General features: G+C 40.2%; 1 protein-coding gene across 1 annotated transcript; it reads left to right on the top strand.

The window, feature by feature from the left end:
* The first annotated feature begins 3,054 nt into the window (after positions 1-3,054).
* LOC122540706 (uncharacterized) lies at positions 3,055-52,473 on the top strand. The gene is made up of 5 exons (XM_043676825.2): positions 3,055-3,211; positions 41,066-41,171; positions 44,352-44,809; positions 47,442-47,652; positions 49,447-52,473. Exons 1-5 carry the CDS (start codon positions 3,149-3,151, stop codon positions 49,614-49,616), a joined length of 1,008 nt encoding a protein of 335 aa, XP_043532760.2. The 5' UTR covers positions 3,055-3,148; the 3' UTR covers positions 49,617-52,473.
* Positions 52,474-60,948: the final 8,475 nt, after the last annotated feature.

The following is a 60,948-nucleotide window of genomic DNA, read 5'->3' as shown; positions in this document are numbered from 1 at the left end:
GAATCCTTCTTCAGCCATGTATTCATCTGCTGTATCCTCCTCTTCCTACCCTCACTAGCTCGTAGCACAAGAAGTAATACAGATATTACTACTTTCAAGGTCTCCTTTTAAATTCCTGCCTAACTACCTTTATTCCCCTTTCAGCATGTCAACCTTTTCCCCTCCTATGTTGTTGGTTCCAATGTAGACAATAGCCTCTTGCTGGCTCCTCTCCCCCTCGAGAACATTCTGCACCCTCTCTGAGACATCCTTGGTCCTGACACCAGGAAAGCAACACACCATTCTGATTTTTCACTGCTGGCCACAGAAATATCTGTCTGTGCCCCTGACTAGTGAGTTCCCTAACACAATTGATTTCTCGGAACCCGACGAATCCCTCATTGCATTGAAGCCAATCTCGATACCAGAAACTTGGCTGTTTATGCAACATTCCCCCATGAATCCATCACTTCCTACATTTTCCAAAACAGCATACTTGTTTGAAATGTCGGTAGCCACAGAAGACCCCTGCACTATGTGCCCACCTTTCTTACCTTTCTTGGAGTTAACCCATCTATGTGACTGTATCTGTGACTTTTCTCCCTTCCTATAACTGCCATCCATCACACACTCTTGTTCTTTTATATTCCTCATAGCCTCTGTTACTGCAACTGATCCATTTGATCTGACTGGATTCGCAACTGATGACATTTATTGCAGATATAATCCTCAGCAACACGTAAACTCTCCCTAAACTCTGACTAGAAGAGCATATCACTCTACTAAGAGACATTTTTGCTTCTTCCAGTCTGCAGACTCAGAAAATAGCACCACCTTATTCTTCTACAAAACACTGCTCCAGATTAACTTAATACTCGATGCTTATATGTTTACGTTTAATTAAGAGACATATCTCAATAAAGCATACAATCAAGAAAGAACCCAATCTACTCACGACTGCAGACTTTCAGCACAGTCACACTTAAAACTATTCACTTATCTGTTTCTGTGCTGTGACCTCTCCTAAAAATGTTCCACCAAGATCACTTCTGAATTTCACTGTTTGTTAATTAACAACAAACTTGAGGTTATATTTTATATATAGCCTCAGCAGTATTGTTGTGTTGATGTGTTTCATTCATGGTCAATAATTTCTTCTCAAGCAATCTTTTTCTATTTTTTCAATACAAATTAAATCTACTTAGGTTTCATTGGCTCTTGTTTAAAATTTAAGCATAAACATTTAAACATATTTTCCCCTTTGGCATCAAATAAATTTTTCTTTGCGTGCTTGAGCTGGAGGCAGTCACGGAGGGAACGGTCTTTGTGGAAGGCAGAAAGGGGTGAGGAGGGAAATATATCCCTGGTGGCCTCACCACCAGACGTCTGGAGAAAGAACGCCTCATCTTCCGCCTCGGAACACTTCAATCCCAAGGCATCAATGTGGACTTCAACAGTTTCCTCATTTCCCCTTCCCCCACCTCACCCCAGTTCCAAACTTCCAGCTCAGCACTGTCCCCATGACTTGTCATACCTGCCTATCTTCTTTTCCACCTATCCACTCCACCCTCCTCTCTGACCTATCACCTTCATCCCCTCCCCCACTCACCTATTGTACTCTATGCTACTTTCTCCCCACCCCCATCCTCCTCTCACTTACCTCTCCACCCTTCAGGCTCTCTGCATGTATTCCTGATGAAGGGCTTTTGCCCAAAACGTCGATTTTACTGCACCTCAGATGCTGCCTGAACTGCTGTGCTCTTCCAGCACCACTGATCCAGAATCTGGTTTCCAGCATCTGCAGTCATTGTTTTTACCTAGTTGATTTAAATCTAGATTGCTGTTATGTCTTTGATCACTTAAAATGGGTTGCAAGTTTCGATTGATTAATATGTAAATCCCAGAATTTCTTTCATCATAGTTCCAAGAAAACTTAAGGGTTTATATAAAAAAGATGACATCTCAGCTCAGACAATGCATTAAAGGTGTGAGGTTAGAGTCTGTCTGTATCCAACCTTGAGTCAGACTGGTTCTATTTCCAAAGTATAAATTTATAACATGTTATATTGACTGACTGCCTACAGATTGTGTGCTTTTTGAACAAAATAGAATGTATTTGCAAATACAAATGTAAATTTACCCCATAGACTTAACTGTGTGTGTGAGGAAGAGGGAAAGCGTATATGTGTGAGTCTGTGTGTCAGGGAGGGAGAGTGTGTGTGTGTGTGTGTGTATGAGAGGGTCTGTGTGAGTGTGACCATGGGCATGTCTGAGAGAGTGTATACTATAGTGGGGATACCTGTAGCGTGACATGAACCCAAGGTCCCGGTTGAGGCCATCCTCATGGGTACCTTGGCTTTCAGCCTCTGCTTGGCCACTCTGCGTTGTTATGTATCCCGAAGTCTGCCTTGGTGGATGGTCACCTGAAGATCCAAGGCTGAATTTCCTTGTCCGCTGAAGTGTTCCCCCACTTTATGAGGAGAGTAGGTTGGGCTTAATGTGTAGAAGAATGAGAGGCGATTTTATAGGAACATACAAGGTTCCTAGAGTGATACAGTGTAGATATTTGAGAGAGTCTATAACCAGTGATAATACCACTAGGCCATTGCTTCTCTTTTATTCCGTGATATGATTTCTGAGTCTACAGCTAAATATAGCAATAAAAAAGGCACCACACTGCTTATCTCTGATCAACAATCAAATGTTGTCTTTGAACTTCATTTCCACAAAGTTACCGTGGCTTTACCAGAGTTAACTGCATAACTTTTCTGAAAGATACAACCAAAATTAAGGCGCTCCTAATAAAACAAAATTCAAATCAAAAAGCTAAAGCAGATTTGAATGATAACACTAGCAGTATACATGCAAAAGATGACTTTGTTATTTGTTTAAAGCAATGCAAATTGCTAGGTAGAATTTAACACAAAAGGAATGAACAATTTTAACTTCCTCGTCCAGGTGACTAATACACTCTGCCAGGTTTGCTGGAGGCTAGAGCAGTACAGAACTTGTCTCCTGTGTGGTGTGGGCGGTAAAGTGTTGGCTCGGCAGTGACGCTAGAAGCTGGGAACTACATTAGTCGGGAGTTCTGTGAGATTCACTCAGTTAGAGGCGGCTTCACAAATTGTCAAAGAGGCTTTCATTTGCGGGGAGTAAAAGATAAGGCAAAATGAAGACGCCAAGTTTCAGTCTGATGTTTCTTTTGGCGATGGGATTGCCTTTTGCCCTCTTGGTAAGTGAAATTCTGTATTCAGGCACTTGTAGAAAAAATGTCATTAAAATCGAAAGTGATTACACTCGCATAGGATAGAAACATAGAGTACATACTTGAATACTTTTCCCTCTAGATCGATTGTAAAAATGGTGGATGATAGTATTTAACTCGCCAAAAGGAATGTTTATTTGAGTAGGCTTTCACGAGATAAAAGAGGATTAGGTTCCGTGCTCAGTTCACTTCGAGTCTGTAAAGCATTGTGCCTGAGCCTGTTCTCTCAGCTCTGTCTGTGGATCGCGGAGCTGCAGTTGGCTATAGTTACCTGGATATCACAGTATGGTTCGAAAGAGTGCGCTCGACAGCTTATTTTATACAACAACAGAAACATACAGTCAGCCAGAGCAGACCCCCAAACAGAGGCACACAGCCCAAGGAATACTGTGCATAGAACGCAACTCGAAACAACCACCACCTACAACCGCAGACACACGCGGTAAAGACAGACTTGTGAATTCAGTGAGGCAGGAGTTGATTTGGTGTTAAAGATGGAAAGAACATGCTCAATTATCAGAATGATAAATCCCAGATTCCATCTCATAAGTGATTCCATTTTAATTGGGTTTCCTGCTGCCATATCAATATTCACTTGTTGAGCTACACTGATCTACATCACTTTGGGCAACTCTAAACTCCACATTCGGTGAAAGCATACGCCTTATAGTCTATGTGAGACATGAGTGGAGATTTTACCTGGGATATGACTCAAATCTTAATCTGAGTGGGACTCTGCTGAGGTGTCAGTTAGACAATTGACATTGAAAGCTGTGCTGTCTAAATAGGAACAAATAAAAGAATTTCAACTTGTTTCTATTTGCTAACAGTTTAAGAATTCACAATGTTACTGTAGTGTCAGACAGTTCTGTCAGAAATGCGGGAATGTGATTACAAGAATATAAATGATATTAAAGTGTTTAACTATGTACTTTATTAAAGTGTTTAACTATATACTGTACTCTGACGAGATCACCATTTTCAAAGGCGAATTCAACAAGACATCTCATCAATAAGCTTCAAGAGTTAAGTTGAAGGAAATTAGCACTATCTGCATTCTTTCAAAAGACCTCTGAATCCAAGCAGCATTTATTGAAGTGTTTTCTGATTTCAAAATGCTAACAATGTATTATCCCTTTTCAGCTGCTCTAAGTTGCCAGATCAATGTGGGTGTGGAGTGTGCAGGTATCAATTAGCCACCCACTATACATTCTAGTTTACTCCACCAATGTGAACGCCACTGTACATATATGTTCATATATACCACTGTACATATAGGGGCTATACATGGGCTAGGGTTGCATATAGAAAGCAGAATTTAGTTTGCCAGACTGAGCAGAGAAAGTGTGAGGAGGAGGAGGAGGAGGAGCGATCAGCCATAAGTTTTAGCCACTTGGTGGGAAGGAGAAAGAGCTGGGAAATAGGAAATGCTGGAATACCTGGTCTGAAGGCTGCACCTGGAGGGGGCCAGAGAAGCAAGAGATTCTAATGGTTAAAACAGAGCTGAATCCTGCAATGCCACATTGACTGGCTTGAGAATGTGGTGCTGGTGGTGTGCACAGAGGCAGAGTGTTTGGTTTTGAATGTCATTGACCTCTCAGGCTCTGACACTTTGTACAGCTATGTTTGGGTAGCACACACTGCCCAGCCCTGCCTGCACATGCAGGAGCATTGCAAGTTCTGGAAAAAGCCAGAGTATTATTTTATGAGATCATATACCTGTAATGAGAGTATACGTGTCCTAACCTTTCAAAGTATAGAACGTTCAGACGTGTCTTACTGTACAGAATGTTTTAATTTGTTTTGAGGACCTGCCAAATATTTTATCCTCAGATTACTGTTTCTAAGTATTATATTAAATTAGCTAAACCATCCAAATTGATATTATTGGATATGATATGGGAGGTTACTAAAATATGTACTTATGTTATAGGATTGGGTTCTGTAGTTTGAAACATTTCTCGCTATCTCGGACTATTCATTAATATCCCTTGTTTTCGTATTTTATGTTCTGTGCAAGGACTATCATTGAAAATGAACAACCTAAATTCAGTTAATTGGCTTAATTATTAACTTGAGCTGGCCATAGATTATAGTGGATCAATACCGAGTGGATATATTTCAGAAATCCCGAAGGAAAAGCATGAGGGAAAGGACGTGAAATGCTGTTCAATGTCAAAGGTGGCTGATAGAATGGTTAGGTGGTGTTTTCTCCTTTGTCACACTGTGGAGTATTCTTAAACCAAATAATCGGTTATGGACTGTCCAGAATTTAATGCTCCTGTTTGTGTGGTATCTTGGTGTCCTTCCTTTTTGAATGTTGAGTGTTTAAATGAATCTGCATGAGAGTTTGTTGGACAGTACCTGTTGTGGCAACAATGTTTTAACCTTGAAATCTGGAAATGGAAGGAAGTAAAACTACCTGTTCTGAAGGATTGAAGTTGTCCCCAGTCAGTTCCACAGGGAACATACTAAAGTACTGACATGAATAAGACATTACAAGTCATCTGCCTAGTTCCAAATATAGTGTTGAGCTATTGAAAATACATTAAAATGACTTTTTGTAGATAAAGTTTTCATTTTTCCAATTAAAATGTGCGATATCATTTAGTTTATAAAATATATCAAGCATGTTCCACATTTTTATAGCAACAACTTTGAAGTAAAATGATTCTGAATACACTTGGAGCTATCACAGCAATGTGAAACAAATTACCACTAATTTTACAGTGTGAATTCCATCTAAGACTGCACTCAGCTCCCTAAATTGTGCTGCACCAGCTATAGATCTGTAGTATAATCACACACTTGGCATCTGGTGCTTACTAAACTTGGGAATATGAACTAGAAAGTTGTCATTGAGTCATAGAGCTGCATAGCATGGAAACAGATCATTCGGTCCACTAAATTAATTATGGAGCATTTCTGTCTTTCTTATAAAAGTCTAAATACTGTAACAAACTCCGAGCCTAACAACAGTTCACTTCAGTTGATAGGTCTCTGCTTACTTTATTTTTCAGATTATCACTCTTGTAATATTTTGCTGCAGTGGTGTTATATTTACATGCTAATGTTATTGACCAATTTGCAATTGTTATTTTCAAACACATCATTTAATCCAATTCTAAAAAGTTTAAGGTTGCTGACTTGGGGGGAAGAAATTGAAACATATAGGTGGTTTGAATCAATTTTACATTATGCATGTTTAAAGAGAGGAGAAGCAATAATCTCATTGGAGTCACTTATGTGATTCTGAGTCTGAGTATCTGTGGGAAAATAACAAATGCTTTTGTAAATCTACCACTAGGTGGCAAGCCTTGTGATAATGATCAACATGTTGTCATAATTTTGAAGCCAGGTGTGGGTGGGTGGTTGGGTGTCTGTATGTTTTTTGATGGGAAAGAAACATATTTTTTCAATTACTTTGAACCCCAGTACTTCCTGGTGCTAATTATTTTCAGTGAGATTTGGCATCTATTTCATCAGAAAACTAAGCTAATTCCAAATTGCTCCTAATGCTCTTTCATCTGCTAATGTAGATTATTGTAGGCTGAGAGTATTAATCGGCTTTTCTAGTAAATCTTTCTCACAAGTGAAAAACAAATTCATGCACATTCAACTCGGTCTTGAACAGTTGAATCTGCTCATTTATTCAGCAGCATTGATAAGTGAAGCAATTTAGGTGAATGCTGATCTTTCAAACTGTTTCTTGTTAGTGATGGCTGACAGCAACTTTTATTCTTTCATACGTCAATCTTTTTTAAGGGTGTGGTGCTTAATCCACATAAAAACTATTCTCCAATCAAGAAAGTATTTGGTTTATTGCTATAAGCAAAATGAAAATCCTGATTGGTTGACTTAAGAATGGTGAAAAGAAAAAGTAAATTTGATTAAAAGAAAACCAAATTAGATTAATCTAAACTTGTCTCAGAATCACTAATCTTCACTGGCATACTCTATTTGAATATGTCAATAATATGTGGCCATTTATGCTTTGTATACCCCGTTGACAGTTTAAATACAAGTTTTAGGGAAGGGACATATTAGCCATGATCTGGAAGGACATTTTACTATGGTTCTGAATTATTTTCTTTTCTCTTGGCTTTCATATAAAAGTTCCATGTTTTATCAAACTTTCTATTAAAGCTGGCAAAATGTATTTAAGGGGATGAAGTGTCCTCAGAATGGGGTTTTCCAAACTTACAGGCCTTGCAGAGCACCTTGCTTGAAAGGAGATCAAATCAAACGACTTAGATTAACAACCAGTTCAACTTAATTTCAGACTCTGGGCTTTTAACAATATTAACAGTACTATGAGTTGTTTGCTACTTGTTGTTAAGGTCACAAATAGGGGAGGTGATGGCCTAGTGGTGTTGTTGTTGGACATTAGGCCAGAGCTTCAGGTAATCTTCTGTGAACCCAGGATTGAATCCTGCCGCAGCAGATGGTGGCATTTGAATTCAATAAAAATCTGGAATTAAGAGTCTAATGATGCGGGAAAAACCCATCTGGTTCATTTATGCCCTTAAGGGAAGGAAACTGCCATCATGTGACTCCAGACCCACAGCAATATGATTCAATGCCCTTGGGAAATTAAGAATGGGCAATACCTGAATGCTGACCTAGCCAGTAATGTCCTCATTCTGTGAATGAATAGAGGGGGAAAAAAAACAATTTAATAACTCAAGTTTTAGTGTCAAACAGCACATAAACAGACATTGGTCCGACTTCAAGCCAGCTAAGTTTCCCAAACTAAACCTGGCCCAATTCCCTCTAAATCTTTCCTGTTCATGTACTGTCTAAATACCTTTTACATGTTGTAATGGTACCTGTATCTACCACTTTTCCTGGCAGCTCATTCCATATATGAACTACTCTCCTTTGTGAATAAGTGGCCCCTCAGGTCCTTTTTAAATCTTTCTCCTCTCACTTAAAAATGTGCCCCTTAGTTTTAAACTCACCAACTGTATCCACCTCTATGCCCCTCATGATTTTATAAACCTCTATAAAGTCATCTCAACCTCCTACATTCCAGTGAAAAACGTTCCAGCCTATTCAATCTATTTTTATAATTCCAACCCTCCATTCTCAAAAACATCGAGGTAAGCCTTTTATGAACCTTCTCCAGTTTAATAATATCCTTCCTATAACAGAGCATTCAGAACTGCACACAAACCTCCATAAGAGGCCTCACCAACATCCTGTACAACTTCAACATGACATCCCAACTCCTATACTCAATGGTGTGAGCAATGAAGGCAAGCGTGCTCAATACCTTCTTAAGCACCCTGTCTACCTCTGATGGAACTTTCAAAGAATTATGAATCTGAACTCCTAGGTCTCTCTGTTCAACAACATTACCCAGAGTCCTACCATTAACTGTAAAAGTCCTGCCCTTACTTTCTTTTACCAAAATGCAATATCTCATGTGTATCCAACTTAAACTCCACCTGCCACTCCTCAGCCTATTGACCCAATTAATCAAGATGACCAACGAGGTTTTTGGCACAAGCCATTCTTTAAGGGCCTCCAAGTCAAGTTGCCGAGAAATTTACACAAGACGTTTTCTGTTTGGCCTAACATTGAGTATTTAGCCATTCCCAAATTACTTAAAGTCCATAACTTCAAAAGCTAAGGGTTGGGGCCACACAATAATGAGTGAGAGTAAAGTTAGAATTCACCCAGTTAAAAAAAACTTACAAATTATTCATTACTGAACTATTCATTACTGAATTCATTGCCATTACTTGTTCAGAACTAGTTCACTCATTGTGATATCGAATTGTAAAAGCTATCCAATGCTCTGTGATTAGCTCTGAGCTGTGTTGACCAGGTCATTCCAAGTATTATCAATGAACAGGTTAGCTGGTCAACAATCCAATGTCTGAAGTTCCTTAGACTTGGTTGTGTCAGGCAATGGCACACTGAATGGACCACACAGGATTCATTTCAACTTAATTTTCCATTGAGAATTTTATCATACTTGAGTCAACTCAACACTCTCAAGAACCTTACTTTTCTATTGTTACTCATATCTGCAAGTTTGCCTTTGCATGCAGAATTCCATACAACAGATGGATGTTCTTCGTATGAGAAAACCTGAGAGTGTTAATCAATATAATTCCAGATAGAACAATTTAAACATTTTAGTATTTTCTTCAGCAGCTTGCATTAAGCCTTCTACATTTGAGCAGCTGTGTTATCAATCACACTCATATTAAAGAATGAAACTGTAGAAATATTTACGTAATCTTGTTGTTTGCTCAACCTGGGTAGAATTCATATTTTCATGGAGTCCATCCAATTTATTTCAAGAGAGCGAATAATTGTAGGTGAAACCATTTCCTTTCCATACCCCATTTCTAAAAATACTCAGCCAAGCAAAATCTCAGCATATTATTGATGTGAAATCCAAATCTTCAGTACAGTCTTCAAAATTGATCAGAAAAGATTCCCGATTGACTGAGAACCACTAATTACCACAGACTGTGTAGCATCTTTAAACGTAACGATCGAGTTGGATCATTGTCACTTTAATTTGAAAGGGCTGTTTATGTTTAAAAGCTGCAGAGCAGCATCTAAAATTTGGGCAGGATTCAGTGTAACTTTAACTGACTGTTAAATTGTTTATTCATATTTTCTAGGAACTGAGCACATTTTGAGCAATTAGTTTTGGGCTAACGTGTGCAAACAGCTGCTGATCCAAAAAACAATCTTAAAATGCTGTTTTTTATCTGTAGCAATATATATTAGTGTCTTAAGTGTGTACATAATTGAACCAGAACATTGTGAACTGTCAAATGTTTTCAGCAACAGAAGAATATTATCCCTAAGTGCTGACAGTAGGCCCTGCAGCTCAGATTTTGCAAGTTTACCACTTTAACAAAATACGTTAGTTCCTATCTATTCCTTCTTTCTGCTTGCTGTATTGGACTATGTTTGTTCTATGCAGTGTTTGCAAGGAAATTTCCCAGTATTAATGAACTCTCATGATTTTCTGTTATATTCCCTCACAGGTACTTCTTATATCTTGAAGTTATGATAGTTTGTATTTTTTTGTCTGCTGTGATTTTATTTTAGAAATGTCATGCAGTCACCAAGTCATGCAGCATGGAAAGTAGACCTTCGGTACAACTTGTCCATGCCAACCAGTTATCTCAATCTGACCTAGTTCCAGTTGACAGCATTTGGCCCATATCCCTCTAAATCCTTCATATACCCATCTAGATGCCTTGTAAATATTGTAAATGTAGCCACCTCCACCACTTCCTCTGGAAGCTTATTCCATACAAGCACCGCCCTCTACGTGAAAATGTTATTTCTTAGGTCCTTTTTAAGTCTTTCCCCCTCTCACCTCTTGTTTTGGACTCCCCTCACTATGGGAAAAAGACATTGGCTAATCACCCAATCCCTGCCCCTCGTGATTTTATACCAGCCTCTGACTCTCCAGAGAAAGAAGTCCCAGCCTATTCAGTCTCTCCTTGTAGCACAAACCCTCCAGTCCCAGCAACATCCTTGTAAATCTTTTCTGCACCCTTTCAATTTTCACAACATTCTTCCTGTGGTAGGGATACTAGAATTGTATGCAGTATTGTAAAAGTGGCTTCACCAATGTCCTCTATAGCTGCAACATAACATGGGTGGCACGGTGGCACAGTGGTTAGCACTGCTGCATCACAGCACCAGAGACCCGGGTTCCCGCCTCAGGCAACTGTCTGCGTGGAGTTTGCACATTCTCCCCGTGTCTGCGTGGGTTTTCTCCGGGTGCTCAGGTTTCCTCCCACAGTCCAAAAATGTGCAGTTTAGGTGAATTGGCCATGCTACATTGCCCATAGTGTTAGGTGAAGGGGTAAATGTAGGGGAATGGGTCTGGGTGGGTTGCTCTTTGGAGGGTCAGTATGGACTTGTTGGGCCGAAGGGACTGTTTCCACATTGTAAGTAATCTAATCCCAACTCCTATGCTCAATGTCTTCGATATGTAATGACTTTAGTTCTTTATGAATAGTGATTATTAAAAGCAACCAAACTAAAATTAGTATCATCTCACTTGTGTCTGTGAGATTATTTTCATTGGTCATTGTTATAAATCAGGAGTAATATAGTGACACTGTAATCCAGTTAGAAGCAAAGATGGTGGTAGTGTTCCAAACTCTAATCCGGGAGGCCAGGGTTCAAGGCCCACCTGTTTCAGAAGTGTGTCATAACATCTATGAACTGGTTGATTAGAAATGCCTATTAATTCAGTTGCCTGTGTGAGGTGGCCAGAAAAAAAATCATTGATGCCAGCTTGGAAAGGAATGATGATGGAATTTTATCAAAGTGGAATAGGAGGAAAGAAAAATAGTGATATTTTTCACTGTAAAATAGTGATATTTAAACAGTGTCCTGATTGCTTTAGATATAAAATATAAGGGTTTTAGCACCTAGCAACTTTGAATTAGAGCAAGGGATGGGTTTTCTTAACCAACATTGAGAATGTGTGATTTAGATTGATTTATTAGTTGTGAACCATCAATATCTCCTTGTTCAAGGGTAAATGTTAACTTCATGTATATAATGGCATGGAAATTGCAGTGGTAATGATGGCAAACCTGTCAATGTTAGCTGGTATGTTGACTGAAACTGAACATGTGTGAAATATAATGTAGAACTCCAGAAGCTGCTGTTAGTGATTCTACACTTCTCCAGAGAATATTTTATTGAAACACCCCAAGGCTGAAAAAAATTGGAAAATCTTATGATCTGACAAGAACTTTCATTTTTACACTAATAATCTCACTGCAAAAAAAAACCCTTGAAAAGATTACATCTTGTTGATTGAAATGTGACTGAGCTCTTAAAAGCATATTAAGTTAATAATTACTGCTAACAACTCTCACTGATCACGAGAAGCTAATTATTTATTTGTGGAATGTCAGGTTCAGTGTTGTGCTGGTGGAAATGATAAATGAGGAGAAAGTGAGGTCTGCAGATGCTGGAGATCAGAGCTGAAAAAGTGTTGCTGGAAAAGCGCAGCAGGTCAGGCAGCATCCAGGAAACAGGAGAATCGACGTTTCGGGCATAAGCCCTTCTTCAGGAATCCTGAAGAAGGGCTTATGCCCGAAACGTCGATTCTCCTGTTCCCTGGATGCTGCCTGACCTGCTGCGCTTTTCCAGCAACACATTTTCAGCTCGGAAATGATAAATGGGCAGGGGAAGCTGATTGAATACTCAATGTGATTCAATCTTTGCCAGTTTTTTTCTGCTATCACAGTTGCTGCTTATCAGAAATATTGCCGTTAGTGACTGCAAGTTTAAACTGACATCAGAGAAAGGGAAAACCATGCTGCAATGGGCAGTTCTCCTCCAGGTCTGCAGAGATGCACTTAGAGTCATAGAGATGTACAACATGGAAACAGACCCTGTGGGCCTATACTGATTACGTTTGTTTTATTTTATGCTAATGATTTGAAATAAAAACCAAAAGTGTTGTGGAAACTCAACAGGACTGGCAGCATCTATGGAGAGAGAAACAGTGTAAAAGAGAGTTAATGAGCCTAACAAAACTTCTTTGGAACCAGGTCAATGTTAACTCTGTTATGTTTTCCACAGATGCTGCCACATCTGTTGATTTTATCCAACACTTTCTGTTTTAAGTCTTTCTCAACTTACTTGTCTGACTTTGAGGAAATTTTTAGATCAATCTATATTGCCAGCATTTAGAAATGATCTTCTTGCACTGAATACAGTTTTTCAGTTTTGTTTTGTCCCCTTTTACTTTTTCAACATTTAGTTCTACCAACATCGCTCCCTAGAACTCATTTCTCATGTCTAAACCTTGGTAAGAGTTTGTAAGCAATTCAGTTATGGTAAGAATCACAACTCAGATGTTCCCTACAAATGGGGGCATTCACTTTCACTTTTCAGGTAGCCCCGGCTTTGTTATGATTAGATGGCAAGCCCTGGCTCTTTTCTTTGTTCTTCAGGTCCATGATACTCGAGGTCAATCATATCCCAAAAGATGGTGCTGACTCAAAATCAATGAACTGTGTGCAAACCTTCAGTATCATGAATTATATTCTTTCATAGTAGAGTATTTAGTATTGTAAAAGCGAGGCATATTGTACTACATTGCCTAAGTTAATTTTTAAAAATGCTTTTAAGACTTCTTCTTTATATCAAGTTAAAAATCACACAACGCCAGGTTATAATCAACAGGTTTATTTGGAAGCATTAGCTTTCAGAGCGCTGCTCCTTCATCAGGTAGTTGTGGAGTATGAGATTGTATGACACAGAATTTGTCTCCTGTTCTAAAGTGGCTGCATCAACCCTGAGTCAGTTTGCTTCTTGCATACATTGGCTACTGTAGAGGCAAGATCATTTTGACAGCAATCATTTCGCAGGTTGTTTTTTTGCAGTTCTTTTTCTTGACCTTATCTTTATCCTCATTTTTGAAGATAAGAGCATTGGACCGAGGTGAAGGAACAGGTCATTCTGCTCTTTGAGCCTGCAAAACATTCAATGAGATCTTGATTTATCTGGCTGGGTCTCAATTCCACTTTTTTGTTAACCATCCTTCAGTACTGATGTCCTTATAGAAGATGTTGGGATTTCCTTTTATTTAACAAGACTGGACCAAGCAAGAGCAAGAGCTGAAAATGTGTTGCTGGAAAAGCGCAGCAGGTCAGGCAGCATCCAGCTTATGCCCGAAATGTCGATTCTCCTGTTCCTTGGATGCTGCCTGACCTGCTGCGCTTTTCCAGCAACACATTTTCAGCTCTGATCTCCAGCATCTGCAGTCCTCACTTTCTCCTCCAAGCAAGAGCAAGCAGACCAAGCAGATTTGGAGGTGCTGGTGTTGCACTGGGGTGTACAAAGTTAAAAATCATGCAACACCAGGCTATAGTCCAACAGGTTTATTTGGAAGCACTAGCTTTCGGAGCGCTGCTCCGCAACCATCTGATAGAGTGGCGCTTCGAAAGCTAGTGTTTCCAATTAAACCTGTTGGACTATAACCTGATGTTGTGTGATTTTTAACTTTGTACTCAGACCAGCAGTTTCTAAATTAAACTCCACCTGACTGTAAAACAAGTGCAACTTTAACAATTAGAAATGATTGAATTAAAATTAAGCTTTATAGTGGGCGGTTTCAAAAAAATACAGTTGTGAACTCTAGGCGATGAAGTGATTTTTGAGGAGGAATAAAATGCAAGAAACCTCATCACTGTAGAAATGTGGTGAATAATTGCTTATTAATTAATTGCTCTCTTGAGCCAACTTCCCTTCTCTACTTTGAGGTGTTTGTGTATGTGGACAGGAGAAGGAGGAAGTGATGTGTGAAGGTTGCTGGATAGATGGGTGAAGAAGGAATAGTTCCAGGAGTTTTGATACACACTGCTTAATTACATTATTCGCCAATAATACATATCGAATTGTTACTGGGATCACAATACATTCAGCAGGTTGGTATCCATGGAACATGCAGAGATGAAGATGAAGTTGGGTGAATGCCTGGAGGAACAAGATGAGCTGCTGCCAATTAATTGCACTAACTATCATGATGGGAAAGGTTCCACCTAGTTTCTTGGGAAAGAACTGGAGAATTAGAAGTGAGATATGGAAGTTATGAGTTGGGCTAATGATGGAAAGCAATGCATTAAAGTACACTAATAATGGGATTCTGAAGTCACTGTGTAAAACTCAAAACAAAAAAATTGGAAAACAGTTTCTCGGCATTGAGAATTCAATGTTTTCATTCTGTCATATTTTGCCAACTGTCTCGCTGCTGCCCCACTGATCAAGAACAGAAAATTCCACCCAATACTTTTCACTTCTATAAGGAAGCCACCTGTGATTTGAAACAAAATGTTTGATCTTACGTGATTTAAGCATGTCAGTCTAATGGAATCAGTTCAACTTAAATGAGCTGAAAGATTATATGTATGAATAAAGGCAGATACTCAAACTTAAAACCTAAAATCAGTCCCAGTAAGTGAAACACAATTATCCTTTGTTCACATTTTATTATGAACAGTTGAAGAGCACTTAATTAAATGCTTTTTGTATTCAGAGGTGATTGAAGGGTAACATAGAATCATAGAATCCCTACAGTGTGTAAACGGGCCATTCAATCCATCAAGTCCACATCAACCCTCCAAAGAGCATCTCACCCAGTCCCACACCCCTACCCTATCCCTGTAACCCTGCACTTCCCATGGATAACCCACCTAGCCTGCACATCCTTGGACACTACAGGAGATTTACCCTGGCCAATCCACCTAACCTGCACATCCCTGGACACTACATGTGATTTACCATGACCAATCCACCTAATATCTTTATACTGCAGATTCACAGAACAGCTGTGTTGCCTCAATTTTTTTATTTAACTTATTTTTCTAATTAACCTGTTCAGCGATATTATTCGACACCTCTGGAGTAGAAGGGACTTAAATCTGGGTCTCTCAATCTTGGGGAGGGACACTACTACTGCAGCACAAGAGGGGCCCTACATGTTGCCTCAAAGGCTCCTAATACAGATAATTTGAACTGTTGAATAATACAATTTATATTAAAATGCGACATCAATAATTCAACAGTGCTGAAGTGAAACCCTGATGTTGTGATTCCCTTCCTAGAAGGAAATGTGCACATTTTTGTAATTTTGCAATTACCAATCTCTGGCTCGAGCACAAACTCTTAACAGCTAACGGATTGCTAAGCTTTTTCCCTTTATCTCAACGAAAGACTATAATAAAGTATTTAAGATGTACAATGTTCAGATTTATTAAAAGCATGTGCTTATATATGCACTTTTGACTTGTGAACCTTGGTCATAATTTTTGGACTTTTAGAAAATCAAGAATTTTGGCTATGGGAAAGCAATAGCAAATACATAATTAATACATTTTGCACTATTCCAATAGATGAAGGCAATCATTTATGAGACATAAGCTGACAATACAGTTTTAATTTTATAGTTATAAAGTTCAAATCTGTTTGCAACACAGAGGAAGCCTTTGGTAATTGTATCTATCCTGGATTTATTAAAGAATAGTTCAGCTTGTCTTTCTCTCCCTGCCAAACCTTTTCCCTGTAGCCTAGTAAATCTCTCCTCCTCGGGTAATTATCTAATTCCCTTTTGAAAATCACAGTTGAATTTGTTTTCACCACATTGTCGGTGGGAACAGCTTATCCCTGTCTACTCTGACTGGAATACTTCTGATTTTGGATAACTTTATCAAATCTCCTCTTTTCTAAGGTAAACAGCTCCAGTTTATTCACATAACTGAAGTTCTCACCCTAGAACCGTAAATCTTTTCTGCACCCTCTCACTAATTTTAGTTTTGTACTCCTTGACTCTATTTATGAAGCTTAGGAATCTGTATGTCTTAGTAGCTGCTTTCTCAACCTGTCCAACCACCTTCAATGATATTTCCACGAATCCATCTGTTCGTGAACTCCCTTCAGAATCGTAATCTTAATTTTATATTCCCTTCTTTGTAATTTCTACCAAAACGTACCACTTCGTACTTTCCTGCATGAAGTTTCATGGTTGCATATATTCCATCGGCCTATCTATATACTCATGAAGTTAATCACGACCCTTGTTACAATTCATAATCTTTCCAAGTTTTGTGTCACCTCCAATTTTTGTAATTCTGTCTGTCATGCCTAATTCTAAGTTCTTAATTATATATCAAGAAATGCAGGTGTCCTAATAATGAGCCCCAGTGTATCCCTTCCCACAATCTGAAAAACAATGCAACCAGTCCCTGCTTCCTGTTATTTAGGCAACTTCCTATCTGTGCTGCTTTTCTTCACTTTATTCCGTGGAGCTGAACTTTTCTGAAAGATCTGTTAGATTGCTTTGTCTCAAATGTCTATTGGAAGTCCATGTCCACCACATCACCCCCACTATCATCTGTTATCTCATCAAAAACAATCAAGTTAGTCAAACATGATTTGCTGTTAACGTACCTATGCTGTTTTTCCTTAATTCATTTATATTTATACAGTGACTGTTAATTTTGTCCCAGTTTATTGCTATCGAAGCTTTCCCAACACTAAGATTGTATTTGTTGGACCTATTCTTAAAACGTTTTTCGAACACATATGGAACATTGATAATACCTCAAGATTCTGACTCCACAACAGTTTCTGAGGAATAGTTTAAGATCACAATCTGGGCTTCTGCAGTTTTCACCCTTAATTTCCTCAATATCCCTGAATGCATCTCATCAACTTTATATGCAACTCGCCTATCTGGCACTATTTAGCCCATCCTGTGTCACATATGTATCAGAGTAAAATCCTAAGTCTATCAATATATTTGATTGTATTATTGCATTCATAACTACTATTGTGATTTTTGAAAGTAAAAAATGTGATCTTGATTGGATCAGTTTTCTCAAGTGTAAAAGCAGAAAAGGCTGGTATTTTGTTGGGCAGGTTTAATGATGTGTGGCCATTTTAGTTTTCTTTCATTCACTTGGAGTTGAAAATTAATCACTTTTATTTAGGTGGCAGATCCTTAGATATCAGTTTTGTTGTCTGGGTTCAGCAAATGTGATTATTCTAGGAGACACATTCTAAATTTTTTTTGGAATTAGCAGGAATTGCATTTAGTCCATTTAATTCCCTTGCAGGGTGGATGGTCACAGTGTACTCCCATATCATGTAACTTTGTGCTGTTCACCTGCCTGCATGGGGGTTCAAATGTAAACTTCTCAGTTGAGCAAGCGATAAGCGATTATCTTTAAGGGCAATCATTTGGCATCTGCTATGTTTACATGGTTCCAAGATAACCCACATGATAGAGGAAGCTAGGAACCATTTCAAGCAAATTTGAAGTATTCCTGAACAATGATAAATATTGAGCCTCCAGTCAAGCAGAACCTAGAGAGTGAAGGCTGACACTGGGATTGAAACATAGAAACATAGTAGTTGGGAGCAGGAATAGGCAATTTGGTCTCTCGAGTCTGCTCTGTCATTCAATATGATTTTGGATGATCATTAAGCTTAATGCCCTAATCCCACCCTCCCCTCATATCCCTAGATTCCTTTAGCCATAAGGGCTATATCTACCTCCTTCTTGAAAACACAGAATATTTTGGCCTCGACTACTTTCTGTGGTAGTGAATTCCACAGGCTCACCTCACCTTCCTAACCTGCAATCTTCTTCCCGACCTCTCCGCCCCCACCCCAGTCTGACCTATCACCCTCACCTTGACCTCTTTCCACCTATCACATTTCCGACGCCCCTCCCCCAAGTCCCTCCTCCCTACCTTGTATCTTAGCCTGCTGGACAAACTTTCCTCATTCCTGAAGAAGGGCTTATGCCCGAAACGTCGATTCTCCTGTTCCCTGGATGCTGCCTGACTTGCTGCGCTTTTCCAGTAACACATTTCCAGCTCTGATCTCCAGCATCTGCAGACCTCACTTTCTCCTCTAGCTGGCTCTCATCCAGCATAAGTTCATAAGGTATATGAGCAGCATTAGGCCATTCAGCCCATCAAGTCTGCTCCGCCATTCCATCATGGCTGATATGTGCCCCCATTGTCCTGCCTTCTCTCCATATCCCTTCAACCCATTACCAATTAAAAATCTGTCTAATTCCACCTTAAATTTACTGTCTGTCCCAGCATCCACCACACATTGGGGTAGCAAATTCCACTGATGAAAGGATATTTGTATCTCCTCTATTAACCAGGACTTCAGTTTGGCTTGAAGACATTAGATTCTGTCAGTGAAGAGGCAAACCTCATCCATCCAAAGGAAAGACCTCATCCATCCAACCTTTGGCTTAAAGCTATTGAGCCCAAAGAAACTCTGCAACAACAGATGATATTAGACCTAAATTCTGTGAAAAGTTTGGGAAAATTCAGGTGAACATCACTTAGGCATGTTCTTACACCATGCCTAGATTTACCTGATCATTATGCTTAATTCTGTGGACTCAGAATTTCCAGTGAAGTCATCTGCCACTTAGCAAATTTAGGCAAGCTGACCTTCAATCCACATTGCATCTTCCAAAACATTCCTGAATTTGTGCCAGGTTTGAATGGGTTAAAGGAATCAAATTCATATTTCTGGTCTGTGGTGCCCATATTCAGAAACTTAAATATATTTCCTATAGGTTTGTATCATGACAATGTCAGTGACTTGCATGCAAGATGAAAAAAAGCATTACATTTTCTGTAACAAAAACAGAAATTGCTGGAAAAACTCTACAGGTCAGGCATCATCTGTGCAGAGAAAGCAGAGTTAACATTTTGGATCCAGTGACTATTCTTTAGAACTGATAGTAGCTCGGGGAAGGTCGTACTTATGCAGAAGATAGGGTGGAGAGGAGGTGAGAGAAGACACAACTGGTGGAGATAGAGCCCAAAGAGAGAGATAAACAGTTGGGCAGCCTGGGAGAATGAATAGCTGCTAATGGGGACCATTAGTGGCTGACCATGAGTTAATTCCTAGGATGATGATGTCTGCTTGTACAAAGGGGCATAACTGCAAATTGAGGGGTGATAGATTTAAGACAGATGTCAGAGGCAGGTTCTTCACTCAGAGAGTGGTAAAGGCGTGGAATGTCCTGCCTGCCAACGTAGTTAACTCAGCCACATTGGGGGCATTTAAAGAGGCCTTGGATTAGCATATGGATGACTATGGGATAGTGTAGGGGGATGGGCTTAGATTAGTTCACAGATCGGCACAACATTGAGGGCCGAAGGGCCTGTTCTGCGCTCTATTGTTCTATATTCTATGCTGTGGTAGCAGCCCATATGATGACAAGACCTGGTGTGTGGAGCTTGAGGTAAAAGAACTGGGTGGGGTTGGTGGGGTCGGGGTGGGGGGGGGGGGCGGGGGGGGGCAATGTTAAAGCTCTAAAATTGTTGAACTTACATTGAAAGTTGCAAACATTTCTGGACCTGTTGTATAATTGATAATTTGATTGATTTTGACTTCAGTTTTCATGCATAATGTGGGGCATGATGAAGGAAAATGACATAGATTTGGCACTTTCTTTGGACATCATATATTCACAATGATTTCCACTTGATTTGTGCCAGGATTTTTTTTCATGTACTATCATGTACCCAGGTGGTTTTCATGACATTTTGACTTGCAGACACAAGCGGCTTGCTGAGTTAGGTATTATCACAAAATATGGGGCTGCAGTGTAGATTTCCAACAGTTTGAATTGGTTGTTCTGTTTAAACATGCTTTGAGTTATGTTTCCATGTAAGGCAGCTGACCAAAGAGAAATGTGAACAGTGCAAGAAAGTGTTTCTTTGTCAAACAATCATTAAAGGTTACATTCTGAGTCATACCTTAAATCATCTTGTCTCTCTCATAATTTTAGGATTATTTCAACTGCACCCAGCAGTGAATTCCCATTCTAAAAATATCTTAGTTAAGGCAACCTTTATTAAAACCAAAACACATTGTTTAGTTACTGAATAGATTTTACATTTTGTAATTTGATATTGGATTGTAAAGCATGCAAGTGCCATCACAAGGAATTAATGTTCATCCAAAGCTATTGACCTTTTGAAATGGCAGCACCTGAAGCAGTTGTGTTGGCAAAACATCACTTTAATGTATCATTTTAGTTGCATGTTGCAATGGAAAAAGTCATTTTAATCCATTTGTGAAAAGCTGATGAACTGAAAGGAACCATTTAACTCAACAAACATTTAAGCGGTTACTTGCTGCATTTGGGCTACCTAATCTAATGCTGCGTGCAAATGATTCGCCTTTTCAAACAACTATCCTTTCCTTTCTTTAAAAAAAACCTTGGTTCTGCTTTGACGTTATTTTTATTCTTTCATTGGACATGGGTGCCACTGGAAGGTCTGTAGACCATCCCCAACTGCCCTTGAACTGAGGGGATTGCTGGGGCATTTCAGAGGGCAGTTGAAAGTCAACCCCTTCACTGTGGGTCTGGAGTCACGTGTGGGACAGAGCAGGTATGTAGGGCAGATTATATTAAAGTAAAAAACTGCAGGTGCTGGAAGTCTGAAACAAAAACAAAATTTGCTAGAGGACCTCAACAGGTCTGACAGCATCTGCAGGAAGAAAGCAGAATTAAAGTTTTAGATCCAGTTAACCCTTGGTCAGAATTGATAGTAGCCAGGATAAGGTGCCATGTAAGCTGAATACAGGGGTTGGGGAGGGGCAGTGGGTGAAAAGGTAAGCAGATAGGTGGAGATTGAGTCCAGAGAGAGAGGGAATGATGGTTAGGCAGTCAAAAGAAAGGATGATTGTCAGCCTGTGGGAAAGAAAAGCTGATAACGGGGACCGTGAGTGGGTGAAAATGGGTTGGTTGTGCTGAAAGGATCTGGAGTGTGGAGGTGAGTAAAAGACATGGAAGAAAGTGTTCAGGCTCTCAAATTATTGAACTGGGCTGGCACAGTGGCTCAATGGTTAGAACTGCTGCTTTGCAACACCAGGGACCTGGGTTTGATTCCAGCCTCGGCGACCGTATGGAGTTTGTACGTTCTCCCTGTGTCTGTGTGGGTTTCCTCCCACTGTCCAAAGATGTACAGGGTGTGGGGTCACAGGGATAGGGTAAGGGAGTATGTCTGGGTAGGATGCTCTTTGGAGGAGTGGTATGGGCTAATGGCCTGCTTCCACTCTGTAGCGATTTTATGATTATACTGAGGGCTGCAGGGTCCCGAATGGAAAATAGGATATTCTAGAGACACATTTCCATCTCTGTAGGGCACTAGAAATGTACAGTATTTTTCCATAAGCTACTGTACCCAGCCTTTTTTGTGATGATTAACTTGAATCCCTGTTTTCCTTTGAATAGTAATTCAGAAAAAATGCAGTGTTTAGGTCTTATAAATGTTAAGCTTTCATAGAGTTAAGAACCCTGGTCTCAATGACAGATGTACGGACAGGAAGTGATTCAAGTATATTCAAGCTTTAGCGAGTCAAAACATGGGTTTTTGAACCATTGGGTGGTGGCAGCTGGAGTGTTATTGTGAAACAGAAATGGATCATTGCAGGTTATTAAGTACTGTAACAACAATCCTTAGTTGTTTGACGATCAAAATGTTAGTCAGCAGTGAGATTTACATATTACTAATGTTGCTAGGCATCCTGAACAACAGAAGATATTGCGACAGGCCCTGGCTTGTGAATGTAGGTGTAGTTTTGTACTAAGGGCAGGTGCATTTAGGGTACAAATGCAATGCATTTACAGGAGGATCAGGTAACTGTTTGTAGAGCCTTATACACTTGTAGCTGCATGCCCTGAATTTCTGTGGTAATCATGTATACATGCAGCATAATTCTTTCTTGAATCTTTGCAATGGAAAACGTAACTAGGGTTATATCCTGCAATGATATGGCTGAATGAAATCTTCAGATGACCACTGCTGTCACCATCATATGGTGCTGTGGTCATTGGTCAGAACTATTTGGGATGCCTTTGATTGATTTACCAGTCCTTCTGGGTTTAGTCTGAGCTACCAAAACCAAATGAGAAAGAATGAGCTCACAAGGTCTTCAGCAGAAGATAGACTCAGGAGAAAGTGAGTACGGCAGATGCTGGAGATCAGAGTCGAGAGTGTGATGCTGGAAAAGCACAGCAGGCCAGGCAGCATCCAAGGAGCAGGATAATCGACACTTCTGGTGTAAGCCCTTCATCTGCCCAACAAACAATCTCTTGATTCCTGATGAAGGGCTTATACCCGAAACGTCGATTCTCCTGCTCCTCGGCTGCTGCCTGACCTGCTATGCTTTTCCAGTGCCACACTCTCAACAGAAGATAGACTCAGTCTTGATGAACAGAATTATTTTATTACATGCTAATTAATAGCTAGTTGCATTACACCTGAGGTGGTCTCACAAGACATCAGGCTCAATTTAAGAGTAAGTACACAGTACTGCTATGGAACATTAAAACTTGGAGACATCTGAACAGCAACAGTTCTGGTTAGCTATGCACATGGACAGTCCTTTATATCTGATAGGTTAAATATAAAGTCACCATAATCCTACTGGACCATTAAAGAGAGATGCCTGATGGTCACCACATTTCTCTGTCAAGTAGAGTGTTTGAGCAGCAGAGTTCTTCATATTATCCTCAGGCAAAGTGAGAATTGAACCCACACTGTTGGCCTTATTTTACATTGCAAACCAGACACTTAAGCTAACAGACCAATTCAGCTCACAATATCTGTTAACTCTTTTGGGTACTAACTGACTTACACAACAATATGACCATGAAGCTACTGGACTTGACAATTTCAAAAATCATCCTAAAACACTTTGGAGAGCACATGGTCCCCAATTATTTTAGCAAATAGTCATCAGTGAAGTTCTGGGTCATCTCTCTTACAAATGTACAGCTGTCATTGCAATGGGCTTCCCTATATAAGCGTAATTTAGTTCATGATAACTTCTAATTACAACCCCACCTCATCAACTCAAAATGTAAGGCAACAAAAGCAGAGAACTATATTCGATTGAAAAGGATCAACTATGGCAATAAGTTTATCTGAGTTTAGGAACAATGCATTCTATAGACAATGGAGGGAGTGAACATTAAACGTGCCAATCAAGCCGACCATTTTATTCTGGATAATTTAGAGCTTCTTGATCATTGTTAGAGTAGCACTCTGTCATAGACGAGCAGAGTATTCTGTCACACCCCTGACTTGTAGAAGGTGGAGAAACTTTGAGGAATCAGGAGATTGGTTGCTTGCTGTAGAAATCCAGCCTTGGACCTTTCTTTTATTTCAAAATTAAAGGCAAGCAATAGATAAACATATGAGAGAGAATAGAATAGAATAAAATAATATGTTAATATTGTGAGGTGAACTAAAATGCTAGGAGGAGTCTTGTGTTGGACATAAACACTGTGACAGACCTGTTACAATAGACAAACTATTTCTGTGCTGTAAATTCTACATAATTTAAAATGCTCTTTAATTTGAGAATGGCAGAGTAATGTTTTAATTAGAGTGTAACATTCAACAACAACAACCTGTAATTATGTGGTGCCTTTTACATAGTGAAATATCCCAGGTTATTGCACCATGAACAAAAGATGGATATTCAGCCGTGGGAAAATAAGGAGAAATAAATTAAAGTGGTGAGTTTTAAAAGGGTGGAAAAATTAGGGAAGGGAATTCCAGAATCAAGAGCCCAATGGCTGAAGGCAATGGTAAGATGGCAAACCAGAGAACCTGAGAGTTTGAGGGACCTGGATGATAAAAAATTAGAGTGGGCAAGGCCAGGAACGTAAGGGGTTTGGTATTAAATGTAGTAAATCTCCATGAAATTCCTTGATTATGTTCTGTTGCTCAGGTGTCTAAATTAAATAATTTGTAAACTACTGGTTAACTTAAGCAGTAAATTCACTTTTTGAAAGTACATGTTATACTTGGATAACCATGACACTGGCTGACAATTTTGCATTTTCCTCCTGAATTCTTCTAAGTTTATTTTGGTAGTTTTCAAGCAGACATCTGCTCAGTAAGAAGAAAGCTAACATGGCTGGTCTCACAGAATCTTTTTAACATTGATCCTCCCCTGACAAAAAGAACTTACCACTGAGTGGCACTGGTTTAATGAGAGGACTGTGAAGTTGCATGATTAACTTGAAAGAAAAGGAAGTATAATGTGAATGGGAGGGTACATTTGAAACTTTTTGATAAGTGGAGACGATGGTCTAGTGTTGTTATTGCTAGGCTCTTTATCTAGAGACCCAGGTAATGTTCATGGCTGATGGTGGAATTTGAATTGCAGAAAAATATGGAAATACAAGTCCACTGATGAACATGAAACCATTGTTCATTGTCAGAAAATCCGTTGGGTTTACTATTGTCCTTTAAGGATGTAAACATTAATCCATACCTGGTCTGGCCTACACATGACTCCAGATCGACAGAAATGTGGTTGATTCTTATCTGCCCTCTGGGTAATTAAGGATAGCGATAAATGCTGGTCTTGCTAACAATGTCCATTTGCCGAAACAATTTTTAAAAACAACTCACATGGTTGGTTTGTATCACATGGATCTGTAATTTGCCTGCTTAGAGCAGTGTTTTTCAAACAGAGGGATGAATAAAGTTCCTACAATGTGGAAGCAAGCCGTTTGACCCATTGTGATCACACCTACCTTCCAAAGAGCATCCCACTCAGACCCTACATTTCCCATGACTAATCCACCTAACATGCACATCTTTGGACTGTGGGAGGAAACCAGAGGACCCGGTGGAAGCTCATGCAACTCAGGGAGAATGTGCAAACTTCACACAGACAGTCACTCAAGACTGGAATCAAACCCAGGTCCCTGGTGCTGTGAGGCAGCAGTGCTAACCACTGAACCACAATGTCGCCCTGTGCGGGTTATAAAGGTCATCACCCAGGTGGGACCCCAAGAATTGACGTGCTTGCCTAAGAACTGCAAGCACAGGCTTCTCACTAATAACTGAATCTTTTCTTTATATTTTACACTAAAACTTATTTGTAGAAAGATAATTATAATTTTTAAGACTCTTAAAACTTCCCATTAATCATTAATACAATGCTAAAATGAATGTAAATGTAAAATAAATTCCTTGGTAAAAGTGGAGTTATATTTTAATCAGAGTGGGACCAGGGCTTTTCAACAAAACCATCAGTGGCATGTAAGATGTGAAAGGTTGAGAGCTGCTGATGTAGAGTATTGAAGAACCAGATGTTGAACTAACGCAGTTTCTGCTACAGAATTATATTGTTTCAAAGTCTGAGTTCGTGCTTCAAAGCTTTTTTTGGATACAAGTTTGAGAATCTAGAGCAAGCTGACGCTTTCAAAGGAGTGCTAAATGCGACAAGCCTAGACTTATTTAGTGTGTTCTAACTATGCCCCATCATCAGTGACATAAATTTCCTTGCTGAGATTTCTTCCTTGCCTTCCATATTAGATTGGCACTCTGTCCTGGATTAATTCCAAGGAAGCTTTATAATATGCACTGGAACAGGGTGAGGAGGGATGGAATGAAAGAAACTGATATCCAATCATAATGCATATAACCATGTTAACAGCTGGGTCATTTTTGGAACAGCTACTGCTCAGTTGTAGTTGAATGTGACTTCATTCCACGGTGAGATAGGATTACACATAGGAGTGAGCATTGTTATGGCCAGGTAAATGTGGGTGGTCAACCCCTTATTTTACACCCCTCTCAGTCAGCGTAAATATTTTGATTTCATTTCTAGCTTGGAACCAACACATTTCAATTAAATGGTCATTAACTAAATCAAACAAATGAGCCAAATTATAAGATTTTCTTGAGTGAAAGAACGGGCAAGTTTATTACTAATTATCCTGAAAAAGAGAGCCAATGTGGGCAGTAAGTTTAAAGTGGGGGAGGTGTCTAATACTGACAGGATGTTAAAAGCAATTACATTTCAAAGTTTATCATTATTTAAATGGTGAAAAATCACAGCATGCTGCTGTGCAGAGGGACCTGGGCATCCTTGTGCATGAATCACAAAACGTTGGCTTGCAGATGCAGCAGGTAATTATGAAGGCAAATGGAATATTGTCCTTCATTGTTAGAGGGATGGAATTTAAAAACAGGGAGGTTATGTTGCAGCTGTGTAGGGTGCTGGTGAGGCCACACCTGGAGTACTGTGTGCGGTTTTGGTCTCCTTACTTCAGCAAGGATGTACCGGCACTGGAGTGGGTGCAGAGGAGGTTCACTAGGTTGATTCCAGAGTTGAGAAGGTTGATTTATGAGGACAGATTGAGTAGACTGGGACTGTACTCATTAGAATTTAGAAGAATGAGGAGGATCTTATAAAAACATATAAAATTATGAAAGGAATAGATAAAATTGAAGCAGGGAGGTTGTATCCACTAGGGGTGGAAGCTCGAACTGGGGTGTCGATAGGGTCAATAAGGGGGAGCAGATTTAGGACTGAGTTGAGGAGGAAACCTCTTCACCCAAAGGATTGTGAATCTGTGGAATTCCCTGCCCAGTGAAGCAGCTGAGGCTTCCTCATTGAATGTTTTTAATGCCAAGATAGATAGATTGCTGAACAGTAACGGAATGAAGGGTTATGGTGAGTGGGTGGGTAGGTGGAGCTGAATCCATGAAACAATCAGCCAGGATCTTATTGAATGGCAGAGTAGGCTCAAGGGGCCAGATGGCCTACTCCTGCTCCTATTTCCTGGGTTCTTATGTTACCAATTCATATTTCTTTTTCACTCTCCCTCACTGCTCAAAGCAGCTGTTGCAGTGAATCCTTTTGTGTATTCTTAAGTGTGTTCTATTGACCTTCCAAACAGACAGTCATGGGTAACTCTTTGATGTCCAATGTGTGCAATGTATCATACAGTGTGGATTAAACAGGGGATGCATGTTTTTTTTATGCTAACCCGGTTGGCTGGTTTCACTTTCTAGATATCGTGATAATATTAGTGTAGTTTGTTTTGTTTGTTTCACTTGGGCCCCCAGAACTTGGCTCAGTTTGTGGCCAAACGATCACAGCTGCCATTTTAGGCCAGTATTTGTCCTCTTTAAAGATCATTTTAGTTCATGAAGGTCTCAGCTATTAAAACCATATGATTGAAGTTGAATATTAATAGTCTACTATAAATCATTCCATTTCCCCACTGTTCTTGTACATTACAAAAGGGATAGGTAAATGTTGTGCATATGCCTCCATACCTTCTGTACTATTTCTTCCAACTGAAAGCTGGAGCCCCCAGTGGATCTATGCAGCCTAACTGAGCAGACCAAGTGCCGTCAATAATGCATCTTCCTATAGAAGGTACACAACTAAGAAGCATCCTAAGGTCCATTGGAAATGTAAGGAAAACAGACATAGAGCTAGAGGAAGAAAGATTAAGAGCTGTGACCAAAGGCTTGATCAAAATAATGGCTGCTAAAGTGACTGAGAAACTGAATGAGGACTGTAGATGCTGAAAGGTCAGAGTGAATAGAGTGTGGATCTGGAAAAAGCACAGCAAGTCAAGCAGCATCTGAGGAACAGGAGAGTCAATGTTTTGGGCAGGATCCTTCGAGGATGCCCACCTTGAAGGAGTTTTCCTCCTCCCTCTGCAAATATCTCAGTGAGTCTGCCTCCCACTGCAAACCCCTGGTCATCCCCTCCACTCTGAAGCTCTTCGACCACCCAGTCCTGTTGAAGGGTCCTGCTGAAACGTTGACTCTCCTGCTCCTCAGATGTTGCTTGACCTACTGTGCTTTTTCCAGCTCCACGCTTTATTGACTAAAACATAGTATGAATTTAGGTAGTGAATTCAAGATGAAATTAGATGACAAATTTCACATATGCTGACAATTGGGTGAAAGTGTAGAAACAGCTACACAAGGATGGATGTTTGTACTGGTATAAAATATCAGAGGTTATTCAGATGATTTATTTATTAACTAGCTTAGACAAAATGAAAACTGAGAATTGGTTTTTTGTGTATCAGTTGAAACATATGGCATAAACTAATATCTGTGGGTTTCTTTGCAGTATTGGTCACTGAATATCAGACCACTTCCTAAAATAATACAACGCAGAAGGAGCTCAGTTGGCCCATTCTGCTTCCATTCACTCTTTGAAAAAACTGTCCAATTAGTTCCCAAGAGCTTTGTTAATATTTTCACTTTTAAGTATATATTTAATTTCCTTTTGAAAGTTGCTATGGAAGTTGACCACCCTTTCAGGCAATTCATTCCAGATTATGAAACCTCACATAAGAAATTCTCCTCATCTGTAATCCATCAGGCAGCTTGGCTGACAGTAATGGATGGATCTTAACATGCTGCAGCTAAACTATTGAGAAGATCAAAACTGTTGTCTTTGATTCCTTCTACTGACTGACTCCAGTCTCCTTCTTCAGCAACTCACTTATGCCATAGCAAGCGGTTCATGATTTCAGCATCCATTCCAGTCCTAACATGAAAATGGTTGAATATTAGTGGCACATTAGTTGACACCACAAATACCAATGAAAGTAATCAGCCAGAACAATTGTGCAAAGTGACATTATGTTGCAGGTATATTCTCTTTCAAGTACTATTGACCTTGTGGTCAGACTGTACTCACCGACTTTAAATCTTGTGAAAACATGGCTCAATTAATTGCTCAGGCGTGGACAAATGAGATATTAAATTTAAATTTCTGCATATTATCTGCGAATCAGTTGGGATTAGCAGAGTTAGTGCAAAAGACCAAAGGCCAAATCTTCAGGAAACAGCAATGACTGGGTCACATAGTTATTGGGGAGGTTGGTAGATTGATAGGGTGGTAAGTGGGTGTTGTATAATGTATTGGTTCCAAAAGAGTTAGTGTTGAGGCTGCCTTAAATGCTACCCAATCTGATGATGCTACAAGTTTTGAATGGAGAAGAAGGAGTATACTGTGAGGTCCAGTGGATATGTCATTTGTTTTTCATAATCTTTTGTAATTGTGCCGAAACAATCAGATTTATTTAATATTGTCACTTGTATCCAGGTAGTGTGAAATGTAGATAATGTTGCCATTTTCTGGCACCCATCTTGGATTGCAGAGTACATTACTGAATAAACTATACAAATGGCTAAAAAAATTGAATAAATTAATATTAAATTGATATTACTTAGGTGGAAACAGCTTCAAAAGTTCAAGCAATAGAACCTGTAGCTATTGCTATCATGCAATTAACTATAATGAAAACAGAAGTTGCTGGAGAAAGTTGGCAGGTCTAGCAGCATCTGTACAGAGAAAGCAGAGTCCAGTAACATTTTGAGTCCAGTAACCCTCCTTCAAACTGATGGTAGCTAGGAAAAGGTGGTAGAAAAGATAAAGTGAAGGAAGTGGTGGTAGTGGGAGGGGAAGTGCTGGGTAAGAATGAGAGACCGTTGGAGATGGAACCCTAGAGAGAGAGAGAATGACAGTTCAGGAGACAAGGGAAAGGATGACAGTAAACCAGAGAAAAAAAAATAAGAAGCTGATAATGGACATCACAAGTAGGTGAAAATGGGTTGGCTGTGCTGAAAGGCGCCTAGGGCCTGGATTTTGGGGGTGGAAAGGACATGGAAGGAGTTGTTCAGGTTCTAAAATTATTGAACTCAATATTGAATCCTAAAGGCTGTAAGGTCTCCAAGCAGAAAATGAGATGCTGTTCTTCCAGCTTGCATTGAGTTTCACTGGAGCACTGCAGCAAGCCCGAGACAGTGATGTTGGCCAGGGAATACATGGTGTGTTGAAGTGGTAGGCAGCTACATTGAAGTATATCTTCTCATGCAAGACAAGTGCCTCTGTTCATTAAATTCAAGTGTGATTTATCCCTCACTATTGCTAACTGAAAATGCCCTTTGGTTCAGTACACAAGTATCCCCAGTTTTTCGAACATTTGCTTTACACAATTTTGCTGTTACAAAAAAGCTACATTAATACCTTTTTTGTGAATTCGAAGAGGATTTCTGTTTTTATGGAAAATGGCGATACATTTTCCGTTATAAATCACGCACCTTCGCTTTATGTCATTTTTGGCATACGAAAGGTTTCGGATAGTGGGAATTACCTATATAAAGGAGAAATGTTGGATAAAATGACCACGAGCAGGTCCAGGAGAAAGTGAGGACTGCAGATGCTGGAGAGTTAGAGTTGAAAGGTGTGGCACTGGATAAGCCCAACAGGTCAGGCATCTTCAAACTGATGGTAGCTAGAAAAAGGAGTTAGAAAAGATAAAGACAGGAAGTGGTGGTGTTGGGAGGGGAAGTGATGAAGAGCTTATGCCTGAAACGTCAACATTTCTGCTGCTTGGATGCTGCCTGACCTGCCGTACTATTCGACATTAGTAGGTGCAGGCAGCCAGCAGTGGAGGGAGTCATAGTGCCTTACTCTCAGCTCCTCTTTTGCAGTTATGTCCATGCTCAGGTGTGCCCTGGCAATGATAGAGAATTTGAGAAGCAATGGGCAACAAAGGGATTGGGATGTATCATCACCCCAGACAACATTATGTTGGTGCGGTGGTAATGCCAGTGGACTCTACTTGCCATTGAGGGAGTGCAGCAGAGATTCACTATGCTGATACCAGGGAAATCAGGAGTACTCCATGAGGAGAGGCTGGTTTGACTGAACCTGCATTCAGTAGAACTTGGAATGATGAGAGCGGACCTGATTGAAACATATAAAAGTTACGGGCTAGACAAACTAGATGTAGGGAGGATGTTTACCCTGGCTGGGGATGTCCAGAACGAGGAGTCACTGTCTCAAGGTATGGGGCAGACCATTTAGGACTGAGGTAGGAAAGGTAATGAAAAGATAATGAGCCTGTTGAATACTGTACCACAGAAGACAGTGGAGGCCAAGTCAGTGAATATATTCAAGAAAAAGATTTTAAAGTCATCAAGAAGTATGGAGTGAAAGTGGGAATATAGCATTGAGGTAGAGAATCATCCATGCTCCTACTGAATTGTAGAGCATATTCAAATTGTTGAATGGTCTGCTCCTAGTTTCTCAGTTTCCCCTCTGAGCTGCACACTAGCCTGACTTCTAACTATATCACTGTTCCTTCATTGTCATTGGGTTAATGATCTAAAGCTCCCTAACTAACGGTGCTGCAGACTACAACTAGACCAGATGGACCGCAGTGATTCTATAAGTACCTAACATCACCTTTTAAGGACAGTTAGGGATAGGCACCAAATGGTATTCTTCCCAACAACCATCTTGAACAAACAGCAAAACATTCATTTCACTAGTTACTAATCACTGTATATGAGCGTGACAGGTTGTGAATTTGTAATGGAACTAAGTTGTAATGTAGTTGATCAGTTTGACAATAAAGCATGTAACTCTATTTTAGATGGCAACTGAGCATGCTTAAGTTTTGATATTCATTGACTCTACTTTGGTAATACCTTAGGGGAGCTGGAGTTACATTTGAATAATTTGCAAAATGCTTTAAAACCAACTGTTTTATGAAGCTTTAACGGTTTTTGTTTCAATAATATCAACTTGAATCAACTAAAAATTCCAGAAACTGAAGTATATCTTCCTGTTTCTTTACCTAGCAAATAGGAGGTTCAATTCATGTATAATTTATTCAACAGAATTTCTAAAACCTGAACTTTGCGATAAATATAGCAGAGCAGTGAAAAATAGGGACTAAGGTGTAAATTGTCGTTTGGTTGGATCGCATAACTTTTCTGCAAAACATTTCGCTGCTTTTTAATTTGTGCTTGTAGTTCACAATTATTGAAACAATTCCAAGCCTTCAATAATGCAGTAACCTGGTAATCCAGGAAATAATAGCATACTTCTATTGTGCCATTAGTAGGTGGTGTCAGTTTAGTGGTAGTGTTACTGGACTGTTAATCCAGAACCTCAGGCTCATTTTTCTGGAGATTTGAATAGATTTGAATCCCACAATGGCAGATGATGAAATTTGAATTCAATAATAAAAAGCCTGGAATTAAATTTTGCCCCGCGGTGACCAGGTGTTCATTGTTGAAAAGACTCCTCTGCTTCGTTAATGGCATTTAGGGAAGGAAATCTGTTGTCCTTACCTGTTCTGGCCTAATGTGACTCCAGACCCAGAGCAATATGGTTGGTTTTTGTTCACATTTACATTCTATGAATAAATTTTTTAAAATGCAGCATGTCAGTGAACAGAAGTTCTAACGTAACGGCACAAGCCTTCATTTGTCTACTGTCCATCTCTTACTAACATTGACTAACTAATTTAAACCCTGAATTTATATTTCAAATGCTTATGTACTTTTTATCTTTTATAGTGTAACTTACTTCTGCTTTATGCTGGCCACAATTTTTATTGTTTTTTGTGGTAGTTGGGGAATTGTAGAATCTATTGCCCTCTGAATGTCATTTACTTAATTTGTGGCTCGCTGAGCATGTTGATCTTGCAAATAACTGCGATTAATCCATGAAGGTGAATTTAGATTGTAGCTTTTGTTTAAATTTGGTAATGGTGATAGATCGGAGAGAAGGGTGGAGTGGATAGATGGGAAGGAAGATAGGCAGGTCAGGCAGGTCATGAGGGCAATGCTGAGTTGGAAGGTTGGATCTGGGATAAGGTGGGGGAAGTGAAATGAGGAAACTGGTGAAATCTGCATTAATCCCTTTGGTTGGAGGATCCCAAGGTGAAAGATGAGGCGTTCAATGCAATTAGGGAGGGAATTCCAGAATTTTGACTCAGCAACAGAGAAGGAATTGTGCTTTATTTCCAAGTCAGGAAGATGAGTGGTTTGGAGGGGAACATGAAGGTGGTTGTGTTCCCAATATGTAAAGAAGGCAGTCTACATTATCAGAAGTCACACGACACCAGGTTATAGTCTAAAAGGTTTATTTGAAATCACAAGCTTTTGGAGCACTGGTCCTACATCAGGTGAAGTGTCCACCCTAGTGCAACGCTGGCATCTCCACATTCAGAACAAGAGCAATCATTGGCTGAGGGGGTCGCAACAATTCTCCAATCCCTCCTCTTTTATTTACCTCATGCTGGGACTCGAGACTCATGTGAGCACTATTCTGTTGGACCTTCTTTTATTTTAAACAGGAGGTTGCTGGATAAGGTCTCTCTCTCTCTCTCTCTCTCTCTCTCAAAAAGGCCTTGAACAAACCTTGATGGAGTATGGCCTTGGGATGTGCCCTTCTTTCTTTTCATGACCCTGATCCCAGGCTAGGTCCTTCCTGACTGTAACTGTAGAGGGTAATAATTCTGATAGACTTAATGTTGGAGATTGTATTAAGCTTCATTTAATCTGATGATGTGTCATGGTCATGATGTGGAGAATCAAACTGTCTAGCATGAGGTTACACTGGAGACAGACGCATCATCTCTGGTTACTGATAGTCTTTGCATCCAATGGATGACCTCTTGTATAAATGCTTCTGCTCATTAAGCTTTAATAGTAGTTTATTGTCTACCACTGATAATTAGGTATGCACTTGGACTCAGCAGAGAATTTTAGTTACAACAAGCTGAAGCATCAAATAATTTAACAAGGGCCATTCTGACACAATGGTAATGTCCCCACCTCTTAGCCAGGGTGCCTTGGTATAAGTTTGTCCTGCTCCAGAGATGTGTTATAACATCACTTACAAGTTAATGAAAAATATCTAGAACGTTAATTTATTCATAATTTCAGCTTGTTGTATTTAATAAGGGCATTTGTGGTAAAATGATAGTGCACCACTCTCTGGACCAGGTGGCCTGGGTTCAAGTCCCTCACAGTGTGAAATAACACCTGTGAATAAGTTGACTAAGCATTACTATAAATTGAGAGATTAGTGTCAGTTATAAGATGATCTTGTGGTGCAGTGGTAGTGTCTCTGTCTTTGGGCCAGGAGGCCTGATTTCAAGTCCCACTTGCTCCAGAGGTATTCATTACATCTCTGAACAGTTTAAGACCCTGATAAATAGGAACAAGTATAGGCCATCCAGCCTCTCAAGCCTGCACCGCCATTCAATGGGATCATGGCTGTTCCAACGTTCCTCATGCCAACTTCACTGTCCTCTCCCAGTAACCCTTCATTCCACAACTAATCAAGAACCTATCCATCTCAGTCTTAAATGTAGAGAAGGACTCTGTCCCCATAGCTGTCTGTGGCAAGGAGTTCCAAAGATTCACAACCTTCTGAGAATATGGGGTGACACAGTGGCTCAGTGGTTAGCATTGCTGCCTCACAGCGCCAGGGACCTGGGTTCAATTCCAGCCTTGGGTGTCTGTGTGGAGTTTGCACATTCTCCCTGTGTCTGCGTGAGTTTCCTTTGGGTAGTCTGGTTTCCTCCCACAGACTGAAGATGTGCAGGTTAGGTAAATTGGCCATGCTAAATTCCTGAAGAAGGGCTTATGCCCGAAACGTCGATTCCCCTGCTCCTTGGATGCTGCCTGACCTGCTGCGCTTTTCCAGCAACACATTTTCAGCTCATGCTAAATTGGCCCATAGTATCCACGCTTGTGCAGGTTATGTGGACGAGACATGGGAAATGCTGGTAATGAGATGGTTGGCGGGTGTGTGAACCCTCTTCAGATGGTTGATGCAGTCTTGATTGGCTGGATGACCTCTATTTGCATAATAGGGATTCTATGAAAAATTCATCTTCATCACAGCCTTAAATTGGTATCCCTTTATTTTGAGATTATGCCCTATGGTCTAGACTCTCCCAGGAGAGGAACCCATATCGCAACATCTACCCTGTCAAGCCCTTAAGAATCCTATATGTTTCAATGAGATTGCTGTTCAATCTTCTAAATTCCAGTGAGGAGGTCCCAACCTGTTGAACCTTTACTCATAAGACAACTTCTCCATTCCAGGGATCATCCTAGTAAACCTTCCCTGAACTGCTTCCAATAAAATGATGTTGTTCTATAATTAAGAGACTAAAACTGCTCACTGTACTCCAGATGTGATCTCTCCAGCCTCATGTACAGTTGTAGAAAGACTTCCCTACTCTTGTACTCCAAACCCCTTGAAATAAAGGCCAACATTCCATTCGCCTTCCTGATTTCCTGCTGCATCTGTGTGCTAGCTTTCTGTGTTTTTGTGTTGCAGCTTTCTGCAGCTTCTCTCCATTTAAATAAATACGCTGTTCTTTTGTTCTCCTTTCCAAAATGAACAACTTAACATTTTCCAATGTCATACTTCACTTAACAATTACTTGTCCACTTACATAATCTATCATCATCTCTCTATAAACTGTTTGAATCCTTTTTACAAATGCCTTTCTACCTGTTTTTGTGCAATCTTCAAAATTGTTTTTGTTTTGAGATTAGATTATATTCCCTACAGTGTGGGGCTCAACCAGTCCACACCGAACCTCCGAAGAGTAACCTATCCTGACTAATGCACCTAACACTATGGGCATTTTAGCATGGCCAATTCACCTGACCTGCACATCTTTGGACGGTGGGAGGAGACCAGAGCATCCAGAGAAAACCCACGCAGACACGGGGAGAATGTGCAAACTCCACACAGACAGTCGCCCAAGGCTGGATTCGAACCTGGGGCCCTGGTGCTGTAAGGCAGCAGTACTAATCACTGAGACACCTTTATGAATGGGGAATGGTTTTCAGTCAATCAATTTGAATGTTAGGAGCTATAATTAAGTTAGCTGAAGGAGAATCTGCAGGTTAATGTATTTGTTGTAATACATTCACTTCCTTCCTCCAAGTCATCAATATGTATTGTTAACAGTTGTGGGCCCAGCACTGATCCCTGTGGAGGCCACTGGTTGCAAGTTGCCAACCTGCTAAAGAATCCCTTCTTACCATTCACTGTCTCCTACCCATTAGCCAATTCTCTATCCATGCCATTGTACTATCTCTAATACCATGGGCTCTTATCTAATTACTTAATGTTTTGTGCACTGCCTTGTCTATTGTTGCCATAGAAGTCTAAATACAACATGTCTACTCGTTCCCCTCTATCCATTCTGTTCAGAAGTCTAGATGACTCTTCATCAGAGCTCTGAGTCATCCAGACTCTAAGTGTTAGCTTGCTCTCTCTCCATGGATGCAGTCTGACCTCCTGTGATCTCGAGTATTTCCTTATGTAGCTTCGTGTAAGTTTTGTTTGCTTACACTGTGTGACAGTGGATATTATGTCACACTAAAGGTTGTTATATAAATACAAATTAATGCTGTACACACATAAATGAAATTCTGTGATGGGCTGATAACGGAACATGTGTTAGAATAAATAGGTATCCTTAAGCATTGTCCATTCATCTCTAGAACTCAACTTTGGATTACTGAAAATCAACTTGTTTGTATTGGCTGCTAACTTTGGCCAGATGTTTTTAATGTGAGGGAGTTTTATAATCCAAATTTACATGTGTCCTTGTTTCTGCAGGTAGAAGGCAGAAATTTTGTATGTTAAGTGTACTAAAGTATGGTGCTAGAAATGTTTGTAAGAAATTAATTCCTTCCCTTTCTGTACAGAAATTAATAATTTGATATTATCTCATTATTAATATGTGGCTTTTTAAACTTTGATGTTGTGTAACTTATTATGAGGCACTCCAATATTCTGGTTTCCAAATCCATCAGCCGCGATTAGATTATTAAATTCTGTAGCCATTTGGTGGTCACATTTTGAAATCTAATTAAAGATGCTGAGTGCTACCTTAAGAATATGTCAGATTTTTATCTGTCATTTTATTCCAGAAGCTAAAATGTTGATTTTAGAGTGGCGCTCAAACTGGCTTTTAAAAGAATGATTGCGTACTCTGAAAAGAGATTCCACAATCATTGGCATTGTGACTTCGAGGTAACATTTCAGCATTGTAGCCTTAATTTTCACTTGAGGAGATGGCCTCATGGTATTGTTGCTCGGCTGTTAGTCCCGAGGCTGAGATGATATTCTGCAGAGCTGGATTCAAATCCTGCCCATGGTAGGTGGTGGAATATGAATTCAATGCACATCTGGAGCTAAGAACATAATGATGACTATGACTAGATTGTTAGGGAAAGCTCATCTGGTTTACTAATATGTATCAGGGAGGGGAACTGCCATCCTTACCTAGTCTGGTCTATATGTGACTCTAGATCCACAGTAAAGTGGCTGACTCTTAACAATTAGCAATGGGCAATAAATTCTGACCTAGCTAGCAATGCCCTCATCCTGTGAATGATTTAAAAAATCAGATACCTTTATTGTGTTCTAGACAGAGAAATGGAGGTTTGTAGGAGGAAAATAGTTTCTTCAAAAGGTAGGTCACAATTAAATAAATTAATCTTTGGCTGCATTTTGCTAGTTTTCCTGTATGACCTTACATCAGTAACCTTTACACAGATCCAATTTTCTGAAGCCTTATTGAGGTATCGTTTAATTGTTAGTCTGAAGTCCATTGCCACTCCTTGCTTGGCACAATGTATTTACCATTAAACTGTTTCTGATAGTGTTTGCAGAAAGAGAATGTTTGAAGTACAAAGTTTATTTACTGTTAAATGGTATATATTAACACTATATATTTCAATTTAACCTTTCCAGAGAATTTGGGTTGTAGTCTTTTACTATAGATTTACAACATCAACTTCCAGGAGTTTTTATACGTTTCACAATTTTGGAATTCTGTGGTTCCGTGTTGAGTCTTCTGAAGAACCAACATCATTAAAAATGCTAATTTTCTGAATATTGCCTCTTTAATGTTCATAGGACCTTGTGGTTAACATTGGTTACTGGATTTCCTACATTAAAACAGCAAGAATGTTTCAAAATAATTAACTGGCTGCTAAGCATTTTGGGACCTCCCATGTTCTAAAAAGATGCTGAACAATTTTAAGTCTTTTCTTCATAAAACCTGCAAAGTAGTTTACTGGGTTTGTGTTGTACTAACATGAATGTGTTTGGGAACTGACAGTGCACAGAAAATTTAAATCCTGCAACCCCATGTTCAGAGTTAGTTTTAAAGTTTTAGCTCTTTAAATTCTGTTTTTAACAAAAGCAGCCTAAGCCTTGCCTGGTATTAGTCTGTGATGGCTTGCCCTCTGAATGTAATACCCAGTGCATAAAACTTTTTTGATATTTAGTGCTGCCAAAATATGTGTGCTGCTTTATAATTGCAAGGTTTTACCAAATATTCATAACTCCCTCTCCGTGATAGTATTTGTGTGCAATACTTTATCTATGCCATGCAAAATGCAGATGTGCAAATGAGATGGCAATAAGATGCTTCAAAGTCCCTATAATACTGCCTGCAATCTGATCATCACATTGATGTTGATGCTTTAAATACATTTATTAATCTGAGCTTCTGTTTCTGGAATGGGTGGCACAGTGATTAACACTGTTGCCTCATAGCATCAGGGACCCATGGGTGACTGTGTGGAGTTTGCACATTCTCTCCATGTCTGCATAGTTTTCTCTGGGTGCTCTGGTTTCCTCCCACAGTCCAAAGATGTGCAGGTCAGGTGGATTGGCCATGCTAAATTGCCTCAAAGTGTCCAGAGATAGGCAGGCTAGGTGGATTAGCTGTGGGAAATGCAGGGTTATAGGGTTGATGTGGAGGAGCCGGTGTTGGACTGGGGTGGACAAAGTTACAAATCACACAACACCAGGTTATAGTCCAACAGGTTTATTTGGAGGCACTAACTTTCAAAGCACTGCTCCTTCATCAGGTGGTTGTCACCTAACCCTTTCACAACCCCTCTGAAAGCTAGTGCTTCCAAATAAGCCTGTTGGACCATGACCTGGTATTGTGTGGATTATAGGGTGTGATACTCTTCAGAGGGTCAGTGTGGACTCTGTGGGCTGAATGGCCTGCTTCCACACTCTAGGGATTCTATGATTTAGCAGATAAGTGTCTTGATTCTGGAAGTGGGCTTCACAGATTAGAAAACTGCTAAGTTCAGGATCTGCTTGTGTTGGGTTAACTATAACAATGATGCTTTAGTTGACCTCAATGCCTCTAGGCATTGATACACAAAGTTACCTCAGCCACTACACCCGGCAGAAAATATGTGTATGTTTGCAGTTTTGTGACAAGGCATCCAGACACAGTATTGGACATGATCTAGATGAGACGAAGATCATTAGTTTCCTATCTCTACTATTATTTAGGAAGTGAATAGGTAACAGCAATAAACAAGATGTTAATTCCAATAATATTTTTCTAGCAGAAATAGAAACCTCTTAAACTATAGTCAGACAATTTTAATTTTTGTCACACATTAGAGTAGAGAAGTGTCCTGTGAATTAAGCTATTTTAAATAGAGTTGAAGAGATTTGTTCTGAAGCTTTAGGTAAAGGCACCAAAATATTATGAAACACTCAAACTGGCAGCCAGATACTTGTATACACTGATGAATTCTGACGGAGTACATCACTGTAGCTTACTGTGTGTCCAGTGCTCTCTGTACAAGTGGGTCAAAGTTATTTTAAGTCTAAAATAAATAAAAGACAATTTTAAAGCTAAAGGCTGTTTTGTAAGCATATTGCAAACAATTTAACATTTTCTCAAAACTTTCTTAAAGGATGATTGGTTAAAATGTTGTGCAGGGAGTGAAAAATACAAGGATACTGAGTGTTACAACAAAAGAAGATGCTGCAGCAGTCTGAAGCTGCATACAACATCTGGCTGGTTGTATTTGACTTGGAATATCTTGATACTTGTATCTTATGGCAAAAATAAAGTTTGGTCCATTCCCTCCTACTAGTAGCCGTTTGGCAGACCTAGCCCCTTAGTCCACTTTCCAATCCCAGCGATCTTATTATAAATACTTACTCACTTCTTTTGTAAGAGCAGATGAATCTACGCCGAAAAATTGTACATCAAACTAAAAACTAACCAATATCAGACTTTATTCCCTCCCTTTTTCCCTGAAAAAAACCCCATAAAAGTGATTAGCCAATGTAGCATCTTGTGTGTTTTGGAGGCAGAAGGGAAAATGACTCAGTAAACAGGAAGAGATACTAGTTTTGAAGTGAAACCACATATATTGCATGATTAGTCAGTATGATTTTAATTACCAGTACTTTGTCTGAAATGGTTTATTTAATGTCTGCAACTGAGCTGTGGTAAGTACTGTGGAACAGATTAGCTTATTGTATTTCATTTAGGCTTGTTCCGATGTAGAACCACAAAAAGAGATTTAACCACTTCAAGTCCCTTATCTCACTGAAATGGAGATTTTCGGTAACAATCTCCCATTCAAAAATGATTTAACCCTCTTTATTCATTGCTGCATAATGCTTTAATATTATCAAAAATTAGACATAACAAGCTGTTTTGGGCAACTTTTCCTTTGTTACATCCAGGCCTGAGTGTAGGTATAAAGATTGTAAACACTGTGAAACTAAGGTTCAATTGGGAAGATTAAAAATTCCTTTATTTTTAATTTTACAATGTTAATATAATCTTCTTTGAAATAGGCAATGTCTTCAACAAAGGTGCCAGAAAGTCTAGTTGACTATGAAATAGATGGATCTGGCACAGAGTCTGAAGATGATGACATCTATTCTGGCTCTGGTTCTGGTGGTAAGTGATTTTTTTTGTTTCAAATAATGTCCCTGGATGTTTGACTTAAAGTTTTAAATTTAGATGCAGATAAAATTCAGCCATAATCAATTTTTTTAAAAAAATGATCAGGAGTGACACAATGTAGGATTGGATGCTATAATCCATAAAGAATTGTTTTTATCACCGTTTGCACATTCTTGCCCTCTACCCATCGCCATCTCTAAAGCAACACAAATACTTAAACCCTTTTCAAAATGTAACTATTTCTGTTAGGAAGTAGGGAAAATTGAGTACTGTTCAGCCAACTATTTTGATGTGCATTGTGCTGTTTGTATACCTCTTTGACTGAGCCTCCAATATTTGGGATACACCAAGAAAAATGTGCTGTTATGAGTCATTGAATCCTTATGATGTGGAAGCAGGCCATTCTGCCCATCTAATCCCTCTAAAGAGCATCCCACCTATCCCAGTAACTCAGTATTTCCACGTCTAATCCACCTAGCCTGCACATCATTTAGCATGGCCAATCCACCTAACCTGCACATCTTTAGACTGTGGGAGGAAACCAGAGCACCTGGGCAAAATCTGCACAGACACAGGGAGAATGTGCAAACTCCACACAGGCAATCTCCCAAGGCTGGAATCGAACCCGCATCCCTGGTGCTATAAGGCAGCAGGGCGAGCCACTATTGCCACCCCTAAATTTAGTGAGTGTTTTGTAAGCAATAACAAAGAAACAGAAAACAAATAATTGCAAGAAAAGGATTTCCCAACTTCTTGTGGGATCTTCCCATTCTGTGACACCTGGTTACAAATCCCTGGACATCCACAAAGATTTCTAAGGTATGTAATCACCCCAGGTTGTGTGATGTCATTACCCTGATCATGATGCAACCTGTAAAGAAACCAATGTACAACATTCATTCCCATTCTCAGTGAGGAGCAAAACTCCATTGATGACACTCCTGTCTGACCTATCACCTTCTCCCTATCTCCATCCACCTATCGCACTCTCAGCTAGGTTCCCCCAGCCCCACCCCTCCCGTTATCTCTCCACCCCCTTAGCCTCATTCCTGATGAATGGCTTTTGCCGATTTTCCTGCTCTTGGATGCTGCCTGACCTGCTATGCTTTTCCAGTGCCACACTTTTGACTCTGATTGTATGATAATGCTGAGCAACAGCAACCAAAACCAAAACAACCAAATTGTCAGTCAAGAGTAACTTATGCTCCGAACCAGATAGGTATCCAATCACCAAATCAGAATGAGTTGTCAAATCTCCAAAACATTGTGGAGTCATACAGGCGTGCAGCACATAATCTGGCCCTTTGGCCCAACATGTCTATGCTGCCCAACAAACAGTAAACTACACTAATCTCATTTACCTAAACTTGGCCCTGCCATTTTAAGTGCTTATCCGGATGCTTCTTAAATGCTACAAGAGTGCCTGCCTCCATGATCCTCTCAGATAGCACGTTCCAGAGTCTACCACCCTCTGAGTGAAAAGCTCTTTCCTCAGATCCCCTTCCAACCACTTACTCGTCACCTTAAAAATTTATGCTCTCTGGTCTTGAATACTCCTGCTAGGGGGAAAAGATTCTCACAATTTACTTTGTCTCTACTTCTCATTATTTTGTATATCTCAGCCAGATTCCCCCTACAGCCTCCTGTGCTCCAGAGGAAACAAACCCAGTGTATCAAGTCTTTCTTCATAACAGAGACTGTTCAAACTGAGGCTACATCCCGTGCACCCTCTCCAGTGCAACCATGTCCTTCCGATAGCGTGCAACCTGAACTACACACAGTGTTCCATCGGTGGCCTAACCAATGTTTTACAAAGTTGTAACTAGCCCTCGTGGCTGCAACATTCTACCCCTGCCCCACCCCCACCCTCCCAGTTAATGAAAGCAAGCATCCCAGATGCCTTCTTCCCCATCCTGTCCACCTGTGCTGATACCTTCAGGGATCTATGCACTTGTGCACCAAGGTCCCTTTGTTCCTCAGTGCTCCGTAGGAACCTAACATTCATTGCGTATGTCCTTCCCTTTTTAGACTCTCAAAATGCATTGCCTCACACATATCAGGATTAAATTCTATCTGCCATTGGTGTATCCAATTTACCAGCTGATTACACTGTAGCCTGAGACTTTCATTCTCACTATTAACAACACTAATTTTCATGTCATTTGCAAATTTACTAATTGTACCTTTTACATTCACATCTAAGTCATTAATGTAGATAACAAACAACAGGAATCCCAGCACCACTAGTCAAAGGCTTCCAGTCACAAAATTGGACCTCCATCTTTGCCTCCTATTTGCAAGCTAAGTTTGGATCCAGTTTGCCAACTTGCATTGCTAGGGTCATGATTATGATGTCATCACGATAATCATATATAGTTATCAGTCTCCACCTTACTGAGCTCTGTCATCTTGCAGCATGACATGCTACAGTACATCCAAATGGCTTAGATATAACCCAGACATACAAGTATCTGTTATTACAATGTATACATGTATATATCAGGCACTGTGACGAAAGTTCATTGAATGATTCAGTACCATATGACTCTCATTTCATCCTTATGTTACAGGAGCTATGTATATTACAGCAAAATAGTTGCAGATCATCCATCTTTAATGGCCCATCAAGTCAATTCCTGTAGCATTTATGACAGATAAGAGCTTCTCAGTGCACTAGGCTCCTGAAAGTGTCACTAAATCATTATTTGTGATACAGTTAATTGCAGAAATATTTTGTCCAAGTAAAAGTCTAAACACTGGGAAACATATGATATTTTACCATGCACGCTGGATGGCTTTGGTGCATGAATTGTTCATCAAAGTTGATTTGCTGCAGCACAGGTTTAGATGACAATGTAATCCAGTGGTCACAGAATTTATGATTTAGTGTTACCTCTACTCAGCAGTACCTATTTCAATAACCTTCATATGAGTATCAAATGCTGATTTATATAGAACAAATGTTTAGCTACATGATAATTGAGCAGGATTTCCTGACTTGATCAAAGAGTTAGTTTCTCGTTGTTTTCATTGCTTTTCAACTCTGGCATGATAGCAATGCCTTGATAGAAGGTGAAATTCTTTCAGAGACACTAATTTAATATCGAATATGAGTTTAGAATATTGCAACAGAAATGGATGTTCCTATAAGTGTTCCATTTTTTTCCCCTGTAGATGGCTTTATGCTGAGAAATTTTGATGTGGAGCATACAACGACTTATCGCACACTTCCTTCAACAGCTTCAAGTAATTTCCATTCATCAAGCCAAGTAGCCATGACAAGTGATATGATCACAGAAGCAGATGTGAATATTTTACTGGTGCATCATGACTTACCAGTGGTTGATACAACTATTGGAGCCACAGTGACGAGTAGTAAATCTGAAACTTTTATTCCACAAGCCACTGATATTCATCTTGTTCCTAAAAACAACACTAAAAGTTTTCTGGCACGTGGAGTTGGATCCAAACATGATGTTACTGAAGTGAGCAGTGCCAAGCCTACTGTTTATGCCACGTTACCAGAGAATGCAGTTACTGCTGTCGATGATGAATCCTTAGCTGTCTCAAAGATGTTTGCAGTAAATGAAATGACAACCATGGTGGGTCAAAATTCTGAACAATCTGAAAAGGTGAGTTTGAAAATAAAATCCAATTTTTACTGTGAAGTTAGTTCTCAGATCAAGCAATACATGCAAGTTCAGCTTTGTTAAAGGAATAGATTAAATAAAAATGACCACTCACATATTAATCATCACAGAATGAAATTTCAAGACCAATCCTTATTTTATAAAAATTAAACATCAGGCACTCAGTGCCTTGATAGGTTTTCCTTAAATTCTTTGAAATTTTAATTGAATTTTTAATCTGAAAGCATTAAAAAGTGCAAATCGGCTAAGTTTCAAATGTACTTTTAAGGCCATTACTGCATCAAACATTGTGATGTCAAAAGATCCTAACTGGGTTTTGTCCGGCAAGGTAAAATATGAAGTGTTTTTAATTTTTCCCTCCGCACAAAGTACTAACTTAAGTGTTGCTAGATCTCATAGAGTCATGTATGTTTACACCATGGAAACAGGCCCTTCGGCCCAACTTGTCCAAGCCGCCCAGTTTTCTCAATTAAACTAGTCCCATTTGCCTGCATTTGGTCCATATCCCTGCATACCCATCCCATTCACGTAACTGTCCAAATTTATTTCTTAAATGACAAAATTGTACTCAAGTCCACCACTACCCTCGGCAGCCTGTTCCAGACATTCACCACCATCTGTGTGAAAACATTCCCCTGTGGACCCTTTTGTATCTCTCTCCTATCATTCTAAACCTATTCCGTCTACCTTTAGACTTCCCTACCATTTCTGGTGTATTAGCCAAACAATCACTTGATGTGTCAGCATGTGGTTGAAGGTATCAAAATTAGATTTGATACTGCCTACAAGTACATTCTTTGGCATGCGTTAATTAAGACAAACGGCTTTTTTTTCCCTGACCAACCGAAGTGTCTTACTGCTCCCTTGCTGAAATCATGCTGAACATCTCCCAGGGCGACACACCTGTACATCCCGATGTGAATTTATCCATTCAGTAATCTTCTTCAATTGGATTTGCAAAGTGAAATCCAACTTTGGTCTACAGGGGTGGATGTGCCACAATGGTAATACAATGAACCAGTAATCCACAGGCCCAGCTTGTGGACTTGTTGGGCCGAAGGGCCTGTTTCCACACTGTAGAGAATCTAATCAAATCTAATCTAAGTGGAGAGTGAGATAGTTGATGAAATGCAAAAGAACAATGCAAATGAGATTGATATATACTTCACAGATTTAAAAGAAAGTAAAACTGTTCTAAATTAGTGCTTAACACATCAGGCAGCACCTGTGAAGAGAAATCAGAGTTACTGTTTCAGGTCTGGTGACCTTTCCTCAGAATAGTTGTGAGGAAGGGTCACTGGACCCACAATATTAACTCTGATTTCTCTTCACAGGTGCTGCCAAAATATTGGCCTTATCAGTGATGGTCACAACCCAAGAAAATAATTTTAATAAGTATATACATTTACAAAAACAGGTAGTTTTACTGCTTTAAATGATTCGTGCACAAATTGGGCCCATTTTAGCAAAGATGTTTTTCCTCCAAGTATCAACTCCCAGTCATTTGCAATTAAATAGATACAAAACCTGTCATGAATCAGTACAACGTGATTTAATTGTAATTTTAAATGTACTTTAGAAAAGGTTTTATACATTTAAGTGCGATACCTTGCCAAAGTTTGAAACAACTGAATCATTAATAATTTAATCGAGCACCTAATTTTAAATTAATAAAAATGCATTTTTATTAAGTTAGAGTTATTTTCTATTAAAACCATAAACTAAAATGAAATAAAAATTGATGGAGAATTTGATCAGGTCTGACAGCTTCTTTGGAGAGAGAAGCAGAGTTAACATTTTGAGTCTGGAATGACTTCTTCAGAACTGCCGCTGGTTGGAAAGTTATGGGCTTTTTTGCTGCTGACCCTCACCATCTGCTGCACTTGGTCCTCCTTCTCCTTTGTCAACAGCATAAAGTCCATTATTTTCCCTGAAAAAGATTGATTCTGGTCTCAAAACATTAACTCTATTTTTCCTCCCTGCAGATGTTGCCAGACCTGCTGAGATTCTCTTGCGCTTTTGTTCTTATAAAATTTAGTTTCTAGCTAAATTGGAAACCAGTCGTCTATACCTGAGTTAAAATTTTTTTAAAACTGTTTACCTTTGTGATTTGGTGCCCAAAAGATCCTGTTTAATTTTTAAAATCTTCACGAACATGTGAACAAACAGTTAATGGAAATTCCTAGCAGTGATAAATTCATCCTGGAGTAGCGGTCCATTTTATGGGAAGTGTCTGTTTTGAGTGTGATGTGTTTAAAACTAACTCAAAAGAACACAGACACTTTACTTTAGCATCAGTTACATAGATCTTGACTGAATTGTATCATAAATAAACACAATTATGCTGAAACTTAAAGCTTTACAATTTTCACATAAAGGGATTCTTTGTTTGTTGATGTAGGGGTACATGCATTGAAAAACACCGTTACCTATACCCAAAAATTGCAGATCAGGAAGATAATTTTCACTTTCAGTAAATATTGATACACATTATAAATACCGTACTAAAAAGCCCTTGTGGAATATTTTATTTTGAAGTATCTGTACTATTTGCAATAACTTGAATTTAATAAAACTTTGATCATTCCTAAACTTTTTGACTGGTTCCTTTTAGGAAGTGAAGAACGAGATGGTTGATGATTTACAACTGAACAATGCAATCAATGAGAGTGATATATACTTCACAGATATAATAGAAAGTAGAACTGCTCTGAATCAAAACCACATTCCAGATTCAAAAACATCTATTGAGCCACCGCAGGAGAGATACTCTCATGAAGCCAGTGCATCTGGGAGCTTTCTGGAACGAAGGGAATTATTGGCAGGTACGCATGTTACATTTTTTTGTGCAGCCATTGTTTCTCACACAATGCACGCATACAGAAACTGCTGCAAATACATTAGTACGTGTAAAGGGAAAAGATATTTTTGCATTTTCAGATGTAACGTATTGATCTGAGCAAATCTGCCAAGTACTCCACATGACAAACATCAAACTTTTGCTGACAAACCTACTTAGTTCCTGTCATTTAATCACAGATTTCACAATATATTTTGTGTGCTGATTGAATGTCTAACATTTCTGTATAACACAAATCTTAGTTTAGCAAGCATTTCTGCCAAAGACTGCATTCTATGAAACTAACAATTAAGTAAATTAAGCAGACCCTTTTTAAAGGAGTGATAGTACCAAAAATGCAATGTGTATCACTGGAGGGAATTCACTGCAGCAAGGAGTGAAATGGGAGGCCCTATTTTGATGGTGCTGGGAACGCTGGGCTGCCTTATGTTGGGGGCAGGAAGGCAGTGAGATGGCGAGAGGGACAAAGAGTGGCAGATAAACGGTTAAAGAGGCAATTATTGTCTCATTCAACCGAGTTTGCTGGTTTTCTTGAGAATTGAATGTCAGGTGCACTGTCAGTTTCCCAAAAATTCAAAAGATGGTGGCATTCTGATGAAGCTTCCCATCCAAAGAGGGAAGTCAGCTATTCAGGAGCTGTCTTCCATTGGTGTGGAAATGTTTCCAAAAGAGGAGGGAAGGCCATCACTGAGATGAGGGGCAGATCAAATGATCTGATGGACAGCTTAAAAAAATTGTAGGGGTGGGTCAGCCAATAGTGGTGCTTACCTCACAGTGAAAGAGGAAGGGACAAACTGACATAGGTGGGATCAGGAAGGCCTGGGTCACGTTGGGTAATATCTCCTACAAAGACAGCAACCGGTAAAGTGGAGAGTAGGATTAAATTATTCCTGAGATTCATTCATTCAGTTCTCCTGGACAGCAAAGCCCAAGACGAGAGATGCAGAGGGAGAATGGATCAGCTACTGGGGGCACCAACGATGGAGATGCAGCAGCAATTAGGGGTGGGCATTAAATGATGATTTAGCCCCCAGGACTGTGTGAAAGAAAAGGATGCCAAAGGAAATAGCAGCAGGAGTGAGTACCAGGAGAGGGCACATTGCAACTCCAGAGCTTTCAGTTGACCTTTTCATAAGATGACACCTATGCATATCGGTAAATCCCAACATGGCTGATTTCTACTGCTATATCTGTCCAGGTTTCTTTGATCAGGCTGAATTTCCTTTTCCTTTCATGGGTGATTTGTGCCTCCTTCTAGTCTTATGCAGCCTTTAAAGAAAATTGAGATGTTAAAACACGTGGAAATATTTAAAGGGACAAGAACATGTTGGCATGTGGTCCCTTTTTATTTGCTTTTTCAGATGGACTCCCCATTTGCATTAAGATGAACCGTCCTGTTATCAGTACTTTCAAGCATTCTAATCCCAATTCCCACACTAAATTGTTTGTGTGGTTATTGGTTTTCTGCCTGCCTGGTTTCTTCCTGATGAAACAGATTCTGAGGACCAGTCAAATAAGAAACATTGGGAACATTGACTGTCCAGTGGTACATCTATTGGTATTTAGTATGCACTAAAATACATGTATAGTTGTTGAAACATGATCTCATTGTGTTTCCTTTTGGGGGAAGTGATTGTGTCTTTGCAAGTTCGGAGGGATTTGGGATTTGCAAACTATCTTCTTCCCGATAGAAACCTCTCAGGTGTGCATATTTTATGTTTTTTTCTAACATTTGATTTTGTTTCATTTCATATTCCAGCAACTGTTGCTTCAGGATTTGTGGGACTTGTACTCGCTGTTCTACTTGTTGCGGTGCTCGTGTATCGAATGAAGAAAAAGGATGAAGGAAGTTATACGTTGGATGAATCCAAGCAACTACCAAATGGAGGCTACCAGAAACCACAAAAGCAAGAGGAGTTCTATGCATAAATGTATTTCTAAAAATGTTATCTATCAATCTTTTATGCAAAATGAACACTTTTTTTTCTCTTGCCTGGATTAGAAAGTGAATCTGAAAAAAAAAACGCCAGTCTAGCCTCTATTGCCATGCCACAATGATTGTATTTTTGACAGTTCTGATACAGACAGAGGTAGCACGTTTGTCCTGCAATGAGATGTCTTGCCATTTGGCTTAATGGGTGAGGAGACTTGGTTAAATTTTCACTGCAATTTTTAAGTTGTAGAATACAGCTGCCTTTTGAAATGGTGGGGTAAAATAGCTTGGCTTTAAAAAAAACACTTAAGAAAAGAAACCCAGCTGGGAATGCACAGTACAATATTGTAAAGCCACAAACTGCCTAAATCTTGTAAATGTCATTATTGTAAAAGTATCAGCCAAATGAGAGGGGTAAAAATGACATGGGTTCTTGTACTATTGTGATTTCAAGTTGTATGGAAGTTGACCCTATGTACCTATTGAGATAGGTTTACATTAGAGATTCCTAGTGAACTTGGTCATGCATTGTTTTTAGTTGTGTGTTGCAGTTCATAGAAAAAGATGCATTTAAATTTTTAAAGAGGTTAACTAAGTTCAGGCATTCCTTCAGTTCAATTGGAATTGAAGGGCTAATTGGTAAAATGTAGTCCATTCTAAATGCAGTAAACTTTGTGTTATCTGGCACTCTTCCCTTCCATTCACCATAATTTCTGACAGCTCCATGTTTTAAAAGCTAACCATTGTCCAGTTTATACATATTAACAACAACAATGGATTGTAAACCTGAAAAAATCGTTCTTCATCTTTACATTGAAATGATTAATGTTTTGCGTCTGTTTTAGTTATTCACCATTTGGAGTAACCGATGGTGAAACTGATTTCTTTATAATAGCTGGTCTGAAAGTCATGCTGTCAGTTGTAGTGATTCCACTATGAGGTACTGCTGTGGCAGTCCCGTAACAGCCACCCTTCATCTGCTGTCTCCTCTCAACTCTTCAAAGACAACTCAGCACTTTGCCCTGAACCTGGAATAACGTTGCACCCCATGAACTAACATTTTATATGAAATGGCACCAACCATTCCCCTAGGGTGCCAGATAACCCGCATTTTACTGTTGTTTAATTGATCAAAGTGTGGGGGCAGCGGAGGCTGGAAGTAGTAGTTGAATGTTGCTTTGTGAGTTAAATATACTTTTGGTCCTGAAACTTTCAGTTAATTCCTGCAGTCGATATGCTTTTATACTGTAGCAAGTCATTGGAGTGTCTAAATCCTTCTTTTAAAGAGCTGGGCCTCTGAAATTAAATGAGGGGGTGGGGTGTGCGGGTGGTGTGTTGGGGAGAGAGGTTGGGAGTATAATGGTCTTACACTGACAGGGTTTATATATGGTTGTTGGGGGCTCAAACAAAGTAAAGTGTGATTTGGCTGCTGCCTACTTGTCTGTCCTGACCTGGCTCCCATTTCCCAGGCGGCAAAGGAGTTGCCAGGCAACCCGCCTGCACCCGGACCTGATGAATGGCTGGTTAAGTGGCTCATCTTGTCTTTGCTGCTATCCCACCGACAGCAGAGGAGGTCCTTGCCAAGTGGATGGCAAGGCAGCTGTTGTAGGGTAAGGATGGGGAAAACTTCTTTGGGGGTCCAATGTCTATTGGATAAACAATCCTCAAGATCATTGCCCTGAATCATCTTCATTGGTTTTACAATCCTCACCCCCACCCTCCTACTGTCACCTCTCTCCCCCATCCCAAGTGGATTCTGCCAACCAAGCCCTGGATGTACTTGAGGTCTCTTCCATTAGCTCATCTTCCTCAGGGACTGCCTGTAGTCCCAAAAGTGGCCACTATTTGGAACTGGCAGTGCCGAGACTGTTTGGGCAATTGGATTGGGCCGTCAGCTTTCTCGGGGTGGGCCTTGTTCCCTAGGTTAATGACATCTCACCTTTACCCAATTACCATGATGCTTTGGGGCAGCCAGTATTGGTGGGAATACAAGCTCCATGAAATGACAGGTGATGTGGCAGGAAATCTCACCATCTCAACCATCCTGCCCTCAGTAATGTTCAGTGTTCATCCACACCAATTCTTTTTTTTGCACAGACGAGTATTCAGTGGTGTTGATCATTTAATTTAAATAATTGAAATTGATCATTTTCAGGCATACCTCTGTTTTTCCCCTGCAAGCATAACGCAATTACTCCATTTAATCTATCCAAAACACTATGTTGAGACACTATAAGGTCCACATATGAAATACAGTCACCAGCTATACAGTCAAATACAGCCAAGTGAAATGTCTTGCACCTTTTATACAAATTGTGTAAAAGAAAAAGAGCTGGGATTTGAACTAGCAGTCGGTGATATGGTTCTTTCTCAGCTGCTGCGCAGTTCCTCCTGTACATTTCTGCATTCCTGATTTATATTTCTAACAATGTAACAACTTAACGCTGTTTTAAACTTACGAACAAATGGGTGTATAAAGGAGACAACTGTATATGCCTCTCACTGTTTTTGAATCACTGCCATTTAGAAGAGTTGGGTAAATGGAATTTTGTAAAGTTGAACTGTAATTGCAATTTCATGACTCAGCAGTTGAAGATCTGCATTTTCTAAAGTTAACAAAGAATAAACCAAATATAATTATTTTTGTATGATAGAACTAGTCATTAATCTTTGTTTAGAATCATTTATGACTAGCAAACTGGCTAGATGTCAAAGGATTTGGTTAAATGGTGTTTGTGACTTTGTGACTCTTATCATGACTGTTGAACTTTATTCTGACCTTTCGTTCATGCTTTCTATTTATTAACTGTGTTGTTTCGTTATGTATCAGACAATAAAAGAACACAGAAACAATTCATTGTCAATAATTTATGAAAACATTTAACTTAAACCTGAAAATTAAGTTATTTGAGAGCTCCTTTAAGGTTGGGTACATATATTTCAGGATTTTCAGTTGTAGTTTCCAAAAAAGTGCAAAATAAACTATCAGACTAAGTAGGTTTAGATTGCTTAGCAAGATTTATTTTACTGGTTAAATGCACAGAGGTAAGACACAACAAGTGACTTAACCAAATACAGAAGTATATATCTGTACAGTTGTTTCCTGTAATCTGAGATACAGCAAGAGTTTAAGTGAAGCAATCAGACCCATACTGTCTTGGAGACTTCCACATTAAAATGCAGTATGTGCAAAACTGCAATCCAAAAAATCCTTTGTGCAATATCAGAGCCATCAGGCACATGATATAAACTGTGAACTGTTTTTCCTGCTGTTGCCCATCTTTTAATTAAGCTTTAGAGATTGTGCAGTGAAGTATTAATATCCTTGACATGGTTGTTCGTCCCGCATATTTTACCTAACGCCTCACATTGAGCGATTGCAATGATTTATTCCATTTTTTTCTGACAATCTGTATAACATATCAAACAAGTCATTCTAATTCTCAAGTAATTGTTGACTTTAGTTTCTCAACAAAGCACTCAAAACACGAAGAGTTTAATTTTCAAACACACTTGCAACACAATGTGATAACTAGGTCAAGCTGCATGTAGCTGAATATCTGAATAATTTGCTTACCACATGAAAGCTCAACTAAAAGTGGGATCATATCTTGAACTCTCAGCAATCCTGTTTGAAGCTGTTCCTTTCATTGATGCAAATACACACACACACACTCCCTATTTATAGAGTCATAGAGATGTACAGCATGGAAACATACCCTTTGGTCCAATTTATCCATATCGACCAGATATCCCAACCCAACCTGCCAGCACCAGGCCCATATCCTTCCAATCCCTTCCTATTCACATACCCATCCAAATGCCTCTTAAATGTTGCAATTACACCAGTCTCCACCACTTTCTCTGACAGCTCATTCCAGACATGTACCACCCTCTGAGTGAAAAACCTGCCCCTTTGGTCTCTTTTATATCATTCCCCTCTCACCCTAAACCTATGCCCTCTAGTTCTGGACTCCTCGACCCCAGGGAAAAGACTTTGTCTATTTATCCTATCCACGCTCCTCATGATTTTATAAACCTCTATAAGGTCACCCCTCAGCCTCTGATGCTCCAGGGAAAATAGCCCTAGCCTATTCAACCTCTTCCTATAGCTCAAATCCTCCAACCCTGACAACATCCTTGGAAATCTTTTCTGAACCCTTTCAAATTTCACAACATCTTTCCGATAGGAAGGGGACCAGAATTGTACACAAAATTCCAACAGTGGCCTAACCAATGACCTGTACAGCCACAACATGACCTCCCAACTCCTGTACTCAATACTCTGACCAATAAAGGAAAGCATACCAAACGCCTTCTTTACTATCTTATCTACCTGCGACTCCACTTTCAAGGAGCTATGAATCTGAACTCCAAGGTCCTATAAAAATTGCAACTTAAATAGATGTGGTAGAAACGGAAGAGCATAGTCCTGCTAAAATTGTTGGGTCTAAAGATGCGATAGGTGAACCCATTGTATCAGTTGACGAATTGGAGTTTAGATCTTTTTAGATCAGGCATTTCAATGCCCTAGTAGTTAACATTTCTGCTCTCGGAAAAAGACTCCAACTATCCATTCTATTCACACCTCTCATAATTTTGTACACAATATTCCAACAGTGGCCTACAGCGCCTGTACACCCACAACATGACCTCCCAATTCCAAAGTCAATGCTCTGACTAATAAAGGAAAGTGTACCAAACACCTTCTTCACTATCCTATCTACCTGCGACTCTACTTTCAAGGAGCTACGAGCCTGCACTTCAAGGTCTCTTTGTTCAGCAACACTCCCTAGGACCTTACCATTAAGTGTATAAATTCTACTAAGATTAATTATCTAAATTAAACTCCATCTGCCATGCCTCAGCTCATTGGCCCATCTGATCAAGATCCTGTTGTAATCTGAGGTAACCTTCTTCGCTGCCCACTACACCTCCAATTTTGGTGTCATCTGCAAACCTACTAACTATACCTCCTATGCTCACATTCAAACCATTTATATAAATGGAAAAAAGTAGAGGACCCAGCTCCAATCCTTATGGCACTCCACTGGTCACAGGCCTCCAGTCTGAAAAACAACTCTCACCACCACCCTCTGTCTTCTACCTTTGAGCCAGTTCTGTATCCAAATGGCTAGTTCTCCTTGTATTCCATGAGATCTAACCTTGCTAACCAATCTCCCTAGTTCAACACCTTAGTGAAGTCCATATAGATCACATCCACCCTCTACCCTCATCAATCCTCTTTGTTACTTCTTCAAAGATCTCAATCAAGTTTGTGACACATGATTTCCCACGCACAAAGCCATGTTGACTATCCCTAATCAGTCCTTGCATTTCCAAATACATGTAAATCCTATCCATCAGGATTCCCTCCAACAACTTGCCCACCACTGACATCAGGCTCACCAGTTTATAGTTTGCCCTTACCACCTTACTTAAGTAATGGTTCCACATTAGCCAACCTCCAGTCTTCTGGGCCCTCACCTGTGACTATTGCTGATGCAAATATCTCAGCAAGGGGTTTAGTAATCACTTCCCTAGCTTCCCAAGAATTTTAGGATACACTTGATCAGGTCCAAGGGACTTATCCAGCTGAATTGAATTGAATTGAATGGAATTGAATTGAATTTATTGTCACGTGTACTGAGGCACAGTGAAAAGCTTTGTCTTGCGAGCAATACAGGCAGATCACAGAGTTAAATAGCATAGATAGTAAATAATAGGCAAACAGTGGCAAAGGTGAAAATTCAGTTACAGGCAAATGTTAAGAGTTTGTGAGTTCATTCAGTATTCTAAAAACAGTAGGATAGAAACTGATATGAAACTGACTGGTGTGAATGTTCAGGCACCGTTATGTGTTTCAAGACATCCAACCTTTCCTCCTCTGTAATATGGATATTTTTCAAGATGTCACCATCTATTTCCCCATGTTCTATATCTTCCATGTCTTTCTCCACAGTAAACACTGATGCAAAATACTCATTTAGTATCTCCCCATGTCCTGCGGCTCCACACAAAGTTGTTCTTACATTGAATGGGTTTTCTTTTTCCTGCTCTAGGCGTGTGTTGGCAGGCAGGGAGGGGATTGAGCTTGGCAGGATGAGTGCAGATTAGATTAAGTCTGGGGCAGGAAGGAACTAGGTTGACTTTTTTTTGGCCCATCTACAATGGAGGGTCTTCAGTGACAATTACCAGGCCTCCTCTTACTGTGGCTGGTATTCATCCCATTGCAGTTGGAACTGTCACCATATGATATGTTCAACAAGTAAACTGGAGTGGGCAGCTTGTCATCATCCTGGGGGTGTAGGCAGATTCTTGATGCCAAAGGAGATGCAGGAATGTAGAGTCGAGGTTAAATCACCATTAGCCGCGATCTATTCGAATGGAAGGGCTGAGTGGCCTAATGTGTTCCTTGTTTGTATGTTCATTTTAATTATTTATCAGAATTCTATTTATCAGATCTCTAGCCGCCAGAATGTTGGAATTCAGGAACAGGTGCTCGACTGAAAAGCCTGGTACAAATGATTGATAATAGCTTTTTAAAATTTCTGACATAAACATATGAAATCAGGTCAAAATTGTAATCTGCTGAAGAACATACAGCCTCGATATTGAATCTAATGACTTCAGAACTCAACTGCATGATGTCTGTCCTCTATTTCTCTTACATTCTCTCCCGCTCCACCCACCACAACCCATCCAGCCTTGTCTTCTTTACTTTGCACTCCTAGAATCCCTACAGTGTGAAATAGGCTATTTGGTCCAACAAATCCACACTGACCCTTTGAAGAGTATCCCGCCCAGACCCATTACCCTATCCTAAATACTCTACATTTCCCCTGACTAATGTACCTAACCCACACATCCCTGGAGACTATGGGGTATTTGGCATGGCCAATTCACCTAACCTGCACATCTTTGGAATGTGGGAGGAAACCGGAGCACCCGGAGGAAACCCACGCAGACACGGGGAGAATGTGCAAACTCTACATAGACTGTAACCCGAGGCTGGAATCAAACTCGGGTCCCTGGCACTGTGAGGCAGCAACGCTAGCCACTGAGCCACCGTGCCACCTTACTCAGTAGGGAAGGTCAATTCCTGCCCTTTCACACTTTAATATACACCCATTTGAATCTTATATCCTCCACTAGTAACAGTCCCTTTTGTCTTTTACACTGGGCTTCTGTTTCGATGATAAGTCTAAAAATAAGGGGAAAGTGAGGACTGCAGATGCTGGAGATCAGAGTCAAGATCAGAGTGGTGCTGGAAAAGCACAGCAGGTCAGGCAGCATCCGAGGAGCAGGAAAATTGACGTTTCGGGCAAAAGCCTGATAAAGGGCTTTTGCCCGAAACGTTGATTTTCCAAGTCTAAAAATAATGTCCAGCACCTTTCAGTTCTGAAGGAGAGTCATATCAGATTCTAAACTTTAACACATGAAATCTCTCCAAAATGTTGCCAAAACTGCTGAATTTCTCTTGCACTTCCTGTTTTTATTTCCGATTTTCGGTTTTCTCAATATGTCATCTTTAAACTCAGCTCTCATCAGTTTTGCTTTTTCACTGTGCAGTGGATCTGCACAGATCCACTTCCAAGGCCAATGTTGGTGGTGAATGCTTATCCCCCAGAGAGTCCCATGTTCTCCCAGGCCCTACAACCCTGCTCCTGATGTATCACCTTTCCCTTCTTTACCATCCTTTACCCTCTGCTGTCAATTAGTTCCACATTGATTCCCTCCATCTATCTACCCCATAGCAACCCCCCCAATACAACCCAAGATGTGCATTCCACTGACCTCCAATGCTGACCAAGGCTCATGTCCAAACCGTACTGAGATATATTCCACACCGTGACCAGCTCAAGCAGGATGACTGGCCATACACAGGCCCCAGGGCTGTTAGCAGACGTTAACCTTCTCTGATTGTACTGGGACTCTAACTGGCAGCAACTCCCCCTTGTTTTGATGGAGGCTGACTCCACCTTGGCATTTGAAATGTGGTCGTGTAAACTGCTGGCAGTTGAGTTGACTTGCACAATGCTAGACAGCACATGTCCACCCTTAACTCATGAGCACTGAGTTTAAAGGCAATTGGAGGGGGGGGGGGGGGGGGGGGGGGGGCGGGGGGGGACAGTGCTGAGAATATCACAGTCAGGCCTAGCCTGTTGCTTGCTGTGTCCAGCATTTCTCTCAATGGCCTGCCAATAGCTAAACATCGCCTGCAAATGGAAAATACCTGGGGCCGCATCTGGACTGGGGCAGTGTCAAACAGGCACAGTCCATTAATGGGGATTCTTCATGGGGCAATTAGATTAGATTACTTACAATGTGGAAACAGGTCCTTCGGCCCAACAAGTCCACACCGACCCTCCGAAAAGCAATCCACCTAAACCCATTCCCCTACACCATGGGCAATTTAGCATGGCCAATTCACCTAACCTGCACATCTTTGGACTGTGGGAGGAAACTGGAGGAAACCCACGCAGACACGGGGAGAATGTGCAAACTCCACACAGACAGTCGCCCAAGGCGGGAGTTGTACCCAGGTCTCTGGTGCTGTGGGACAGCTGTGCCACTGTGCTGCCCATGCATCATGCATGTGCAGATTGCATGTTCACATCATTTGCAATCATGTCATCATGAAAGGCATACAGTGTGTAAGTATCAGACATGGGCAATGTCAATGTGCGCCTTTGGTAATGCAGTTAGACTTCTCTGAAGGAATCACAGAGGCACCACCAGGCCACAATGCACACAGCTAACACAAAGCCATCTCGGGTGCACTGGGGGATGAAACTGGTTCCCTCTCTGCCTGAAATGTAAATACCACACAAGTCACAAAGGCGTCTTACATGGGTGCTGTGGGAGAAAGTGAGGACTACAGATGCTGGAGATCAGAGTGGAAAAGTGTGGCACTGGAAAAGCACAGCAGGTCAGGCAGCATCCGAGGACCTGGTGGGGCAGAGGGAGAACAGTTTGTGGTATTGCTATCTATTTGTCACATGACTGATGGCGCATTCATTGAGGTCCAATGTCAAAGCGCCAAGATGAGTCAACACATAGCCTTCCTTCCCAAATGCTCCATCTCTCAGTCTATGGAGGAATATGCTCAATTGGCATAAGTTACATGGAGAGATTACACCAATTAGGTTGGTTTTGTCCATTCTTTAGAAGATTAAGTGGTGATCTGATTAAAGTCTTCAAAATATTAACAGGAAAAGACAGGTAAAGATAAAACTATTTCCACTGATGGGGGATTCCAGAACTAAGAGGCAGAGTCTGAAAATTAGGGTCAGATCATTCCGGAAAGATATTAGGAAGCAATGCTACACACAAAGGTTGATAGATGTTTGAAACTCTCTTCCAGAAATGACAGGATATTGGATCACTTGTTAATTCTAAACTTAAAATAGATAGTCTTGTTCATCAAAGGTATGAAGGGAGTTGGGCCAAAGGCAGTACAGCCATCTATCAGCCATGATCTCATAGAATGGTGGACCAGGCTCAAGGGGATGAATGGCCTGCTCCTATTCCTATGGTCCTATTTGTCCTCAATGCTATGAACCTGTTGTGCTCTTAATGTTTCCAGCATGGATTTAGTGTGAATGAGACTGATGGATCCAGCCACAACAGGGTTATTGTTACTGTTGTTGCAGGGATATGGAGGCTGAACCAACGTGCCAACCAGCTCTAGGCAAATGCCAACCTGCCATCGAAGGCAAACACATTCCATCACATGAAGTGTTTGCAGTTGTGGGTCCCTTCAGGATATACAGGAGAGTCCAAATCTTTCAACCTTGATGCCATTTTTTTGGTGTGTCAGTTCAGGCTGAGGATGTCTCAGGACAAGTGTGGCTGAACTGTATCAACTATTGGAGCAGGACCTGTGTCCTGAAGGAGTTGGTAGTCATTCTATCCCAGTGTCCATCAGGTGACTGCTACACTGAACTGGGCCAAGTCACACAACTCACCAGTCCTTAGTCACATCCCATCTTTTGGCTCTCTAATTTGAGGTTACTCTATCCCTAGTGCCCACCGTAATCTCTCGATTGTCCCTCAACAAATGCATTAAGACTGTGACTGATGCGATTTGTGCCTGATGATACCACTTCCTGGTGTTTTGTTGTGATCAAGTGCAGCCTGGGTGGTAGGACTTTGGCAATTCCCCATGGTCAGGACAAGGTCAACTGTATTCACATCGTGCTCAGAGGGTCATATCATAGGTGGTCAGTAGAAAAAGATTCCATTACATCAATGTGCAAGTGATTACTTAGAGTCATAGAATAAAACAGCATGGAAACAGACCCTTCGGCCCAAACTGGTCCTTGCTGACCATGGTGCCCACTCAACTAGTTCCAATTGCCCACATTTGGTCCATCTCCCTCTAAACCCTTCCCATCAATGTACCTACCCAAATATTTTTCAATGTTGTTATTGTACCCGCCTCAACCAGTTTCTCTGTCAGTCCATGCCATATACACACCACTGCCTGTGTGAAGAAGTTGCCCTTCATACCTCCCAACTGAGGCAGAGTGTATATATGATACATCCCCCTGATCTCCCAGGATTGTGGTGAAGTAGGTGGTTGGCCTCCTGAAATGAGTTCTATTGCTGAGACTGCCTGCTGAGGCCCTGGGGTGTACTCTGACACAATCCTTGCATATTGTTCTCACACAACTGGAGCACTTGTTGGAGTCTGATGTTGCTGCACCCTGTTATGTAAAATTGCACAAAGCAGAACATTTAATGCAAGCTGTGTGGCACTTACCCTGTTTGTCTGTCTGGTACAACTTGTGAAATCGCAATTATCTTTCCCAGGTACTTTGTTGCACATGTATCTATTACAGTAACTGCAGGCAGATAACGCATTGCTGTAAGGAGGCTTTGTGGTAATGCAGTAATGTTCTGTAATGTTTTTCTTTACCTTTTGTTTGGGGAGAATGGCTTCATATGTATTACCACACCATGGCCACACCCACTGAGTGAAACACATGAGAGATCAACAAACAATGATGTAAGGCTACTTAGCTCTTAGTCTCTGTGTCTCTAAGAGGAAGTAATTTCTTAATAATAAAATAAACTTTGATTTTGGTAACAAGTGTCATGGACAAGGGAGAGATGGGGTGAAATAAAATGATGCTTGCTTTTCCTCTTAACTCTGAGACATAAATAAACCGATAACAAATCCTTTAAGATCATCGAAGCCATACATTATAGTAGCAGGCCATTTAGTCCATCGAGTTCATACTGACCATCCAAAGGGTCCAAATCCAGACCCACTCCATCCCCACATTTCCTATGGCCAAGCCACCTAATCTGCATATCTTT

Source organism: Chiloscyllium plagiosum, unplaced genomic scaffold (genome assembly GCF_037043375.1).
Source record: "Chiloscyllium plagiosum isolate Xiang-an unplaced genomic scaffold, Cpla_swu_hap1 HiC_scaffold_3, whole genome shotgun sequence".
In the NCBI taxonomy this organism is placed as follows: Eukaryota; Metazoa; Chordata; class Chondrichthyes; order Orectolobiformes; family Hemiscylliidae; genus Chiloscyllium; species Chiloscyllium plagiosum.
This window is presented reverse-complemented; position numbering and strand designations above follow the sequence as displayed.

Coding starts and splice junctions, on each gene's coding strand:
- LOC122540706 (XM_043676825.2), top strand. CDS start 3,149: ATGAAGACGCCAAGTTTCAGTCTGATGTTTCTTTTGGCGATGGGATTG. Junction 3,212..41,065: donor GATTGCCTTTTGCCCTCTTG/GTAAGTGAAATT, acceptor TCTTTGAAATAG/GCAATGTCTTCAACAAAGGT. Junction 47,653..49,446: donor ACGAAGGGAATTATTGGCAG/GTACGCATGTTA, acceptor TTCATATTCCAG/CAACTGTTGCTTCAGGATTT.